The sequence below is a fragment of the Artemia franciscana genome, chromosome 9 (genome assembly GCF_032884065.1).
Source record: "Artemia franciscana chromosome 9, ASM3288406v1, whole genome shotgun sequence".
NCBI lineage: Eukaryota > Metazoa > Arthropoda > Branchiopoda > Anostraca > Artemiidae > Artemia > Artemia franciscana.
In genome coordinates this window covers 38,057,664-38,129,752 of record NC_088871.1, presented here as the reverse complement: position 1 = coordinate 38,129,752, position 72,089 = coordinate 38,057,664, and the positions used below count along the sequence as shown (strand labels likewise).

The 72,089-nt window shown below is 36.2% G+C and overlaps 1 protein-coding gene across 3 annotated transcripts; it reads left to right on the top strand.

Annotated features, from left to right (window-relative positions):
* The first annotated feature begins 18,141 nt into the window (after window positions 1-18,141).
* Window positions 18,142-47,755, top strand: LOC136031382 (uncharacterized). Of its 3 annotated transcripts, XM_065710901.1 has the most exons (6): window positions 18,142-19,636; window positions 20,531-20,714; window positions 33,137-33,283; window positions 39,023-39,231; window positions 42,347-42,450; window positions 47,561-47,755. In XM_065710901.1, the coding sequence occupies exons 1-3, from the start codon at window positions 19,079-19,081 to the stop codon at window positions 33,184-33,186; spliced, it is 792 nt and encodes a 263-aa protein (XP_065566973.1). In that variant the 5' UTR covers window positions 18,142-19,078; the 3' UTR covers window positions 33,187-33,283; window positions 39,023-39,231; window positions 42,347-42,450; window positions 47,561-47,755. The 3 variants fall into 3 exon arrangements, with proteins under 3 accessions (XP_065566973.1, XP_065566974.1, XP_065566972.1); XM_065710902.1 differs by lacking the exon at window positions 33,137-33,283; XM_065710900.1 differs by lacking the exons at window positions 33,137-33,283; window positions 39,023-39,231.
* The last annotated feature ends 24,334 nt before the right edge of the window (window positions 47,756-72,089 follow it).

The following is a 72,089-nucleotide window of genomic DNA, read 5'->3' as shown; positions in this document are numbered from 1 at the left end:
ATTTTCTGTGGCCCATTCTATCCAAAAATGAACTATGGCATCCAAGATTGAACAATGAAACTCGTTTGAAAATGGTCTTAGATAAAAAAAAAATAAAAGCAAGTTTTTTTTAACTCTTCTCATATCATGATCAATTCGAAAAAAAAGTTTGTCACGTTTTTACATCATCAATCTTTCAGTTCAAAATAGCATCTTGTTTACTTTTTTGGCATTTTTTTTTTTTTTTTTTTTTTTTTTTTTTTTTTTTTTTTTTTTTTACAAGGGTACTTTTTTAGGCAGTCAACACTTATCTAACAGATGCATTTTAAGCTGCCAGATCCTAAAAATAAGTTAATGAATGTATGCGTCATTTCATGAGAAAGTTGATATGTTTCTTTACTTTCTTGTTCGATTTAATAAATAGCCTACAAAAATATTCTACAATAATCGACACTGGAGTTATACATGAAATAAAAATAATTACTACTAAGGAAGAAATCGAAGAACAACCTAGTATTATTACATTTTCACCATTATATTATTTTATAATTACATCATTATTATGTCTTATTTTTCATTATATATTCGTGTACAACGATCGAACATTAGACATTTGGCAAAAAAAAAAAAAAACTGCAAGCATATGTAGATGTACGTTTAATCTTGATGAATTCGTGTGTATATTTCATGAGAAAGTTGATATACTTATTTACTTTCTAGATTGATTCAATACATAGAACCTAAAAATATTCAACGATTAACACTGGAAATACACATGAAATTGAAAAAATATAGCTTATTAAAATTCAGGCTGAAAATCGAAGAACAACTTGCTATTGCAACATTTTCACTGTTTTTATGTCATTATTTGTACCATTCTTGTCTTATTAAATGTTCAATTTCGCGTCATCTTATCTACAACCGTCAAATATTAGAAATTTGACCAAGAAAAAATTGCCATTATAAAACAACTTAAAACGTAATGATTTTTCCTACTATAAGTAATGCAATATTCTTGCCTTGGCTTAATATCCCACACATTGCAGGCGTCCAAACGTAAAATTACGTAGATGTGCGTTTCGTCATTCGTAGATGTAACTACTCAGGACCAAAACCAGTTAACGACTGTTTTTCGTCCATCGTTTTATACAGATCGTACAGCGTTGCACAGATGCACAAATCGCAGCGTTAGCTGCGACAGCTGTCACTTTGCTCTGCGTGCTAGGATTAATTACGATTGGTGATATCGCCCGTTACGCAAGTTTCATTCTTGACATTTGCATTACCTTTAAACCGATATTCATCTTCAGAAATTCCAGAAAGGTAGAATAAACCAACGATGAATATCAAACTGTTCATGGAAACAGATTCTGTAATGCTTTTAGGACAGCCTTAGTCAAACATCAGCATAAACAGCCATGATGTATCCCCTTATGTATGATATTCATAGTAATAATATAGAATTTTACAAGTAATATAATATCATAATGTATATAATAAATCTATGTTCATTTAAACTTCTACTGACGCTTTTTACTTTCATTTGAATAGCCTTATGTTTTATTTAGTTTAAAAAATTTTAGACCCAAAAACGAATCAAAAGTAGTTTCAACAGGTAATTGTTGTAGTTTCAACCGGAAAGTAGTACCGTAAATTTTTGCCTTTCTATATATGCTTACCTTTTCCTTCAAAAAATTATACAGATTTATTTGACGCATTGTTTGGCTGTATGACATGTTTATAACTTTAGTAGGGATAGTTTGGTATATTATTTCTTCAAAGTCTATCGGCAACCCCCCTCCCCCTAAAGTTCTATGTAAAAAGATCAACAAACGTCAAATAAGTCAACGACTCTCTAAATAAAGCCCAATTCAGATACCTACGCAGCTAGACATCAATGCCTAATCATCATTGTCCAGTCACGAAAAATTAAGGGAGAAAAACGGGTTTTAATTTCAACAAAACAGTGAACAAAAAGCAAAAAACAAAACAACAGTTTAGTTTAAAAGAAATCCGGATATTTCGGCCCCACATCCTACTGAAATTCCGTTGAGAAAGGCTCCCAGATGTGGGACCGAAATATTCGGATTTTTTTTTAATTAAGCTATTGTTTTGTTTTTATTTCTTTTTCATTGCTTTGTTGAAATCAAAACCCCTTTTTCTCGCTTAATTTTCGTAAATGGAAAAGTAGTTTGGTATAAGAAATTATTTGCATTGTCCAATCATAATTTGCTTCTTCTTTAAAAACAGCCCTGATTGGTCCAAAGTGTTTGCTGCACTCATATGACAACAGTTAACAGTTAATTATAATCCCTGACAATAAATCACTTGAACAAAAACAATTTCTTTCAAAGATAATCAAAAAGAATGTATGCTCGAGGGCTTCATGCAAGGCCGTATCCAGGACTTTTGCTCGGGTAGGGAGGAAACAAAAACTTAAAAAACACATCAAATTTTTATATAATTTTTTTTTTTTACTTTTTTACAAGTCCGACAAAAATTTAGGTGTGAGGAGGTCAAACCCCGTATCCATCCCAACCTTTTTGTGGATACTATTTTTTTTAATTTCACTTTGTCAATGACATCGATAATTCTGGAGGTTGGCAAGGCAAAATCAAAGCGCGTTTCATTTTGCACTAAGCAGGAAGTTTAGTAAAATTATTACGGCCAAAATATGTATATAAAAATGATGTTAGTTCATTTGTTAATAGATAAGTCTATCTATTATCCGTCCATGCGTCATACCTAGGGAAGAAGATTATATATATCTTCTAGAAGATTATGTTACGTTATATATATATATATATATATATATATATATATATATATATATATATATATATATATATATATATATATATATATATATATATATATATATATATATATTTGGCGGAAGTGATACACAGTACATGCGATAGAAGTATACAAGTACCTTTTTGAACTTCCGTTCATTTAATTGATGCCTAAAGGTATGTTCGTATTGACGCTATGGTATCCTGCCATTTAATCTCCAGCTAAATATTACCAAGATATGATTCTTCTGTGTTCCCATTTCCTCTACCTATGTTCCTTCCAAAAAGCTTCCCTTTCCTCTAATTAAATTAGAAACGGCTATATTTTCGCTCAGGTATTCCATCCTCTTGTTACAAATGAGTTTAATTTGACTGAAATCGTCCCAAATTGAATTTTTCAATTAAAAAATGTGTGACTTGTGAATGATACATATACCGGGATTGTTGCATTACAATAAAAAAAAAAGGTAAAGGATACGGCAGTAGACTTTACAGTCCGCACCGGCGGTGCTGATCTCTGGCGGTGCAGTACAATAACGGTGGGAAGACTTCTGATGCTTTTTCCTTTCATCTTTTACTTTCTCCTTTGATCTTTTTCTTTGTATCTGAGAATCGCTGATACATGGCACTACTTTCCATTAATTAACGCATTAAGCTGACATACTACCCTCGGGTAGTTGTGTAATTTGTTAGATTTAATTAATAGATTTTATTAAAGTTAAGTTTTATACATTTTATTTTAATCAAATCCTATTATAAATAATTATTTTTTTAAATTTTGATATAATTATATTTTATTTTAATTATGTTTAACATTATATTTTATTATATAATAAATATTTTATAAATATTGTGCTGATAAATCTTCCATTTTTCATACTTTGCGAATCTCCGAATAATCTATTTCAATCCAAAATACTATAGAAAACAAGAAATTATGACCCACTATACCGTTTTTATCCTAAATTTCTAAAGATTTCTGCATCTCAGTAGAAAAAATTAAATAAAAAAGATAATTTTACATATGTTAACCCGAAGGAATGTTGAAAAAGCATTCAATTATTATATTTTATTGGCTCGTCCTCTAGGCTTATTTTATGCTAATGAAAAATACCGTCTGTACAAAGCACCTTTAATACAATGCGTGTCGCTATTGCAATACTATCGTGTATCTTTTTTGTTCTTTAAATACAAGTGAATGTGATATCATTCGCACGAAAAGATTTTTTTTCCAAAATTAAGGCTGTAAAGTATAGTCTTCCAAAGGGTGCACGTCCTACCCATGGCCCTCCTATGTATTGCCATGCCCCACCGATGGGGCCTGCACCCTACATTGGGAATATAGGGATTTGACAAACGTAGCACTTTCTTCCAGCGTTTAACGAACGAATAATGTTAGCAATATTCGCTTTGCCAGTATTTCGCCAGTTTTTTGCCAGTTTTTGCCAATATTTCGCTTTGTTAATGTATAACAAAATTCGCTCTGCTAAGCTATCAAATAGCATGTTATGTGAGCTAGTGTCTCCACAGATATTAACTTTAAAAAGTATTAACACAGGGCAAAACTCCCTTAAATTTCAAATCAGCCAAATAAATCCTCTGAATGAGCCTTAACCTAAAAAGAAATCCTTGTTTGAAAGCTGGTGTAAAAAATTGCCTTTACTGAATAAATAAGACGTTTTTAGCAGGAAATGCGTTATGTCTGCCTAGCCTCTTACTTTCTTAGTTTAAGGCTCGTGTATGTTCAGATGCTAGGTGAGGCGTAAAGTCCAAATGCCCAAATGCCCAGCGAGACGGGAAAACGCTGGGTCCTGCTGCTAGAACAAGAACAAAAAAGGGTGTGTTGGGTACCCTTTAAATAGGTACCTATGTGTATCTATGTCTACAAATACACATAGAAACAAAATATTGTTTTAAACACGGCGCATGGTTATCAGATTAGCTTTCCTCTCTAAGCAAAACGAAACCCAAACGTTTCCTTCTGTATAATCATCATGTTTTTCATCATTTGCATTCGTTTTTAAATTTCTTGATGCACCCATAAATGTAAGGGTCCATTTTCACGAGGATGGCATTTATCTCTGTAAAAAAAAAAAAAAAAACACTGCTGTGTCTATTTGTGAATGGGGCAAGAATGGAACAAGAAGCTCTACCTCCTATTCATTGACTTTAAAAGGCATTTGACTCAGTTGACAGAGATTGCTTGTGGAGAGTTTTGAAATACTACGGAATTCCCGAGAAAATATTAGATATGATTATAGCGCTTTATGAAGTATCGGAATGTTGCGTAAAGACCGAAAACGGTTACAACCAGATTTTTCAAGATCATGTCAGCTGTTCGTCAAGGATGTGTACTTTCCCCCATGCTCTTCATAATTATAATGGATTATGCCCTGAGATTCGCATCAGGCTACGGGGTAAGAGTAAGCAACAAGCAACTGTTCGATCTGGACTTCGCAGACGACGTTGTCCTTCTCGGAGAGTCTAAAGAACGGTTGCAGCAGCTACTTGACACTATTACTGTGAATGCAGAGAATGTCGGGCTAAAGATAAACATTGACAAATCGAAGAGCATGGCCATCACAACCTCACCACTTGTTCTCTATTGCAAAAACAAGAATCTAGAACAAGTCCAGGAGTTCAAGTACCTGGGTAACTGGATTGATTGTGATGGAGAGATCTCGACCGAGATTAAACGTAGAATTGGACAAGCTACAGGTGCCTTCAATAGATTGAAGCCTATTTGGAGAAGTAATAAATATTCAATGCGAGTGAAACCTCGACTCTTCAACAGCAATGTACTCTCAATTCTCCTTTACGCAAGTGAATGTTGGAAAATAAACACCCATCTTGAAAAAAGGATCCTTGCATTTGAAAATATGAGCCTCAGAAGAATGTTGAATACAAGCTGGCAACAAAAAATTACAAATGCAGAAATACGCCTAAAAATAGGTCAACCTCCAGTCATTGAGTTGCTGAAAAAAAGGCGATGGACATACTTGGGACACGTTCTTCGTATGGAAGAGAGCTGCCTTCCTCGAACAACCTATGAATGGAAGCCAGACGGTAGAAGAAAGAGAGGCCGCCCAAAAAATACATTGAGACGAACATATGACCGAGATCTGAGGACGGCCGGCACCTCACTAATACCTGAATGGGAAGACGTCATCGCTGCAGCACCAATGCGAGACAAATGGAGAGGCTTTGTCGATGCACTATGCGCCACCGATGGCTCTGGAGGAACTAAGGTCTAAGGTGTATCTGTGGTATGGCAGTTTATACGAACATATAGGTAATGGAGTGAAGAATGTTAAAACCGGAAACGATACTAAGTACCTAGGACCCATTTTCATGATTAAGAGAGCTGAACAACAATTCTACATCCACGTGAACTTATGTTTTCGCAGTTCACTTGTTCAAGGGATTTTTTATCCATCTTACTCAATTCCATCAAAGGTGAATCTAGAGCAAAATCTTTGGTGGGAGGGGGGCAATGTGACAGGGTTGCCAGTAATTGATATAATTGACACGCTTTTTTTAAAGGAAAAAACAAACATAAATGAGGGCACCAGAAACATGGTGGGGAGGCCCCAGAAGGTCACACCTGATTCCATCTCTTGATGAATTTGGCAAAGGTCTCTAGTTCATAATCTGCCTTGAGACCAGAATAGAGTTGGGTGATTTGTTGAGCAAGTATTGTTTTACAAGTATGGTAGGTGAAGATGAATTCAACTAACCTCATGAAAATGGACACCAAGTCCACAAATCGACTATGTGCCAAAATTATCAATGAACCATTTAAGAACCTTCACTAATGAATCTATTTATGTAGTGAGCTTTATCCAATTTCGAAAAAAGTTTTTATTGTCTACCAAAGAGGGAGCAAGAGAAAAAAAAAACTAATCCTATCAACGTATTCATTTCAATGAATAGAAAACAAAACTGACAAAAAAGGAAGTACCTAGTCCCCTTAAGTTTTTCCTAAGAACATTCTCCCAATTCACTCGGGGACGACCTGATTTTCGTTTGGCCCTCTATGGTTGACCAACAAGGACAATCTTTGGAAATCAGCCATCCTTGATCCACAGAGGTGTCCTAGCCATCTCAACCTTTCTTTCATTATGTCCTAGAAAACGGGATTAAGCCACACTTTTCAAACAGCCTTCTGTTTGAAATACGGTCAGTCAGCTGGGTACCCAGAACAAACCATAGGCAATTTCTCTGGAAAACATCTAGCAAATCCTTCTCTGTCTATCGGAGTACCCACGCAATAGAAACATGTTCAACTTATATAACCAGTATAACTCCCAATATTCCAACTGTAGTTAGCGATAGTAGACTGTTCATCTTTCCGGTTATTTCGCCTTTTTTTATTACTCCAAAAAGTAATGAATATGCACCAAAAGATAGATTTCGGAACTTGGTCTTCTATCAAGCCCTATAATGGTTATTACTCAACAAGGCTTTTATGAATAAACATCAGTTTGTTCACTTAGGTAAAGAGCGATCCATTGTTACCTATTTATGTAGTATCAAACAGTTCGTGGTAACGAACTGTAGTAAGGAGCGACCCGGCTCAATAGTAACCAAAACTCTAAAAAATTGAATTTTGATATCAATAGCTACATCAAAAGAATCAAATTTTAATGCTGATTTGAAATATATAAGTTTCATCAAGTTTAGTCTTACCCATCAAAAGTTACGAGCCTGAGAAAATTTGCCTTGTTTAGGAAAGTAGGAGGAAACACCCCCTAAAAGTCGTAGGATCTTAACGAAAATGACACCATCAGTTTCAGCGTAGAAGTTTCAAGCTCCTATCTACAAAAACGTGGAATTTTGTATTTTTTGCCAGAAGACAAATCACGGGTGCGTGTTTATTTGTTTGTTTGTTTGTTTGTTTTTTTTCTTTTCCCCAGGGGTCATCGTATCGACCAAGTGGTCTTAGAATGTCGCAAGAGGGCTCATTCTAACGGAAATGGAAAGTTCTAGTGCCCTTTTTAAGTGACCAAAAAAATTGGAGGGCATCTAGGCCCCCTCCCACGCTCATTTTTTCCCAAAGTCAACGGATCAAAATTTTGAGATAGCCATTTTGTTCAACATAGTCAAAAACCATAATAACTATGTCTTTGGGGATGACTTACTCCCCCACAATCACTGGGGGAGGGGCTGCAAGTTACAAACTTAGACCAGTATTTACATTTGATAATGGTTATTGGGAAGTGTACAGACGTTTTCAGGGGGATTTTATTTTGTTTGGGGTTGGGGCTGAGGAGAGGGGGCTATATGGGAGGATCTTTCCTTGGAGGAATCTGTCACGGGGGAAGAAAAATTCAATGAAAAGGGCGCAGGATTCTCTTGCATTACTATAAGAAAACAATGAAAAATAAACATGAAAACGATTTTTCAAATGAAAGGAAGAAGTAGCATTGAAACTTAAAACGAACAGAGATTATTACGCATATGAGAGGTTCTAAAAATACTTTAGCATAAAGAGCAAGGTATTTAGGAGGAGATAAATACCTTGCTCTTTATGCTAAAGTATTTTTAGTAATTTCAACTATTTATTTTACGGCCTTTTTGATTCAGGGGTCATTCTTAAAGAATTGGGACAAAACTTACGATTTAGTGTAAAGAGCGAGGTATTAACGAGGGTACAAACCCCCTCGTATACATAATAAAAATATAAGGTTATGAAAGTTTGTTACGTAAGTTAATTCTTAAGTTACGTATATTTTTTACTAATAAAAACGTTCGTTAAAAATTAAAAGTTCTAGTTGCCTTTTTAAGTAACCGAATAATTGGAGGGCAACTAGACCTCCTTCTCCACCCTTTATTTCTCAAAATCGTCTGATCAAAACTAAGAGAAAGCCATTTAGCCAAAAAAAAGAATTAATATACAAATTTCATTTTAATAATTTATGTGCGGAGAGCCAAAACCAAACATGCATTAATTCAGAAATTAAATAAAAAAACTAATTTTTTTAGCTGAAAGTATGGAGCGACATTAAAACTCAAAACAAACAGAAATTACTCCGTATATGAAATGGGTTGTCCCCTCCGCAATTCCTCGCTCTTTACGCTAAAGTTTGACTCTTTGCCACAATTTTACTTTTTAAAACAATTAAAAGCTTTAGCGTAAAGAGCGAGGAATTGCGGAGGGGACAACCCATTTCATATATGGAGTAATTTCTGTTCGTTTTAAGTTTTAATGTCGCTCCTTACTTTCAGCTAAAAAAATTAGTTTTTTTTTATTTAATACTAAGACGAATGCACCAGATAAATTGAAGCTTTCATTGAAACAATAGTAAAAAAAAGAATCAATAGTTACTTGGACTGCCTAACAGAGCTGTAAAATCCAAAAAAAAAACTATTAATATATAAATGTGTACGAGTGAATTGTTATTTCTAATAGAAAAAAGACAGATAAAAGAAAAATCAAAGGAAAATGAAAAATGTGATAATAAAACACTCCTTTTTGAATTAATACTCCGGGCTTTGAATTCTTAGGTATGTCTCTTAATTGGCAAGAGAACTGGGTAAATTTCATCAAAATCATCATTGTATAGAAGAAAAGAATTGTTACTGCACGGGACATACACCAATACAAAAAAAAAATGATGTGACTTCTTTTTTCTCCCAAAGAAACGTGTGACCATACACATGCAACACATTCTCCTTGCCTAGTAAAGCAGAGTAGTCTACTTCAAAATATTTTTCTGTATAGAACACAAGTGGAAACCAAGTGTGTATGCAATTGGCCTTTTTGACCTAAGAAGCCCCGACTAGATTGTGTTAGTCCCCCATAATAACAACAGTAAATCATACACACTACTGGAATGTTGTACAAGTTGTTTCGAAAAACTGAAAATTAGAGCACACTCATTACACGATCTTTCTCACTCATCACAATATTCAGTTGTACTTATGTCGCACTGGGGCCGTCCTGACAGACACGGAATTTTAATACCCCTTGAAACGTGTGGCTGAAGAACTCAGGAGACTTCTTGACAAAGGTCTCAAATTTTTGGAAAAATGCGTTTGAACTGAAATTGAAAAGGAATTTGCTGATTGCCCTTCAGGGTTCTGTTATATTGCAGAATAATTCTGGCTAACTCTTGCCTGAGAACCTGCAGTGATTCATCAACAATAGAGAATCTTCAATATTTCGCAAATCCTACAAGAACCTTATAAGGCTGACTTCAAAAGGGAGCATGTTACTTCACTTTAATTTGACACAAATGTGAAAAAAATGAGCAAATACGCGAGGCGTTTTTTCGACTTTCATTCACAAACTATACGCAACTATTCGCAAACTATTTACAAACTAGGCAATTTTTAATACCAGAAACACCAAACTCTTACTAAATTCACAGACACACTGTGGAAGAAACAGAAACATTCTCAATTCGAACAAGGTAGGACAAAGTAGGGAGAAACACCCCTCATTCTTTCATTAAAAAAAAAAACATATAAACAGTATAGTGGCATTCAAAAAAGTTTCTGGTACCGATCTAGCTTTGGATGTCTGAAATAAATTTTACCCAAAAGCCTAAGAAGCACAAATTCTTTGCAATATGAATCAAAAAAGCAATTCTGACAATAACCACCATAAATAAAAGAAAAAAGCACTTCCAGGTAAGCTAGGACGATGAAATTTGGCAGGCGTATCATGGACGGGACCAGCTTAAATTAGAAATAGTCGTTTTCCCAATTTGACCATCTGGGGGGGAAGTGGGGGGCCGGTTAATTCGGAAGAAATAGAAAAAAGGAAGTATTTTTAACTTATGAATGGGAGATGGGATCTTAATGAAATTTGATATTCGGAATGATATTGTGTCTCAGAGCTCTTATTTTAAATCCCGACCGGATCTGATGACATTGTGGGGAGTTAGAGGGGGGGAACCTAAAATCTTGGAAAACACTTAGAGTGGAGGGATCGGGATGAAACTTGATGGGAAAAATAAGCACAAGTCCCAGATACATGATTGACATAATCAGAATGGATACGCTCTCTTTGGGGTAGTTGGGGGGGGGTAATTCTGAAAAAAATAGAAAAAATGAGGTATTTTTAACTTACGAACGGGTGATCGGATCTCAGTGAAATTTGATGTTTAGAAGGATATCGTGCCTTAGAGCTCTTATTTTAAATCCCGACCGGATCTGGTGACATTGGGGGGGGGGAGGGGGAAACCTAAAACTTGGAAAACACTTAGAGTGGAGGGATCGGGATGAAAATTGGTGGTAAAAATAAACACAAGTGCTAGATACATGATTGATATAAACGGAACGGATCCGCTCTCTTTGGGATAGTTGGGGGGGGGGGGGGGGGGGTAATTCTGAAAAATTAGAAAAAATGAGGTATTTTTAACTTACGAACAGGTGATCGGATCTCAATGAAATTTGATATTTAGAAGGATATCGTGGCTCAGAGCTCTTATTTTAAACCCAACCAGATCTGGTGACATTGGGGGAGGGGAGTTGGGAGGGGGAAACCTAAAACTTGAAAAATACTTAGAGTGGAGGGATCGGGATGAAACTTGGTGGAAAAAGTAATCACGAGTCCTAGATACATGATTGAAATAACCGGAACGGATCCGCTCTCTTTGGGGTAGTTGGGGGAGGGGTTAATTCTGAAAAATTCGAAAAAATGAGGTATTTTTAACTTACGAACGGGTGACCAGATCTTAATGAAATTTGATATTTAGAAGGATCTTGTGCTTTAAAATTCTAATTTCAAATTCCGAACAGATCCTGTGACATTCGGGGGATTTGGAGGGGGAAACCGGAATTCTTGGAAAACGTGAAAATTGGGGTATTTTTATCTTACGAATAAATGATCGGATCGTAATGAAATTTGATTTTTAGAAGGAATTCATGTCTTAGAGTTCTTATTTCAAATCCCGACTAGATCTTTTGACATTGGGGGGAGTTGGAGGGGGAAATCTTGGAAAAACACTTGGAGTGGAGGAATCGGGATAAAGCTCGGTGGATAGAATAAACAAATGTCCTTCATACGTGATTGACAGAATCGTACTGGATTCGCTCTCTTTGGGGGAGTTGGGGGGAGGGTTCAGTGATTTGGCGAGTTCGGTGCTTCTGGACGTGCTAGGGCGATGGAAATTGGTAGGCGTGTCAGGGAGCTGCACAATTTGACTTGATAAAGTCGTTTTCCCAGATTCGACCATCTGGGGGGCAAAAGGGAGAGGAAAAACTAGAAAAAATTAGGGATTTGTAACTTACGAGTGGGTGATCGAATCTTAATGAGTTTTGATATTTAGAAGGACTTTGTGACTCAGAGCTCTTATTTTAAATCTTGACCGGCATTAAGGCTCTTATTTTCCTTTTTAAATAAATCTATTGATTCATAGAATTTTGTTAGAGCTCATATCATATGATCTCTTGGCTCTTAGCTCTTCTCGCCTCATCACAAGTGCCATATGAGCTCTTAGCTCTTGTTTTTTTTTAGGGTAGACCAGTTCAGCTTAAGCTCTTCTATTAGAGAAAAAAAAGTATACCTTCGATTATAGGTATAAAATCAGATGAATCTGATCATAATAGTACTCTTGTGTTTCAGACACCTTTTCCATAACTTCACGTGATTGGCAAGGAGTTACAAACGCTTACCAATTATGTAAAGTAAGAGCTATTTATGCTAAAGTTTTGATGGTAGAATATTTCTTGGTGTCGAAAAAGAAAGCAAATTTTCTTTTTTTGTAAATTCTGGAAAGATTTTCGCGAGTTTAGAGAAAACCAGATATGTAAAAAAAAAATCAAATGAGAAGCTTCAAAAACAACGTTTTTACTTATTTCCCTAGCATTGTACTTTTAAATAGTTTTGATCGACGATAACGATGTGGAATGATATGAAAAACTTACTAAAAATTTACAAAAATTACAGAGCGACGTTAAAATGCAAAACAAACAAATGCAAACCTATGTATATGGAGGGGGGTGGGGTCTGCCGCCTTACTCTTTATGCTAAATTTTGATTTTTTTTTCCGCTAATACTTTGAGAACATATGATCTGATACAAGACCAATGTGAGACAAAGTTAGTTTATTCGTTCAAAATGTCTTAAGAATCGAAGGTATTATATTCATTTACATTTCCTTTAAACAATAACATTTTCAGTCCAAATATTTTGAAAGATAATAAGTGAATAAAACACTTGCAATAACCTATTACCTGGCTATACTTCCCCACCCTAAAAAACTTTCAATTAAGTACTTTTTAAACTATGGTGTAAAGAGCGGGAGTATAGAGGGGTTGAAGCTCCATCATTTACATTATAACTTCTGTTTGTTTTGAACCTTTGTGTCACTCTTCACTTTCATTTAAAAATACTTATTTTCTTGTTTAATTAAGTTTACTTTGGTTCAATTCAATCTAATTTGGTATGTTTTTAGTTTAATTTTGCTTAATTTAGTCACAGTAGTAGTAGTAGTAGTAGTAGTAACAGCAGCAGCAGTAGTAGTAGTAGTGGTAGTAGCAGCAGTTGTTATATTAATAGTAGTAGTGGTAATAGTAGTAGTATGAATAGTAGCAGTATAAACACATCCACTGATATCCTTTTCTATGATTAGTTGCACCTTGCTGGACACTAATAATCCCAGATTGTAGTCACATTAACAGCTTAAAAGTAATAGGTTTTCTCATTAAGATGACCACGGATCCAGAGGCTTAATGAGAGGGGCAGCAGTGCCAGGAGGAGAAAGTGGAACATCACCCTCATACAATTTCCTTTTAAATAATTGAATTAAGGCCGGGTTTACTACCGACGTGATATAACGCAACACTAGAGCAACTTATTCACTTTGCCGCATGCATAAGGTATTGGGAAACCTTTTCAAGGTCGAGATTACCCATAAACATCGATATCCGTTGGCCAATCAGAGGCAACCCCAGTCAAAGGAAAGGTTACGCACTCATTGCCTGTTGCATTTGGTACCATCACGTCGATTGCATTTGATACCATCACGGTGAGGTAAGTTTGCAATATAAGATGAATGGATAATCTAAGCCTCTTGACACCAACGTGGAAGACTCCTATAGAAATGGGATAGAAAAATATAGGAAAATCCTCTTTCAAAATACAATGTCCGAGAGCGCACCCATTGTTTAAATGACAATGTTTGAGGATGGGGGGATTGTTTCTAATGTTGTTACCGGTACTGTTGGCAAAGGTGCTCAAAAGCAAAGCAAAAGGGCAAGGAATAAGGAAAAGCCTAGTCAGTTGACTGGAAAAGTTTTGCAAAGGCTGCAAAGCTTATCTCAATCAAGGTGAAAAGCAGACACGGCAAAGCATTGGCAGATGATAAACAGTGCATTTTGATGCAATTGACAACAAACTGTTGAACCAGTTTCATCCTTTGTCCAAGATTTTTCTCGATGAGACTAGAAGAGAATTGATTCAGGGTGGGAATACGATGTCAAGAAAAACATGACAAATGGGTGAAGGCGATGATAGGTGGTGCTAGTATACCTGGACCAAACAGTAGGAAATGTATCTCCCAAAGAATAATACCGCGCGAAGGACCTCGTTGAGTTACACCAGGAACAATAGTTGGCCTTATGTTGCACTGTAAAGGGTTCTACGGGTGAGAAAAAGTAAGTATAACCAGGTCTCGTGTCATGAGAGATGTGAAATATACTCACTTAACAATTGACATAGAGTCGGCTGAAGAAATTGAGAAGCAAAATTTCTGACTCCAAATTGATATGAGGTGACACATGCTTCTGAAATCTCTTTACAGTTGGATTCAAAACCGTTCAGCATAAAGCAAGATAAAACCTTGAGCCTTATAATAGATGACGAGCCGGTATCTTCATCACAGCTGTAGCTATTTCAGTGCTACCAAATGAGGCAGACATTAGATTGTTGGTTGATGAATTGGTATCATGATCAGGGTACTTCATATAGCTGCTAGAAAGGAGGAAAACATTTAAAGTTTTGGTGAAGGAACCTTGAATTTTTTCAAGTCAAATTATGGAAATAAAATTATTCCATTTGGAGGTATTACTCCGTATATGAAATAGATTGTTCCCTCCGCAATCCCTCGCTCTTTACGCTAAAGCTTTTAATTGTTTCAAAAAACAGAATTGTGGCAAAGAGTCAAACTTTAGCGTAAAGAGCGAGGGATTGCGGAGGGAACAATCTATTTCATATACGGAGTAATTTCTGTTCGTTTTAAGTTTTAATGTCACTCCTTACTTTCAGTTAAAAAAAACTAGTTTTTTTTATGTAATTTCTGAACGTTTTTGAATTAATGCATGTTTGATTTTGACTCTCCACACGTAAACTATTCAAATGAAATTTGCATATTAATTCCTTTTTTGGCTAAATGGCTTTCTCTTAGTTTTGATCATACGATTTTGAGAAATATGGGATGGGGAAGGAGGCCTAGTTGCCATGCAATTTTTCCGTTACATAAAAAGGCAACTATTAATTTTAATTTTAACGAATTTTTTATTAGCAAAAAATATACGTAACTTTAGAATTAACTTACGTAACAAACTTTTATATTCTTTAATTATTATTATGTATATGAGGGAGTTTGTACCCTCGTTAATACCTCGTTCTTTACACTAAATCGTAAGTTTTGTCCCAATTCTTTAAGAATGACCCATGAATCAGAAAGGCCGTAGAATAAATAGTTGAAATTACTAAAAATACTTTAGCATAAAGAGCGAGGTATTTATCTCCTCCTAAATACCTCGCTCTTTATGCTAAAGTATTTTTAGAACCCCTCATATGCGTAATAATCTCTGTTCGTTTTAAGTTTCAATGCTGCTTCTTCCTTTCATTTGAAAAAACGTTTTCATGTTTATTTTTCATTGTTTTCTTATAGTAATGCTAGAGAATCCTGCGCCCTTTTCATTGAATTTTTCTTCCCCCATGACAGATTCCTCCAAGGAAAGATCCTCCAGCATAACCCCCCCTCCTCAGCCCCACCCCCAAACAAAATAAAATCCCCCTGAAAACGTCTGTACACTTCCCAATAACCATTACTATATGTAAACACTGGTCAAAGTTTGTAACTTGCAGCCCCTCCCCAAGGGATTGTTGGGGAGTAAGTCATCCCCAAAGACATAGTTATTATGGTTTTCAACTATGCTGAACAAAATGGCTATCTTAAAATTTTGATCCGTTGACTTTGGGAAAAAAATGAGCGTGGGAGGGGGCCTAGATGCCCTCCAATTTTTTTGGTCACTTAAAAAGGGCACTAGAACTTTTCATTTCCGTTAGAATGAGCCCTCTTGCGACATTCTAGGACCACTTGGTCGATACGATGACCCCTGGGAAAAAAAAAAAAAAAAAAAAAAACAAACAAACAAATAAACACGCACCCGTGATTTGTCTTCTGGCAAAAAATACAAAATTCCACATTTTTGTAGATAGGAGCTTGAAACTTCTACAGTAGGGTTCTCTGATACGCTGAATCTGATGGTGTCATTTTCGCTAAGATCCTACGATTTTTAGGGGGTGTTTCCCCCTATTTTCCTAAATAGGGCAAATTTTCTCAGGCTCGTAACTTTTGATGGGTAAGACTAAACTTGATGAAACTTATATATTTAAAATCAGCATTAGAATGCGATTCTTTTGATGTAGCTATTGATATCAAAATTCAATTTTTTAGAGTTTTGGTTACTATTGAGCCGGGTAACGAACTAGTAACGAACTGTAGTAAGGAGCGACCCGGCTCAATAGTAACCAAAACTCTAAAAAATTGAATTTTGATATGAATAGCTACATCAAAAGAATTGCATTTTAATGCTGATTTTAAATATATAAGTTTCATCAAGTTTAGTCTTACCCATCAAAAGTTACGAGCCTGAGAAAATTTGCCTTATTTAGGAAAATAGGGGAAAACACCCCCTAAAAGTTGTAGGATCTTAACGAAAATGACACCATCAGATTCAGCGTGTCAGAGAACCCTACTATAGAAATTTCAAGCTCTTATCTACAAAAATGTGGAATTTTGTATTTTTTGCCAGAAGACAAATCACGGGTGCGTGTTTATTTGTTTGTTTGTTTTGTTTTTTGTTTTTTGTTTTTCTTTTCCCCAGGGGTCATCGTATCGACCAAGTGGTCCTAGAATGTCGCAAGATGGCTCATTCTAACGGAAATGAAAAGTTCTAGTGCCCTTTTTAAGTGACCAAAAAAATTGGAGGGCATCTAGGCCCCCTCCCACGCTCATTTTTTTCCCAAAGTCAACGGATCAAAATTTTGAGATAGCCATTATGTTCAGCATAGTCGAAAACCATAATAACTATGTCTTTTGGGATGATTTGCTCCCCCGCAATCCCTGGGGGAGGGGCTGCAAGTTACAAACTTTGACCAGTGTTTACATATAGTAATGGTTATTGGGAAGTGTACAGACGTTTTCAGGGGGATTTTATTTTGTTTGGGGGTGGGGCTGAGGAGAGGGGGCTATGTTGGAGGATCTTTCCTTGGAGGAATCTGTCATGGGGGAAGAAAAATTCAATGACAAGGGTGCAGGATTCTCTAGCATTACTATAAGAAAACAATGAAAAATAAAAATGAAAACGTTTTTTTCAAATGAAAGGAAGAAGTAGCATTGAAACTTAAAACGAAAAGAGATTATTACGCATATGAGGGGTTCTAAAAATACTTTAGCATAACGAGCGAGGTATTTAGGAGGAGATAAATACCTTGCTCTTTATGCTAAAGTATTTTTAGTAATTTCAACTATTTATTCTACGGCCTTTCTGATTCAGGGGTCATTCTTAAAGAATTGGGACAAAACTTACGATTTAGTGTAAAGAGCGAGGTATTAACGAGGGTACAAATCCCCTCGTATACATAATAAAAATATAAGGTTTTGAAAGTTTGTTACGTATGTTAATTCTTAAGTTACGTATATTTTTTACTAATAAAAACGTTCGTTAAAAATTAAAAGTTCTAGTTGCCTTTTTAAGTAACCGAAAAATTGGAGGGCAACTAGGCCTCCTTCTCCACCCCTTATTTCTCAAAATCGTCTGATCAAAACTAATAGAAAGCCATGTAGCCAAAAAAAAAATTAATATACAAATTTCATTTTAATAATTTATGTGCGGAGAGCCAAAACCAAACATGCATTAATTCAAAAACGTTCAGAAATTAAATAAAAAAAACTAATTTTTTAGCTGAAAGTAAGGAGCGACATTAAAACTTAAAACGAACAGAAATTACTCCGTATATGAAATGAGTTGTCCCCTCCGCAATCCCTCGCTCTTTACGCTAAAGTTTGACTCTTTGCCACAATTCTACTTTTTAAAACAATTTAAAGCTTTAGCGTAAAGAGCGAGGGATTGCGGAGGGGACAACTCATTTCATATACGGAGTAACCAAGGAATTTAATCAAGCTCAGTTACAGAAAAATTCTGATTGCGTACTTTCAGGGTTCCCTTGTAAAATTTTTGTTTATCTCCAACTTCTACCATGGTTCGTAAAGTGGTACACCCTTTTTTAATTGCATCGAAAGTAACACGTCTTAAACATTTTTTTAAAACCGCTCTTCATGATTCAGTGCTAGCTGCAGAACAGATCTTAAGCTGAATATAATGTCAATTAAAGTTTTCAGTGTTGCAGGAAAATTTTCCTACAAGCTAAAATTATAAAGTCTTTACTGAATATTCTCATGTGTAGCGGTGCCTAAGAATGCTTTTTGACTTAGTCAGACTTTTTTTTCCCAATAAACTGATAGACTCATGTTGAATAATTTTGTAAAGAAGAGGGGGGGGGGGCAATGAAATACCAAAAAAATTAATTTTTCCTACAAAGATATTTTATTCCAGGTCACGAAGAAGTCGAAAAATAAGAAGAGAAATAACGAAACTGTTTCGCCCCAGAAACAACCCGAAACTCTTTGTAGAAAAAACAACGCTGTTTGTTCCTTTGGCGCTACAAGCTCTGATGAAGTAAACTTAAAAATTTCAAATATTTCACAAAATTATTTTCATGAGGAGATTGTAACTATGAAGACATCAAATACAGTCAGGGAAAAAATGATGGAACATGAAACACAAGAGGCCACCATAACGCAAACAATCAAAGCAAGCAATAAAGAGAATAGCGTTCAAGTAGAAGACATTGAAAATAATGACATGGAAAAGAGTGAAGGTGAAAAATGTTTCAGACCAACAGAAGAACAACAAATGAGTGATAAGCCATCAGATATAATTAGATCTGAAAAAACTGAGCCCCTTAAAACCGAATAAATATAAAACAAGATGACTTTACGAAAAATGAAATACAAGAAAACAATGTTGACAAGTTATCTAATAAATTTGAAAAAAACATAATGCAGGAGGCATTTGAGATTATTGAAGATGATAAACTTGAAGCTACTAAAGCAGCAGAGCCTACCCATCTGGATAATTCTACAAACAGTAATATAAAGAAAAGTGGTGTCGAAGCTGTTAAGAAAGAGTATAAAAAGAGGTTCCACGAAGATATTGATCATAAAGAAAAAGATGACAGCAACATAAGCTCTGAAAGATGTTTATTTCAAGAATTTGTTAAGCATGGAATGAATGATGAATTTGGGCCACAAGAACAGAAAGATGCAGTCAAGGGAACAGAAAAACCACAAATAGCTTATGACCCTTTCAGTATGACTAGTGCAGAAGGGCGAGAAACAAAGCCCCGTTTTGTATCTCAGCAACGATTTGATTGCCAAGATATCCTATTTGATGATATTGACAAAAGTGACGAACCCTGTAGCTTTTATCATCTGGGGGATTCTAAAGAAGTAGCTGAAATCCTTCTTAAAGATTTGGATATTAATGATGCTGTGAAAAAATATTGTGGATTGGATCAAAATACAGAAGTTTCTTCAGTTTTGGCTGAAACCTCGAAAGTGAGTAGCTTTTTTCAAAATAGGCAAATTGCAATTCAGAAAGGTTTGTTTTATTTTAAATTAAAAACAGGAGCTCAAAAAAGGGAGCTTAAATTAAAGAGGGAGCTGAGAGATAGCAATTGTATCGGTTATTGTCAACGCACTTTTGCATAGTACATAATAATGACCCTATGAGTCCAATACTTGTTACAAAAACCATAAATTGTGTAACAGATCATCTACCAAAGCTACCTCTAGATAATGGTTTTAGACAATATCCTTTAGAATTTTTTTTTTTATTTGTGTCAAAACCTTCAAAATACGGAGCTGGCATTTTAGATAATAATCCTTTAGCAGATCATTTTGACCTGATTATTATTTTGTTTAGCAACTATTAGCAAAATATTTTTTCTTTTTCTGGGAAAGTAACTCTTATAACGATATAACGATAAAACACTGGTGTAAACCAAGAATGGCTTGAACTTAAAATTTTTTAATTTTAAACATTGATATTTAAGAAAATCTGGCTTTAAGTTGACAAAATTAGTTTCAAACTTAATTTAAACATATTTGAAACTATTATTAATAAACACTTTTAAAAGTTTAGTTACAATAGCCTTTAAAATGAAATATGAGTTAGTTCTTAATTATATTCATGGGTCTGAAGTTTGTATTTTCTGAAGAGCGGGCTGGTACTTAATATTTAAAGCTAAAGTAGTCCAAAAAAAAACAAAAAGAGAGTGCTTATAGATTTTCTTAAAAGCCCTCGGGAGATATTTCCCTGAATTCTATCCCATCCCTCTCCCTCCCATGTCCTACTCATTTCGAGTTTAGGTGTATTTCAACATATTTATTTCCACACAGAACCTTAAAATTGGAAACTATGCCTTCATTTTGATTGTTTCTGTATTTTAGGAAACTTCAACCCCTAGCCTCCACCAGCCTCCTATGGTCCAAGTCGGAAGCTTAGCAAGTGAAAAAAACTGTAATCCTCTCCCTCCACAAGTCACTGTGGTGACGGTAGAGGCAGAAGTCCATGTCATAAATCCGACTTATTTGGAATTGAACATTGAAAGTTCTATTGAAGAGATGCAAAAAGGTAATTCAAGACAAATTATATGTACGTTTTTTGTGTTAAGTAATTTAATTTCAACGTTCAAGGGGCTCTAAGAATGATAAAGGTAGGATTCATATAAGTTAATAACGCAAAAATGCTGTAAAATCGTGAAATCTAGCTAAATCAAACAGTTCTTGGTAACAGACTGTAAGTAAGGAGCGACCCGGCTCAAAAGTAAGCAAATCTCTAAAAAACGGAATTTCAATATCAGTATATACATCAGAATAATTAGACTATTATGCTGATTGCAAATATTTAAGATTCATCAAGTTTAGTGATACCCATCAAAAGCTACGAACAAGAGAAAATTTACCTGATTTTTTAAATAGGAAGAGACAACCCCTTAAAATTCACGGAATTTTAATTCTAAGAGAACCATACTGTAGAAGTTTCAAGCTCCTGCATGCAAAAATGCAGATTTTTGCTGTTTTTACCGGGAGACAGAACACGAATGCATGCTCATTTTATTATTTTTTTAAAGTGTGTTTCTTTCCCAGGGGTAATCGTATTTGAATAGCTGTCCTAGAAGATCAGGATAGGGTGCATTCGAACGGAAAATTAAAACTTTTAGTGCCCTTTTTAAGTGACCGAAAACACTGGAGGGCAACTGGCTCCCCTTCCACGAACATTTTCCCCCTAAAGTTATCTAAACAAAATTTTGAGAAAGGCATTTTGTTCAGTATTGTGGAAAGAGCAAATAATTATGTCTTTAGGTGTAAAATCTGACCCCCCACAGTCTATGGGGACAGACCTGTATGTTATAAAATTTGGCCATTGTTTACACATAGTATTTGTTATTGTGAAATATACAGACATTTTTTGGGGGAAGGGAGGGGGGCTTGGGATGATTTCTACAGGGAGAATCTTAGCTGGGGAGGTAGATTTCCGGGGAGGGTGAATTTTCAAGGGGAAATCTCGCACAAGGGGGGGATTCGACATAATTACTATACGAAGCTCTTGTTAGTTGTCTTACATTCTCTTTGCCAAATTTCACATGTGGAGATATTCCAGTGGAATTACCCAGGGGCTATTTTCTAGAATTGTTGAGAAACCGATCAGCGGTTAAAATCTTATTTAAATGAAAGAATGTTAAGGAAATTTTTTCAGCCTTAATCATCCATAATCGATTTTATGGGGAAGATGTATTTTTTAGCGAGGATACAGCTTTCTGGAGGGAATTTTACTTGGCGGGGGGATGCCCTTTACGTTGGATTAAATTTCCAAGGAAGAGTTTTCCGTGAGGTGGTGGGATATATTTCATGGAGAGTGAACCAGATTTACCGGCATTATTTGAATAACGATCAGAAATTAGATTTAAAATAGATTTGAATTAAGAAATTAGACTTAGAAGTAACGAGCAATATTAAAACTCAAAACAAACAAAAATTATTCTATCTATGAAGGCATGCCCTCTCATCAATACCTTGCTTTTTACGCTAAGGTTTGACTGTTTGTCCCAAGTCTCTAACATCGGCTACTGAAACACGGGGGCCGTTGAATTAGAACAGGAAGCTTTTTCAAAAGTGCTAACAGTTTTAGGGTACAGAGCAAGGTATTGCGGAGGAGACAAACCTTCATATAGGACATCAATCTTCCAAAATTAATATAAAAGTTTCTTTTTAATTTTTCATGTACGGTGAGCCAAAGTCGAACCTGTGTTAGTTGAAAAACTCTCAGAAATCATAGGCAGCGCAATAGTGCTGCCTATGTAAAGAACGATGTTGGAAAAATGTATTATTTACTTCGAAGTTTTTTCTCTTAGACTATGGCACTTCTTATCGTAGGAATATTCTTAGGAAATTTATTAATTTTAAAAAACAATATTTTTTGGAGGGAAGTAAAGAGCGAAGTTGAAACTTAAAACGGACAAAAATTAGTACTTCACAGCCTATCTAATATTTATCAGTAAAACTAGTAGATATTTCACTATGTTTCTAGGATTACAGAAAACTAGCGATGTACTGAAAACAGAAAATAATATAGGAGTTTTGGTACAGCAAAAACAAATCAATTAAGGACACTTTTTACATATTAAAAATATTATCAATCCCTGTAAAGATAAAGCAACATTTCATTTTAGGATTGTTGCTTTATTTTATTTCATTTTTTAATGGCGCTCCTTACTTTAAGTTAAAAAAAAACTTGTTTTTTTATTTAATTTCTGAACGTTTTTGAGTTAATCCATATTTTGATTTCGACTCTCCGCAGATGAATAATTAAAACGAAATTTGCATTTTTTTTTTTTTTTTGGCTAAAGGGCTTTCTCATAGTTTTGATCTAACGATTTTGAAAATAAAGGAGCGGGGGAGGGGGCCCAGTTGTCCTCCAATTTTTTGGTTACTTAAAAAGGCAACTAGAACTTTTAGTTTTTTACGGACGTTTTAATTAGTAAAATACATACGTAACTTACGAATTAGCTTACGTAATGAACTTCTATATTCGTATGTTTTTATTACGTATGTGAGGGGTTTGCACACTCGTCAATAGCTCGCTCTTTACACTAAAGCTTAAATTTTGTCCTGATTCCTCAAGAATGACCCCTGAATCACAAAGGCTGTAGAATAAATAGTTGAAATTACTAAAAATACTTTAGCGTAAAGAGTGAGGTATTAGAAGGAGATGAACTCCTTATATGCGTAATATTTTCTGTTCGTTTAGTTTTATTGCTGCTCCTTACTAACAGTTAAAAAAAAATTTTCAGATTTATTTTTTTATTGTTTTTTAAATAATGCTAGAAAATCCTGTGCCCCCTTCATGAAAATTTTTTCCCCAATGACAAATTCCTCCAGGTAAAGTTTCCTCCACATAACCCCCTCTTCTCAACTCCTCTTCCCAACCGAAAAATCCCCCTGAAAACATCCATACACTTCCCAATAACCATTACTATATGCAAACACTGGTCAAAGTTTGTAATTTGCAGCCCCTCTCACGGGCGGGGACTGTTGGGAAGTAAGACGTCCCAAATGACATAGTTACAAGGTTTTTCGACTGTGCTGAATAAAATGGCTATCCCAGAATTTTGATCCGACGACTTTGCGAAAAAATGAGCGTGGGATGGGGCTTAGGTGCCCTCCAATTTTTTGGTCACTTAAAAAGGGCACTAGAACTTTTCATTTCCTTTTGAATAAGCCCTCTTGCAAAATTCTTGGACCACTGGGTCGATACGATCACCCCTGAAAAAACAAAAAAAAAAAAAAAAAAAAAACGCATCCGTGATCCGTCTTCTGGCAAAAAAAAAAAACCACATTTTTGTAGATAGGAGCTTCAAACATGTACAGTAGGGTTCTCTGATACGCTAAATCTGATGGTATGATTTTCGTTACGATTCTATGACTTTTAAGGCTTTTCCCCCTATTTTCTAAAATAAGAAAAATTATTTTCAGGCTCTTAACTTTTGATGGGTAGGACTAAACTCGATGAAACTTATATATTTAAAGTCAGGATTAAAATGCGATTCTTTTGATGTAACTATTGGTATCAAAATACCGTTTTTTAGAGTTTTGGTTACTATTGAGCCGGGTCGCTCCTTGCTACAGTTCGTTACGACGAACTGTTTGAAAAGGACTCATTTGGTTGGAAATTTAAACGGCTAGTTCCCTTTTTAATAGTTGAAAGTGATAAAGCATCTTTCCCCCTCCCCCACCCATACTTTTCCCAAATATATCCAATTAAAATCCCTGCCCAGTCCTCAGGGCAAGGGTTGTAGTTTATGCCCTGGGGGCACTTAAGATTTTTATTGAAAGCACTATCGTTGAAAGTTCAAAAAGGGCTTATTCGATTGGAAATTGAAAAGGCTAGCATCCTTTTCAATAATCAAAAGTCATTGGAGAGTAATTAACCCTCCTCCCACGCTTGCCCTTTCCCCAAGCATATTCAATCAAAATTTTTAGATCACCATTTTGTTCAACATAGTTGAAAGGTCTGGGTATTCTGTTATTGAAGGTGACAACCTTCCCCCACACAGCCCTCCTGGTGAAGGTTATAAGTTTTACCTTGGGGCAGAAAAGGTTTTTATAGAAAGTCTTGTCGTAGAAACAAAAGGGCATATTATTCAATTGAGAATTAAGAGGGCTAGTGCCCCTTTTCATATTCAAAAGTAATCGGAGGGTGAATGCCCCCACCCCTACACTCATCATTTCTCTAAACACTTCTGATCAAAATTTTGATATAGACATTTTGTTCAACATTTTTGAAAGATCTGGAAATTATATCTTTTAAGATGACAACCCTCGCAGCCTTCAGGACAAGAGTTGCAAATTATGCCATTGGGGCATATAAGGTTCTTATAGAAAGTGTTGTCGTATAAAATAAGAAAGGGCTAATTCGATTGGAAATTGAGAGGACTAGTGCCTTTGTTATCAGTTGAAAGTGATCAGGGGGCAGATGCCTGCCCCAACCACACCTATCATTTCTAAGAGTACTCTAATCGAAATTTTGAGCATAACAAGGCTTTTGGGGTTGAAACCAACTCCTGGAGCCTGGGGGCAAGGGTTATAAGTTATGCCCCTAGGGCATTCAAGGTTTTTATGGTAGAGGTGGTTTTACAAACTTTAGAGGAGGCTCATTTGATTGAAAATAGGAAGTTCTAGTTCTTGTTTAAGAGTCAATGGTGGTGGAGGGCTGTAAGCCCCCCTAACTATGTTCACTAAACGAATCTGATTAAAATTGTGAGATAGCAATTTTTCTCAAAATAGTCCAAAGAACATATAATATTGCCTCTATGGTTAATACAGCCCCCATTGCCATGGGGATAAACTCAAGCCCTGGGGGCATATAAGGTTTTTATGAAACGGATGGTCGTATAAACTTCAGATGAGGCTCATTTTGATTTAAAATTTAAAGTTATAGTGCCCTTTTCAAGAGTAGAAAGTAATTTCAGGGAAACCAGCCTCCCCACACACACACACTCATCATTTCCCCAAAGACGCCCAGTCAAAATTTTGAAATATCAAATTTGTTCATTGTAGTCGAAGGGTCCGGATATTATGTCTTGGGAGAAGACAATTCCACCCCCAAAGCTCTCAGGGCAAGGGTTGCAAGTTAAGCCCTGGGGTATATAAAGTTCTTATAGAAAGAGTGGTCGTATGCACTTCTGAGGGGACTTGTAGGATTGGTAATCTGAATTTCTAGTACCCTTTTTAAGAGTAAAAGTGATTTGAGGGCAACTATCTCCCCTCAACACATCTTTTGGCCGTATATATTTGGAGGGGGCTCATTGGATCGGTAATCAGAAGTTCTAGTGCCCTTTTTACGATTCAAAGTGATCAGAGCGCAGAAAACCAGAGCCTAAGGGTGAGGTTTGTAAGTTGTGCCCCTGGGACATTAAAGGTTCTTATGAAAAGGATGGTTGTACTAAACTTTAGAGGTGGCTCATTTGGTTGACATTGGAAGTTCTAATCTTTTAAGTCAATAGTGATGGAGGTCAGCTAGCCCCCCCCCCCCAACTGCCTGTCTTTGGAATATATTGAACAAAATGGCTATGTCAAAATGGCAACGCTAGAGCGTTGCATCTGGAATAATTCTGTTCCATGTATTTAATACTTTTTTGTCTGCCTGTTTTGAGAAGTTAAACTTAGAATGGGAGCCAAAAACAAGTTTAGTTTTACATCGTTAGTAAACTTTAATTACCTCAGCTTGATCTTAACTTATATGGTCCATCAATGGAGAGTTTTATTGCAGTCATTTGGGTAAACCTAAAATATAGTGATTATAGGGCAACCATGCCTCACCCACGACCCTTTACACTACCCTCACCTCAAAGACATATAGTTCAACATAGATAAAAATTCCACTAACTATGCCTCTGGGGATGACAAGACCCCGCACCATCCTTGGGTAAGGACTGTTGCTTATATATTTTGTTCGTTGTTTAAAATTGATATTAGCGATTTAGGAAGGGCGAGGGGGCATATTTGATTCTTGGTTTCAAAAAGGGTAAGGGTATTAAGGCGGAGCTCACATGGAATCTTAAGGGGAATGTCGAGCTAAATAAAACACACTGTGTTCATGTAGACTGTAAAAAGGGCATGCCAGGAATATCCCAGAAATGGTCTGGGGTATCGAGTTTAAACTTACAGGAAACGATGAGTAGAATGTTCATCAAACCAAAAGGGAAAATTTGCATGCTACGGCCACTACTACTACTACTACTACTATGAATGATACTTCTACTGCTACTACTTCTATGGCTACTACTAAAGTTAAGGGTATTTACTTGAAAATTTGAGGGATTGCTGATCGAGAAGCTGAACTAAATCAAAACACTATGGGCATGAAGTTGCAAAAGGGCTTATCAGGATTACCTTATGAACGGCTTTGAGCATTCTGTCGGTGCTTTCAGATGTATTGATGGGGACATAGAACTAACCAAACGGCACCATATACAACTAATTCTACTACTTCGACGACCGGCTTTTTTGGGCCCTTTCTTATCTCCAATAGGGACAAGCCATGAGTATTCCCTCTCAATTATAAGCATACCAGTACAAGATATTAATAATTTCCCATCTGGCTTCACCTGTCACATCTATAGTAATTTCATCCATAGGATTCATTTCACATCTCCTTAATTCACATTTTCATGCTTTCTACACTTTCTTTACATTAGTCTCATTTTCGTATGCTCAAAAATCCTTATACAGTTTCTCCTCCTCTATAATAAACATAACGTATTTTCACAAATATCCTAGCAGCTTTTAATTCTTTCTTCCCTAAGACATCATTTTCAACTATACAAACTATTGTCCTAAAACTATCCCGTTCATCTTCTACATTGCCAAACTTCAAACTCTCCAGTCTAGTGTTTAACTGTTCCTGGAAAGTTTCTATCAAATTCTTATCTTGGAGTCTATCAGCGTCGACAACAAAACAAAGCTTTCTTATAAATTATCTTGACAGGCATTTATATCATGACTGTGAAAAACAAAATTTCAACAAGGTTGAAAATATAAAGATTCTAACATGAGGTTTTAGTTACACGGGGGTTCAGTTGCACTTGTTTCAGTTTTAGGATGGTTGAATTACAAGGGGGTTAAGTTACACAGGGGTTTAGTAAAAGGAGGTTCAGTTTCACGAGGGTTAAGTTAAACGAGGGTCCAGTGGTACGGGGTTCAGTTGCACGGAGGTTCAGTTGTAAGGGGGTTTAGTTATATGGGATTCAGTTGCTTGGGGGTCAACTACATAGGGGTCCAGTCGCAATGTTATACAGTGACTCTGCTGCCTGATCCGGTTGAGCTCTTTCTCTACTATATTACCCTTACCCATAAAAGTGAAAAATAATCACAAAGTTTGGTAAACAAGGTTGTGTGAATTAAAGTGATAGAAGCATGCGGAGTGGGTCACGAACTGTGCCAAGGACGGCGAAATGTGCTGTGTGCGACAAATTAATTGCCACTGTGGAACTGTGTGGCACTTACAGCGTTCTAAGAGGTACACCAGAAGGCAAAAAGTCGGTACCCTTGGAAAATCATTTGTATTTATAAAATAACCTGATTATTTTATTTTGATTACATGTGAAAAGAGTCGGAAAAGATATGCAAATTAAATTTAGTTTAATATGGAAAATTCTTCCCCAATAAACATTCACCTTAGAGAGCCCCCGTCCCTATGATAATTTTCCCTGTAAAATTTTCTCACAAGTTAAGACGACAGTATTTTTAATTGAAAAGTTCAGAATACTGAATTCACGGGAAAATTACTTTATGGAATATCCAGAAAATGTGAATAATTTGACCAAATGATCCGTCAAGCACTTGTGTTAAGGGTTTTCTAATCCCAGTTGGCTCAAAATGTATTACGGGGCTCTTTTGGTATGGCGTAAACGCTTACAGAAGTGTATCCAATTTAAGCTTTTTGGCGAATGGATAAACAGTTTGGTAGTCCATACAGGACATACAACTATGTTCTCACCATAAAATACGACTACAACTTGCAATACAACTTGCAATCATATCATAAGAATACAACTATGTTCTCAGCATAATCCCCATGGTGACCCAACCCAGCACAAAATCCCCCCCCCCACGAAAAATGTCTGTATAGTTCCCAGTAACAAATGCTATACGTAAACAATGGGCTGATCAATACGTAAACAATGGCCAGACCTCTCCCTGCGGACTGTGGGGCGTCATATCACCCCTAAGAACATAGTTATAGGATCTTTTAACTATGCTCAACAAAATAGCTTTCTCAAACTTTTTATCGGATAACTTTGGGGAAAAAGGGGCGTTGGAGGGGACTAGTTGCCCTCTAATTTTTTTGGTCAATTGAAAAGGGGACTAGAACTTTTGATTTTTGTTCGAATACACCCTCTGTCGATCTTTTAGAACTATTATTTCGACACGATCATCCCTGAAAAAAACACGTATCCGTGTATTTTCTTCTGGCAAAAAAAAAGCAAAATTCCATATTCTTGTATCTAGGAGCTTGAAACTTCTGTAGTAGGTTTTTTGATACGCTGAATCTGACAATATAATTTTTGTTGAGGTTCCTTGGCTTTTAGGGGGTGTTTCCCCTTTTTTGAAAATTAGGCGAATTTTCTCAGGCAAATTTTGATGGGTAGGACTAAACTTTATGAATCTTATATATTTGGAATCAGCAAAATAAGGTAATTCTTTTGATGCATCTATTAATGCGCATCCTTTTTTTTTAGTTTTGGTTACTATTGAGCCGAGTCACTCCTTACTTACAGTTCGTTCCCACGAACTGTTTGATTTCTGACTGTTTTAAAAATAATGTCGGTAAATCCACCTACCCCTACAGAAAAAATTTCTTCTCCCCACGGATAATATCTCCATGGAAAGTTCCTCCCGCTTAAAATATCCCCCTCCACGAGGAAAGTTCACCCCTGAAAAATACATTTCTCGCTGAAAATTCCCACCAGAAAATTTCTTGCGGACGATTTCGCCTGAAAAGTTTTTCTCAGCACACTTTCATTTGAAAGAGACCTTAATCTCCGACTGTTTTTCATGTGGAAAGTTGCTCCCATAAAACATTCCCCCGCAGAGAATTTCTCCTGGGGAAAATTCCACATAAGGAATTTCTCCTGTGGAAAATCCCCTCCCCCTAGATAGATCCTCTGGACAATTCTAAACCAGTAAAAATTTCCCCAGGAAAATTACTCTAACGTCTCCACATGTAAAGTTGAGTCGCCGAAGAAAAAGTAAGACAAATAAAAAAAATCGTATAGAAATTCTGGCAAATTCCCCTAGTCTAAAATTTTCCCTGAACCGTTAAAATGCCTCTATACTTCCCAGTAACAAGTACTATACGTAAACAATTGACGAAATTCCTCAACTTACGGAACTTTTCCTAGGGACTGTGGGGGGGCCATATCATCCCCAAAGGTGTAGTAAAACCTCAAATGTTCATCATATGACTTTAAAATAAAACGGGTGTTGGGGGGAGGGGGCTAGCTGCCTTCCAATCTTTTTGGTCAGTTACAAAGGGCACTAAAACTTAGTTTTCTCTTGAATGAGCCCTTTCTCGATATTCTAGGACTTCCCCCCGAAAAGGCTACTATTGCAATATACGAAAAAATTATATTGATTTCAAAAGTGTATGCCGACATTACATTAATTTATTTCAAAAACGTCTGGCGGCATTATATTAATTTTTCTGTCTACCAACCTCGGAAGACTCTAAACTCCTCTTCTGTAAATGCACTGCGTGCCGTACCGTAATTATGTCGAACACGAATAGAATGATTTATTGAAGGAAGTACAAAGTATACCGATGTGTCCTAAAAAAAATAATAACTACCTTATAACACTTGGAAGAAAAACTTTGTCTCAATTTGTAGATAATGCTTAAATTACGTGATTATATTTACCTAACAGCCTTAAGATGGGAATTAAACGGCAAAGTTTCATCAGTAGTAATGCCAAGGTACTGAACAGGCTTTGTGCAGTTAGTAGTTGGTATTTCTATACTCCAAGTAAAGGAGCTTGGAGGATTCGAAAATACAACAAAATTTGACCTGCCTATATTTCAGACTATACAGTTTATTTATAACTGCATACAGGTCTTGTTGAAGGCTGTATTAATTGTAAAATATTTAGTTGTTCAATTGGGATAATATACATCAAGACATTATTGTCAGCAAATTAAAATGGAGTCCTTTAGGTCACAAGAATTGCAGAATCAACAGGGTTCTAAAGTCTAATCCAACACAGAAACGTAGGGGGACAGCGCATTTAGCTGTATTCCGAAGAAAGCATATGTAGTTGAAAATACTCATTAGCATAATTTCGTCAAAATTTTGAGGGAGGGGGCAAGTTAGAGGCAATTTTCCCAAATCAATTGAAAATGACAGTGAAAAATAAAAATGAGCCTTGTAGTCAAATAGTTCGTTGTAACGAACTGTAGTAAGGAGCGACCCGGCTCAACAGTAAACGAAACTCTAAAACACGGAATTTTGATGCTAAAAGATACATCTTAAAAATCGGATTTTCATGCTGATTCTAAATATATAAGTTTGAGCAAATTTAGTCTTTGTCATCAAAAGTTACGAGCCTGAGAAAATTTGCCTTATTTTGGAAAATAGGCAGAAACACCCCCTAATAGTCATAAAATCTTAACGAAAATCACACCATCGCATTCGGCGTATCAGAGAAACCTATAGCAAAATTTTCAAGCTCCTATCTACAAAAATGTGGAATTTCGTATTTTTTTTGCCAGAAGACAAATCACGGGTGCGTGTTTATTTTTTTGTTTTTTTTCCCAGGGGTCATCGTATCGACCAAGTGGTCCTAGAATGTTTCAAGAGGGCTCATTCTAACCGAAATGAAAAGTTCTAGTGCCCTTTTTACGTGACCAAAAAAATTGGAGGGCACCTAGGCCCCCTCCCACGCTCATTTTTTCCCAAAGTCAACGGATCAAAATTTTGAGATAGCCATTTTGTTCCGCATAGTCGAAAACCATAATAAATATGTCTTTAGGAATGACTTACTCCCTCATAATCCCTGGGGGAGGGGCTGCAAGTTACTAACTTCGACCAGTGTTTACATACAGTAATGGTTATTGGGACGTTTTCAGGGGGATTTTTTTTTGGCTTGGGGGTGGGGTTGTAAGTAAATTGAAAGTAAGGAGTAGCATTGAAACCTAAAACGAACAGAGATTACTACGCATATGAGGGGTTCTAAAAATACTTGAGCATAAAGAGCGAGGTATTTAGGAGGAGATTTAATATTTCGCTCTTTATGCTAAAGTATTTTTAGTAGTTTCAACTATTTATTCTACGGCCTTTCTAATTCAGGGGTCATTCTTAAAAAATTGGGACAAAACTTACGATTTAGTGTAAAGAGCGAGGTATTAACGAGGGTACAAACCCCCTCGTATACATAATAAAAATATAAGAATATAAAAGCTTGTTACGCAAGCTAATTCTTAAGTTACATATATTTACTAATACAAACGTTCGTTAAAAATTAAAAGTTCTAATACCTTTTTAAGTAACCGAAAAATTGGAGGGCAACTAGGCCTCCTTTCCCACCCCTTATTTCTCAAAATCGTCTGATCAAAACTAAGAGAAAGTCATTTAGCCAAAAAAGAATTAATACACAAATTTCATTTTAATAATTTATGTGCGGAGAGCCAAAATCAAACATGCATTAATTCAAAAACGTTCAGAAATTAAATAAAAGAAACTAGTTTTTTTAACTGAAAGTAAGGAGCGACATTAAAACTTAAAACGAACAGAAATTACTCCGTATATGAAATAGGTTGTCCCCTTCGCAATCCCTCGCTCTTTACGCTAAAGTTTGACTCTTTGCTACAATTCTACTTTTTAAAACAACACCGGAGGTGCCTCATTTGAAAGACAAGACTTGGCGCTACACTGCTTTTGATCGTTCTCTTTTGGCGAATGCATACCTCTCTTTTGGAACCATTAGTTTTTTTACATTTTTTTTTTTTTTTTGAATCGAAAACTATTGCAAGAATTGTCATTAATATTTAGCTCAAAATTGGCTATTAAGGGCTTAAATAAAATTTTCTGTTATTCTTAGGAAGGGGATATAGAAAGCAAAAAACCACTATCTTGAGCTGCAACAGAAGAAACAATCGTTCTAAACGTAACTATCGTTCTAATGTCGCCAAAAAAATAGTTTTCAAAAACAAATTTAAAGAAAAGAAGGAAAGATGTTATATTTGATTTGAAAAGCACAAAAATAGCAATTCATTGATGTTCAATTACTTATATTTAAATACTTTTAAGCAAACTATGGGTATGTAAACATCCATAAGCAATTTCAGCATTTCAGAAACTCATAATTCGTTTTATCTCCACAAAATATTGTACAGTGTATTCAATCTAATTAAAATTTGGAAAGATTAAAGTGAAAGTGTCTGAATGCACAGCTCTAACGCAACCAAAACTTTATGCTGAATCTGGGTTTGTTATTTAGAGTCAATGTTTTCAACTCTTGTAATGATTTGTGTGGATGTCAAGATGTGAAATTTCAACCTATTTGTTCAAGCAATAGTCTTCTAAACTTCTGCTCGGCATGTCATGCCGGTTGCAGAAACTTACTCTTGGAGAAGATGGAAGAAGGGTAGGATTACAATTTGTATATATATTTAAAAAATACATTTGGGTTGATTATGCAACGTGAAGTGTTGCAGCAATAGTCTTACGGTAGAAGGGCTCTAGTTTTGTTTATTGCCATCGATTAAAGACAAATCGATTGAACAATTCTAAAACGATATACCCTAAGAAGAGTTTTTTCTCTAACAGAATAAGGAAACATTCCTTAAAAATGGCATCAAAATACACCTTTTATGCTTAAAACCAACCTTGTTCTCTACCTCTTCATTGAAATCCGTACTGTTACTTTTAAAATGTAGGTTTTTACTGTAGTGCTTAGCCACAGAACATAAAAACCCAAAAATTTGTATATTTATGTAGCCCCTCATCCCCCGAAAATGAACATACTGCATGATTCTTGCCAACAAGTCACTCTCCGTAGTAGAGGAAAAAATTCCAAGAACTGAAACTTTCTGCTGGTATTTCAAAGGCCGACAGGCTAGAGTTTCAAGTGTTTAGTCACCTCGGTTCTAGACATGTGCATGCAAAATTTCAATTGAAACGAATAGTGAAAATTGATTCCCTCTGTCCCCTAGCTCCCAATAACTTGCACCAATAAGTTTCAAGTGGATCTGCGCACTTTGGTACAGAAGTCAGAGATAAAGAGTGAACCATGCCCATGAAATTTGTATTCTTTTGTCCCATTTGCAAAATATATTTTCAGCGTGAAATTCAAGAAAATTGATAAAAAGTATTCTATATTTCTGATGGTAAGCTAGTGGTAGAAACTGAAAAGGCCACGAAGGGAGGGGTATTGAACCCACTTTGATCCTCTAATCAGGCATTTAAAAAACCCTGGCATGGTTCCAGTTCTAACAAGGCATAACATGCGTATCTTTGGGTTAAAAAGCATGCGTTAAAACGGTATTATTATTATTATTATTGAGAATGGTCTAAGAAATCTGAGTAAATGCTCAGGCCATAATTTGTCATTGCCACCCCCCCCCAAAAAAAAATTGTTTATATAGGGCCATCGCGCGTTGTATTTTGACATATTTCTTTTCTTCCCTTCATAGAAGAGCCTTCATTGGTAGTGTCAGGGTGTTAGCCTTTATTTTCTATCATCCTAAAAATTCCAACCGCTTGCCAGGCCGACTTGGATAGGTAGAACTCCTCTCTCAAATCAAAAGGGAGAATCACCCAGGACTTGCTATCTATCATGGCTAGCTGCGCTTGATCTAAAAAAAATGGTACTAGTAAGAGAACTTCTTTTTTTGAACTCGTATTAATTATCAAGAGATATTTTCTTGCTCCATAGTGAGTGCTTCATATGTACAACAAGGCTGACCCCTGAAGATTTGAATTTGGCAGCTGTAACTGGCCTCAATCTGTCAAATATTGGCGGTGTGTTCCAAAATATATAACTTACCTCATGGTTAGACACTGAGCGGTTCGGCCGGTGGCAGAGTGGGGACTGAAATTAGCAGTAATAGGCCCCATTTGTAGCTACTACCTTCAATGTCACCAGGAAAAGATTGCTATCACTACCCCGTGGAGGGGGGATTGAAAGGGCTTCTGGACTACATTGGCCAACTAATTTTATAGATTGAATATCTCTTTGACATTCTTGTTCATACCACAAACGACATGCCTACATTTCCTTTGAAACTTGGTAAAATATGGGTGTGGGGATGTTAGATGAGCTGTCAATCTGCTTTAGCCCTAAAATGATATAGATTTAAAATCCTAGCGCAATTCCGCTTCAAACAAAGTGTAATGTGGCTGTCTTTCTGCGAGAAAACAAACCAAAACAAAAACAACAAAATGACAGAGAGGGGGAAGTCTATTCCAATCACAAAGATTGAAAATACTTGCATGATTTCAGTTCAAACAAGGTGCAATATGCCTACCTTTCTACCCAAAAGTTGCCAATCGGAGAAGTTAGAGAATCCCCTGTTGATATCAATCGAAAATGGTTCCATTTGAAATTCCTATGATTTTCAAGTAGAACTTCCAAGAGACCACTGAACACGTCCCCAGGTGCATCACAAGGGAATGCCTTGTAGATTTGTACTGTAGCTCCATGAATAATGAGATTGGGAGTAAAGAGGAAATAATCCCTGGGGTCCATAATTGAAATTGGGTCACTCTCATCTGACGGTCAAAAATTCAGATGGAGGAGGACGAAGGCCCCTTGAATGCATATTGCTAAGAGTCCACCTGTATGTGGACACGTAACATCAGTTACGTGTTACCAACCTTCTCTCACAAATGTTTTGGATTGCATTGTACAGCAGAACAGAATCGTGGGAGAATTCCGCAGAAGACCCGCAACTATAGACAACGGTTCCTATAAGGTGGTTGAGAGGAGTGGCTTGGCGCCACCAACCATTCAGCCGAGAAACTAACTCTCGTGTAAATCGTGAAAAAGGGCTCAGTTTAGTATAAACTTCTACTACCGCGTCTGGGTCACCTTCAAACAGCTTAGTTTAAATAATGATGATAATAAAACTTTGATTTTACATACTATCACGTCCAGAGCAAAAATCCACAATACTGACCCTACGCTTTTGGCATGCTAAATACCCGTACACTTGCCAAACCGGGAAAGCTGAATCTCATTCTTAAAGAGCTGCAGAGATATGGACGGGATGTTTTCAGTTTCTTGGAGACTCACCAGCCCCGAAACGAGCGAAAAAACCTCTCAGGAGCCTTCCGGTCGCAACGCCGCCAGAGCTCATCAATAAGTGTATGAATTTGTATTATCAACCACCAAAAAATCGATGTCCTTTATCCCCGTCTCAGAAAGGCTACCTGTCTTGCCAAAAATATCTCAGGTGTCCAAGTTTATACTCCTGACTTTGCTAGAAGCGAGGAAGAATGTGACGACTTACATTACTCAAAATAGAGTGTTATTGAACAAACCGCAAAGAAAGATGTGCTGATGGTTATTTGGAAGCGTGGTAATAATAACAGTCAGTCGGATCTAACGGTGGTCATATGGTCAAGAGAAGCACAACTCCAGAGAGGAACGATTGCTCAACCTCTGTCAAGAAAAAAAGAACTATTTGTAATGAGGACAACGTTCAAACGCCGCCATCGGCGTAAGGTAATCTGGAGGTCCCAGACGGTAAAATTGAGAAGATGATTGACTATCTAACTGCTAGAAGTTCTCCATATTAGAAACAGTAACACTACCTGGAGTAGACTTTGATTCTGGTCACGCTATTTGGATGTCAAAGTTCAAACTAAGAATAAAAAAATACCACAAGTGAAATAATCCTAATGTTCCAGGATGGCCTACCGTGGTATCTTGAAAAAAGACAGACCTTCATTTTCTCCCTATCTGACAAATTCACTCCTACATGACAACTGCTTACGAAACAAACTTACTACTTATGAACAGGCCCAACATCAGCAATAATTGACACAGCGAATGACGTCCTCGGTCGGAAACAGCAATGAAAAGCTGGGGAATATGAATGAGATTATCAGGCTATGCTGGGATCGTCCAATCACAAAAGATGAGGTACCTACAGCCTCTTCCAGAGAAAAGTATAGCAACAGATAAGAAAAGCCCTACTTAACCTCCTGAAGAAGAAATGCGAAGACTGCAAATTATGGTTCAAGAAAACGGAGGAATTTTTAAGCCAGCATGGGAGTTGAGTCGCAAAAAAAAACAACTGGGAATACCAGTGATCCTGGATATAGACGGTGAAGAGACTGGTGATTTAAAGAGAAAACTTGAAAGATCGACAGTGTATTTTAAAGACAAATGTAAGCCCCAGCTGCTAATAACTTTGAAATACTGAAACCATTTCTCTTACCAAACCAAGAATTCAAATCACCACCCCCACTCTAATCAGAAAATCAATCGACGATCAAGCCCGTCGAGCAAGAACAAACCTCAGTACCCGACAGAGTTACCGCTGAGCTCATTACGTCATACCAGAAGATGTGACCGATCTTTTCTATACCATTGCATCTGTCGTGCGGGAAACTGGCCATATACCATGTCAGTGGTGCAATGCTGACATTGTCTTTATTCACGAAGAGGGATCAAAACAGGAAAGCAGAAAGTATTTCCAAATAGCTTCGCTAGTAAACTGCAAGGCCGACTTTTGCTCAGGCAGATGAACGCATGACCAGATCTTCTTCATTTGACAACTCAAGGAAGGGTATAGCGAATTCAACTAAAAATTCACACGCTATTTGGGAAAAAGACAAGGTTTTATTGAAAAAGCACATAATAAACGAAAAAACAATGCAAAACCTTTATTCATCGATTTCTGACAGGTATTAGACTTTATACGGCGCGAAGGACTAAGGTGTATCCTACTTCACTTCGAAATCTTTGATGAAACAGTCTATGTTTATCAAGAGTCGGTGTGACCCGTTCTGAGACCAAGCATCGACCGCTGATGGCTTTTCGGAAGAGTTCACGACTTTATCAGGTGTTTTCCAGGGCTTTATCTTATCATAACACTCCTTCGACCTCTTTCCGAATGCCGTTCTGTTACTAATGATGGCATCATATGGCACTAAAACAAAAGGGCCGATGATGTACAATCCAACCTATGCGAATGATATGCAAGATGCACTTGAATACTATAAGATATACTAGCCATCTCTCTACAGGCACAAGGTGATAAACTTTACTAAACCACCAAGCCCTTCAGAATGGAGATCCATATTCGCAAGACCATGGGTATGGTGATTACAGGAAATGGATTATATACCCCGCCCCCTGTGATCATCATAGGTACACGACAGTTCGAAACATTGGACCACTTTCTGTACATATGTAGCTTAAACTTTTCTAATAACTATCATAGCTTTGATTTGGAGCCACTTACAATTGCTAGCTCTATCTTCCAGAAAATAGCCAATCTCGGGAAAAACGGCTATCTATCCAATAAAATTAAATATTCCCTTGCCTGGTCATCCCCATAACCATGTAAGGATGCGTAACATGGACACTAAAAATCAAAGAAAAACAGAACTACTAGCACTCGTCCACTAGGCTGGCCACGAAAATGTTAGACTGAGAATCTCGAAAACACTGTCTAGTTATTACACACTGAACCGGATAGAGCATTGTAAAAACCCTTGCACAGGAGTTGTCAGGAGTTCCACGGGGGGTGGTAAATTTTCCACTGGGATGGCTAAGACCTAAGTAATTAAGCTTTCTCTAGAGGCATGTGCTATTTCAACATTTAAAGTGTTTATTTAATTGTGGGAAGAGATACCAAGGCCAAAAAGGTGTTTAGCGTTTGTTTAACTTTATAATGAAACGCTAATAAAGCCTAGTAGCTCTGTGTTGCACAGTTATTGTCTCCATTTGACGCTAGAAAAAATCCTAATTGTGACTAATGACACTTCACTTACTGATTTCAAAATTGTTTAAAGTCATTTTAATCATATGCACGTTGGTTTGTTGCTATTTTTGTTGTGTTTACGTCGAGAGGACGTGCTTGCCAAGGGATGGATTTTTAAAATCCTTGTCAGTAAAAAAACTCTTGGAATTTGGGCATTGCCTGTTAAATCATGTTGAAACACAAAGAACATAAACATATTAAAAACATAAAACCAAAGCATGAGACAGTAATAACATAATATAATTTCCAAGACAAACACTGATTGTAAGATTGTTCTAAGTCATATTTTCTTAAACCATATTTTCGTTGGCAAATCACATTATCATCCAATAGGTAATTATATATTTAGTAATTAAATATTGGTATTGAATTCGTTTTCCATTTTCTAGAGATTCTCTGACTGTACTTGCTGTGTCAAAATTGGTAATTTAGTTACTTCAGATGTCATGAGTTTGGATTCAAATGGCTATGGGTTCATGACTGAAGGATGTTGTATCAATGACTGCTATTCGCTGTTTCTCATTTATATTGTGGCATCTGCAATACTTAAGTTTCTTAATAGTACAACTTATATTGGAAATATTTTAGTTGTTTTTAGGTAAGTTTCATTGCAGACTAACATCTTTTGTTTTCTCTTTTCTCTTTTTTAATGGCAAATTCTTATGATTTAACCATTTTGTATTGTGAACTTGATTAGTTTGGAAGGCAAAGAGCAAAGACTCCAAATACTAGTGAAATGACATTAGAAAACCGAAGCAAGTTAGATTTATCTTGGAAGGCAAGTGATGCAGAAATAGGTATAAAAAAAATCGTCTTAAGAAAAATGACACAGTGATCGCTTGAAACAGCATAGTTTGGTGTCTAAGGTATCTGATTTCAATGCCACTTTATACTGTCAATACCTAAAGATCTTTACAATAAAATCATTTGTTGTTAGTGAATACGACAAACCATGGATCTCTCCAGCTATTAAATTACTAATAAAAGAGAGGTCTCGCCTCTATTCCTGTGGTGATATTATCAAGGGCAAGAAATTGCGAAATCAAACAATTGCTACGTGAATATGCAACCTTCATAGCATTACCACTGTCCAGCATAATAAACGAGTGTTTTGCTTCTGGCTATTTCCCGTCACGGTGGAAACGGGCCTATATTAGCATGCGACGATCTCCTCCCAATCTCACTTACACCTTGTTTGGTGAATGTAACTGAGGCCTTCATATTCAAGTTTCTTCTGAAACAAATTCATGGGGCTTATTAATAAATTCCAGTACGGTTGGCTCCCCAAGTGTAGTACTACAATCTACCTAGGACGGATGTTTGACTGTGTACTCCAATGGCTCGAAAAAGGTAGCTGTTTCGTCGACATTTGCGCAGTGGATTCCAGAAAGGCCTTTGACCTAATCTGCCACTTGACTGCAGGCATGAATCTCCAGGAAATTGGTGCCAAACGACGCACCTTCGGTCTTGTACTTGACTTCTTAACTGGCCGAAAACAAAAAGTCTTGTGCACTCCAAGAAAACGATTCGGATTCATCATGGTCAGATACTTCTTGCGGGGCCCCAAAAGGCACGAAATTAGCTGGAATAATTTTCCTGGCTGTAATTACTTCACTGCTTAATCATCACGACGACCGTTACAAGTTTGTAGATGATCTGTCCATAGTGCTTGCTTACCTGGTCGAAAACACTATCACAACAAAGCAGTTATCTGACCAGTTATTTGATCAGCTAAAGGCCGAATGATCTTACCAAGTCATGATCTTACCATCAACGTAGCCAAGTTGAAGATAATTCGTTCCAACCCTCTGAAGCGGAATATAGATAAGCCTATAGTCCCTTTCCCGATTGTGAACGAAATAAAAATCTTAGGAGTAACTTTCACTACTGACTGTAGTTTCAGTGCCCATATTAATTTAACCGTCCACAAGGCTGATGCAAGCCTTCAGACACATGACCAAAATTAGGCTTTTTGGGTTTGATACTGAAAGTCTTCTCCATACCTACATGTGTTATGTTCGCCCATTGGTCGAGTACGCGTGCGCGATGTGGGGTCCATCTGCTATCCGCACAGCGTACCTATTACGCGACAGAGAGTTAGTCCAGAAAAGAGCAACAAGGATTATACTCCGAAACCACGACATACCCTATGATCAAGCCTTCGCTAAATTAAATTTATCTCCACTTAAAGTCCGGCTTGAACACCTTATTCAGCAATTTGGAAAATCTGTCCTAGCCAATAAGAGCCACTGATCACTACTACCTGAACCAGCCCCTCCCAATAGCCAAACTCGGTTACAAAATTAACTTCTACCACCTAAAATACGAACTAATCTTTACACCAACTCATTTGTGCCTTTCTTCGCATCAATTTTCAATGCTCAGTTGTAGTGTGTGATTTTTGTTTAAATGTATGATTTTGTAAAAAAAAAACTGAATTTAGCTATACTACGATAGTTTTTGAATATACCGATACCGATCTTAGTTTTTAAATACACTGATCTCTCTCTCTCTCTCTCTCTCTCTCTCTCTCTCTCTCTCTCTCTCTCTCTCTCTCTCTCTCTCTCTCTCTCTCTCTCTCTCTCTCTCTCTCTCTCTCTCTCTCTCTCTCTCTCTCTCTCCTCTCTCACACATAAAGTCTTTGGCAATATATTATTTGTATAGTATATGATTGTAATATAGGATTATTGTAGAAATTCTGGTTGATTTTGGCAGAAATTCGGTGTTTAGAACAAGAAATTGACATTTTGAGAATTAATATTAAATATAGCCTTCTGCTTCGCTTGAACAGGAATAAATGAGGATGAAATGGGGATTTATCTGTTACACACGGGGCGTGTGTGCAGGTTTCTAGCGGTTGCCTGCAGGTAGTTCACGGAGGGCAATTACGTAGGTACAGCTGAAACTAGAGGAATTTATATTTATAAAGAAATTTATAATTTTCAAAATCTCCGTTGTCTTTACTTCACAGCAATATGTCTTTCTTGAGTTTTGGTAGATTGTAAGTACCTGCCCCACCTCTTAAAATTTGTGGTGATAATCTTGAGGAGGTTGAAGACTTTAAATAACAGTGAGAGTATTATTAGATCTGATGGGAGATGGTCAAAGATTTACTGAATTAAAATTCCTCAATTGAAACGTTGACCATTGGTCGGCGAGTTGGGTTGGACAGCCTGTACCTTATCTCAAGCGATTAAGTAAGTAAGGATATATATTTACAAATAACCAGTTGTTATTAATGTTGTTGATAATCCTGGATAATTGGGAAAGGCAAATATGACTAAATTCCCTTGATATATTTCAAGAGAAAATTTTTTAGGTTCTCTAGTGTACTTTACCCATAATTATCCCAGCATCAAGTTGCTTCGGTTATCTACAATTTCGCTATATTCAACCTTTATTTTTCCTCGGTTTAAATTGCAGGCTTGACCTAGTCCTATAAAAAGATTAGTTACGGTTAACTTTCTTTTGTATATATCTATTTCTCTCACTCTCCCCCCCTTCTCTCTCTCCATCCCTCTTTCCCCCTATCCCTCTTTCTTTCTTCCTCCGTTCCTCTCTCTCTCTCTTTCTTGCTCTTGAATTAAAAGGTATGAATGCTCAAACTTTGAACAAGTTCTGTCTCAACGAGAGCTTTTTACATTCAACACAATTTATTTATAATTTTCTCAGTCAATTACTACAGTTAAACTTGAATTCATTCCTTTTTTTAGATGTGTTAAGAAAGAAGATAAATCAGTCGCTCTTGGAATGGGAAATTTCCTGACTAGCCTTTTTGGTTTTATTCCTGGACCAATTATCTATGGAGCTTTGATTGGTAAGCACATTTCTGAAGCTTCACTTGTTTCCATTAATCAAATCATTTAAGTGGTTTGAATTAAAACAGCTCATTTATTTATTTTTTTTCTTATAAAAACAATCTAGAAATATGTGTGAAAATTGGGTTGTGAAATTGTAAAATTGTGAAAACTGGACGAATAGAGAAAAAAGCCTTATTACTAAGATTGCAATGCTAGAAGTTCCGATAATGACAGCTGTTATGTGGATGCTCTAAAAATCTGAGGAAGTTATGCTATAAGAGAGCCTTAAAAATCATTTAAGGACAGTTTTAGGTAACCGTTTGAGCGACTTTATATCAAATAATAAGCTGAATAAAAATACAGGTCAACACCAGTGCCTGGGGCTATAACATAGAATATATTAGGACGATGGACCATTTTTGGCTTATGACAGATGATAGCCTGCAAAAAATTGTGCTCTACAGCAATCCCTCTGGGGCTGCTGATTATGTTAACTTTAATTGCTTAAATATGCATTTATCTTGCAATAATTCAATATCATGATTCGTATAATTCTATTATAAATTAAAAATTGTTAGTTTGTAATGTCACTCGGCACTTTCATTTAAAAAATTGCAGCTTTTATTTAATTTCTGTCTGTTTCCTAAACATGAAGGGGTCTACTGGCCTGCGCTCTTTAAACTAAAGATTTGTGTTTTCATAACAACACTGAAAAAATAAAACCATTCCTGAAAATAGTGCACCTCTTTGTATTTTTTGGGAGGAAAGGTCCATATTGCCAAAAATGTCAATTTTGGGTCTTGATATCCAAGTTTTTAGAGGGGGGGGGGGGGTCAGAAGGCACATATTTTTCTTGGAGAAAGCCCTTCTCTGCTTGTTAGCAGACAAAGGCGAATCTTTATTTTACGCTGAAATATTTCTGTGTTAAAAGCGAAAATCATTCCTCCATATTAACCGGAAGTACCTCTCACCGTAAAGTTGGACCTAAGGACGCTCTTTTCGAAGCTTAAAGCCCCCTTCCCCATAAAAAGTCCAGAGACACTCCCTCCCAGCCTCCCTGAATTTAGTGTGAAACTATTTAATATTGTATACCATTTGCAATACTGCGTATATGTTTAATATAACAACAGTTACTTTTCGATGGATTGAATGTATTTTTAGGGACGAATGAATCACAAAAGAAAGTAGAATTACCTTTCAAAGTTTGGAGCTATTTGAATTAGTTGCTGATAATCCTAAATTAATTGGTCTCCTCAGAAATTTTTCTGAATAAGGTTTTGGTCCGGGTCGGGACAAAGTTGTTGTTTTGTGGCAGACAGAGGTAAAGCATGGCATTTTGCTTTGGAAAGATTTTACTAAGCACAAAGAAAGACCGTATCCAAGAGCTTGAAATGATCGTTGATATCATAATTAAGTTCTTTTTGTTTATGATTCCGATAAAACCTGCATCTTATGGAGAGAGGATTGTTCTAAAAAGGGCAACTGTTGGATGTACGACCCAGATAGATTCCAAAAGACGCCACATTTACTAACAGGATGTAAGTAATGCCTTTTAGTCTTAAACTAAGTTTTGATGGAAAATTTTTAGTGAAAACACATGCTGCGTGTAGCCTGTTATAAGCTAGTAAGTCTAGGATCAATATGCAGAAGGTGTCTTAATAGCTTAAGCTAAATCAAGAAAATAACTTCATGTCGTCGCTTTACACTCTATAAATAAAATTAAGCCAATAGAGGCTGTTTATTAAATTTCCGAAACAAACTTCAGACTTGGATTCACATTTCTTCGTTTGTCCAATCATATAAAGATACATTCTTTTTGCTGCTACTTATTTGTGATTGACTTGGTGATTTTCTTAACTTGGATAAATAACTGGTAGTTTCTCACTGCAAGACACATATAATCAGCCAATGTAGTATTCATGTGGCCCAGGATATTGAACCCATGCATAATTTTACCAAAAGGGGATAAAAGTCCATTTTAAAATCAAAAAGCTTCACGGAATAATGAATCGGTGGTTTAATTATAGCTTTTAATACCAATTTATCAAAAACAGAACGTAAAGTTTTAGGGAGATTAGAAATCAGATATATAGATGTAATGATTTGTTATTATTATGGTTATTTGGGTTTAAATCGGTCACAAAGTTTAAGTTTTTTGCACTATTCCAAACATATATATTCCTCTCTTGCGACAAAAAATTTTTTGGCGCATTTGAAATCAGTGGAAATAATACAAAGTAAGCCCTATGAATTTATAGCATTTTTCTTTAACTCTCTATGCAGCTTTTAAATCATTCAGGAACACAAACATGGTACCGAACTATACACAAAGAACAACTTTTGTAAAAAAACAAAAAAAAAAAAAAACTAGAATTCTAGAATCATCTTGGTAACAATATATGTGTATCAAAATCACCAACTTTTTAAAGCGGTTTCAAATACATGAAATTCGATAAGTTTATAAATATCAGTCAGAAATTAATAGTATAATAAAATTTTCCTCAGTTTTAGAAAAGAGGGGAAAATCTTCGTAAATGGGAGTGATCTCGATAAAAAGTAAAACTAGTAAATATAGCATGTCCAATGACCCTGTACGAGTTCCAAGCTCCTACATACAAAAACACGAAAAACGTCATGACTCACTCTTTACGAAGAGTTGCGAGTATTTCTCAGTAATTCCAAGACTCAGTAATTCCAAGAATAAGAGCAAAGTGATATAATATTACTACTAATAACACCTAACTACAGCCCCAATCCACCTGAGGTCAACACAGCTACGTCTGCTCCTCCTCCATCCCAATCTGTTCATATTCTCCCTCTTTACACCTTCCCAATAATATATATTTTCCTTAAATCTTTCCTTGCAACCTCCTCCAACCCAATTCGCGGAAACCCTGTTTTTCGTTTGACCTTAGATGGTTGACCGAAAAGAACAATCATTGGCTATCAGTCACCCTTCATCTGCAGAACATGTCCTAGCCATCCATGCATTTCTCTCATCATAGCCGTAGAAACTGAGAAGAGCCACTAGTAAATAAAAAAGAATTGTAACATTACATCGAGAGTGCAAGGGCTTATTTATTCAGATTTAGTTTCAAGAATTCCTAAAAGTAATGAACTAACAAAACAGTTGCTTTTACCAATTTACTACATTTTTTGCCGTATAAAATGCTGTCAGGAAAGCGCTAGTCAAACTTTGCTCCAGAGATTGGGTCTTAACCCTCTCCAGAGAGAGGGTATTTTTCATAATTATATTTCTAATTGTACCATAATCAACGCAGTAGTATTTTTTAAGTAAAGAGCGATAAGCCTTCCAAGTATTTCCCCCCAAGCTACCTCGTATAGGAAAAACAGCCGTATTCTTTTTAAGGCCCAAAAGCGATTATAAAACAGCCAGCCCCAGTCCCCAACCACTTGTGTTCCCATCTTATCAAACCCAATCTCTGGGTTGAAACGATCACCCCTGGAAAAAAAAAACGCATCCGTGATCTGTCTTCTGGCAAAAAATAAAAATTCCATATTTTTGTGGATAGGAGCTTGAAACTTCTACAGTAGGGTTCTCTGATACACTGAATCTGATGGTGTGATTTTTGGTGTGATTCTATGACTTTTAGGGTGTATTTCCCCATATTTTCTAAATTATGGCATATTTTCTCAGGCTCGTAACTTTTGATGGGTATAATTAAACTTGATGAAACTTATATATTTTAAATCAGCATAAAAATATGATTCTTTTGATGTAACTATTGGTATCAAGATTCCGTTTTTTAGAGTTTTGGTTACTATTTAGCCGGGTCGCTCCTTACTACAGTTTGTTACCACGAACTGTTTGATCATGATTCGTTTATATTTATTCCCACTATTTGTGTTTCTGACAGCTTTGCCACTGGGTAAAAAAAATCAGTAGATCTTAGTGATTTTCTGTATGATTTAGTGATTCTTCAATAATATAGTGATTTATGTGCAGATTCAGTGATTTTCTGTTTAGGCAATCTAAAAAATCACTAGAAATAGTGATAAATCACAAGGAGTGGCAACCTGTTTTCTATACGAATAAAAGATCAAATATTGTTGTTTGTTACATATCATGTGCGCTTCTCAAAAATATATCAGATGGCCTTTATGCCCAACAGTAGATAAAAATGAAGACTGGTCTGACCGGTCTACAAGAAAAAGGAATTCAATAACGTTGAATTTACGCCATAGTGTTGGGGCAATTTAAAAAAAAAAATTATACCGTCATGGCCTACCTATGCTGGCACATTAATCTTACACGAACCCACGTATATTTGGTAAATTTGATATATTGTCCCTCTTTTTTTCTTGCCCTGGCACATGCCCACAGGCCATATGCGCTCTAATGGCAAAAATGTTTAATGTTTAAGTCTTTGTATAGTTTGTTGGTTATAAATAAGCATTAAAGACAAAGTAAGTTAAAAATACGAAACTGCTATATCTGCAAAATCCATGATTTGGTTTAACTTTTCAGGTAATAATTCAATTTTTGGCCAAAATATAACAACTGCCGCAGAAGGATGACGTTTTTTCCAGTAGCTTCTTCGGTAGCACCACGTCCTTATTTAGTAATTTTCTGACTTGGTAAAACCAGTTTCACACCAAATTTACCCACCTGAAAATCTCCCAAAAGAAGACTTATCCCATTTTTTTTGGTGCAGGGGAAATTTGTACATTGAATTAAGCTCTTACCTTACAAACAAAAGCTTTTAATAGCTAAATTTCTTTCCACTAAACATTTAAACCTTACTGAAAATTTCATCTAGAATAGTATTTTACCTATTGGAAAATGAAGATAACTTTCATTCACCTTGAGTCTCAAAATTTATCATATTTCTTTTTTTGGCAGTTGAATTAACAAGTTTGGAGGGTCATATCTTCCCCTCCAAATGAGGAAGACCTCTTTTTCTTATACCCAAAGCTTTGAAAAGCTTTGACTAGAGTAGGATTTTGCGCAGCTGAGCTGACATCAGGTAGCCTTGTACTGGAATAAACTAGTACTAGTAGTATTAGCGATTACGCTCAGTCCTATATTGTTTTTTGTTCTTTGCCATCTTATATTGAAACAAAAAGATGGCAAAACTTGATTTTAATCAATCTGTATCATTTCAGGTATATTTTTACTGGGAACTTCATGTGATTTGGTTCTTTGTTGGTTTGTAAAAGACTTGGATTTTTACTCTGAAAAGGAAAACAAGGACAAAAAGAATGGAAACCCCTCAGACGATGACTGAAAATCCCAAGGCCTTAAAACCAGCTGTTGTATAAATAAATTACGTTTTTATAACATCCGTCAATATATTTAACCCCGATCTTTTTAAATTTAAGGTATTATGGCCGTTTAAGGTTCATATAGTTGTCAAACAATGGTATTTTATAGTTATTTTTATAAAACTGCAAAGTTGCTTGGCTATACAATGACCCATATTACATGTTATCGATAATATGCCAGTAGCTTTAATTAATCCTCTGCATGTCTAGGACCCCTGAATCTTCTCACCCTTGCTTATGCTACTCAAGAAATTATTGTCCATCTTATTTTTTCCCAACAAATTCGAGCGAATCCCAATCGCGCATAAATGATTTGGGGTTTGTCCCGTTGTTATGTGAATCCATGGAACTTTCGAGAAAAATGCCACCCAGCCTGAGCTAACTTTGTAAAAAAAAAAACTAGTCGCATTTCCCCTAAGCTTGGCACAAAGATTCCTTCATAATTGAAACTTATACTAATCCAGATCTACAGAACTAAAATCCCCACAGAATCACCCACAGAAATCAACCTCTGATACAATTCATTCCCCCCTCCCCTGGAAATGAAGCCAAGGTCCACCACACCCTGAAAGCTATGGTTTTTTCACCTCTATACTTTCTTGAAAAATATGTCTTTTGCTGTTTCGATGACTCCCCCCCACATCCTACTTTTGACTTCTACCCTTTTGACTTCTACCCTTTGAGTAAAAAAATACAAGATAGCTCGAAAAGAACCTTTTCATATCAGCACTAAATTTATTATGATATTAAATAAAAAAAAAACTAGTTTTTTTTTATTTAATTTCTGAACGTTTTTGAATTAATGCATGTTTGGTTTTGGCTCTCCGCACATAAATTATTAAAATGAAATTTGTATATTAATTCTTTTTTTGGCTAAATGGCTTTCTCTTAGATTTGATCAGACTATTTTGAGAAATAAGGGGTGGAGAAGGAGGCCTAGTTGCCCTCCAATTTTTCGGTTACTTAAAAAGGTAACTATAACTTTTAATTTTTAACGAACGTTTTTATTAGTAAAAAATATATGTAACTTGAGAATCAACTTACGTAACAAACTTTCATAACCTTATATTTTTATTATGTATACGAGGGGGTTTGTACCCTCGTTAATACCTCGCTCTTTACACTAAATCGTAAGTTTTGTCCCAATTCTTTAAGAATGACCCCTGAATCAGAAAGGCCGTAGAATAAATAGTTGAATTACTAAAAATACTTTAGCATAAAGAGCAAGGTATTTATCTCCTCCTAAATACCTCGCTCTTTATGCTAAAGTATTTTTAGAATCCCTCATATGCGTGATAATCTCTGTTAGTTTTAAGTTTCAATGCTACTTTTTCCTTTCATTTGAAAAAAAAAGTTTTCATATTTATTTTTCATTGTTTTCTTATAGTAATGCTAGAGAATCCTGCGCCTTCGTCATTGAATTTTTCTTCCCCATGACAGATTCCTCCAAGGAAAGATCCTCCAACATAGCCCCCTCTCATCAGCCCCACCCCTAAACAAAATAAAATCCCCCTGAAAACGTCTGTACACTTCCCAATAACCATTACTATATGTAAACACTGGTCAAAGTTTGTAACTTGCAGCCCCTCCCCCAGGGATTGTGGGGGAGTAAGTCATCCCCAAAGACATAGTTATTATAGTTTTCGACTATGCTGAACAAAATGGCTATCTCAAAATTTTGATCCGTTGATTTTGGGAAAAAAATGAGCGTGGGAGGGGGCCTAGATGCCCTCCAATTTTTTTGGTCACTTAAAAAGGGCACTAGAACTTTTAATTTCCGTTAAAATGAGCCCTCTTGCGACGTTCTAGGACCATTTGGTCGATACGATGACCCCTGGGGAAAAGAAAAAAAACAAAAAAAAAACAAACAAACAAATAAACACGCAACCGTGATTTGTCTTCTGGCAAAAAATACAAAATTCCACATTTTTGTAGATAGGAGCTTGAAACTTCTATAGTAGGGTTCTCTGATACGCTGAATCTGATGGTGTCATTTTCGTTAAGATCCTACGACTTTTGGGGGGTGTTTCCCCCTATTTTCCTAAATAAGGCAAATTTTCTCAGGCTCGTAACTTTTGATGGGTAAGACTAAACTTGATGAAACTTATATATTTAAAATCAGCATTAAAATGCGATTCTTTTGATGTAGCTTTTGATATCAAAATTCAATTTTTTAGAGTTTGGTTACTATTGAGCCGGGTCGCTCCTTACTACAGTTCGTTTCCACGAACTGTTTGACAAAGCATAGCATGTACCAAATCTCATACTTAGAAATATTGTCTCTAAAATTAATCATTTTAAGTTTAATCATTGTCTTAGATTGAATTTCTTTTTAGTAGAATTAATAAAGTATACAAATAAATATAAGAGAACATAATTGATTTATATAGGGTTAAGCTGCCTGGGATTAATTAGTGTCGACACCTTTCTTTGTACGACCAGTATAAAGCAAGTTAAACTATCATATGGCTATTATTACAAAACCTGATTTTTGGGATAATAGCATTTTTAAGCTTTTTTCCGCTTACATGGGATAAGTTTATTTTGTTAATAATCTCAGATGGTTTCTGTTTGAGATATGGCTTTTCTATTAACAAATAAATTCTTTTTGATTCCTGAACTAGTGAAGCCCTTATTTTGAAAATCGGCTATTTAAGCCACTTTCAATTGTAAGCTATTCGAACTCCTTGGGCAAACTACTAAATTATTTCGCAATGCAACGTTTTTCAGACCAAAAATTAGAATGAGTTCAGTTTCAACGTTTAATGAGAGCAATGGTAATGGGATAGCTCTTGTCGTTGAAAACCCTTTTCACAACATAATCCGAGCTACTGGACAACACATCAAAAACCACTACACCGAAAGCACTTTAAATGGGTTATGTATTTCTGTTGAATCTAAGGTAGGTGGAATCAATGAATTTACACCTAGAAAATAAACTGTTCATAAAATTAAGTTTCTTTTCCAAAGTCAGGTAAAATGTAAATTGACAATTACCTAAATTAGGAATTAATCTCTGCAAAGGAAAATTAGTGTATAACTTCAAAGGAAAAAGACGAAAAATGTCATATCCCATATATCATGGGAAGTAGGGGATAGAGTATTTTTATAAATATTTTGCGATATATAACATTTCAAAGATGATATTTCACCGAAAATTCAATTAATTTCTCACCATGCAATGTAGTTCAAGGGTAACCTCCTCCTCCAATAATCATGTTACGCTGATTTTTAAGAATTTGGAGATTATTTTGCATTTCTGAAATAAAAGCCTAGTATCCATTGTCATCACGGTAAAAACGAAAAAAAAATGTGACAATGCCAAATATATGAGTGCTGCTAGGAAATTTACCCCGGGGGAGGGGGTAGTGCTTCCAGAACCCTTGTTGTTACCAACACTTAGATGTAAATACTTATCATTTTCTTGTTTTATATATATTTTGAAACTTTTCTTTGCCCTAGGGGAGGGGCCATCGCCCTTGCCGGTGTCTATCTCATCGTGTGAACTTCTTCTCTAGAAGAACTTAAATTGAAAACTATTGGATTAGTTAACAAGAAGAGGTATACAAGGTTTTGATTAATCACATGGTATATCAGAGATCTTTAACTTCCCTTATTTTCCTGAAAAAAGGGGTTCTAACTTAGCCCCACCTTTTGCCAGCCTTCGTAAAACCATAGCGTTAAAAAGATTCGTTTGCTAGGGGAAAGATAACGCAGAAAATAGGCCCAGTCATATGGCGAACAAACAATGACATCCGGAAAGTTTTTTTTTTTTTTTTTCATTTCCCCAAAAACATCCCCGTTTATCATCATCTTTGTTTATATTTTCATTTAATTCGCATGTCTTTCCCACTTCAGTAATTTACCCATCCCCCCTAAAAATAATGTTCGTACATAGGCTATGTGCCTGATTAGGGTTACTTCGACTAGTGTAAAAAGGGCAAACTAATGATGGAGTACCAAGTCGAAGTTTTTAGATCGAAAATACAGCGAACATTACACGTTTGAACGAACCAACTACCATACACATATTCACGTGAATATATTAAATGCCGTGATTAATTAATTTAAGCAAATTCAACTGATCTATGTAACCGACTGCAGCAACTGAGTTAAATGAAAAAACCAACAAAACCTCAAATCCAAAATATCGTCTCAAAGGGTCAAAAACCAAAAAAAAAAAATGGAAGCGGTGACTCACAAATACCCATATAAAAGAATGCCGGCAAACATATTCACAGGGAGGGGGTTGAAAAAAATTTTCAATGGATTGAGTAAACTGAGATTCGAAAAAAGCTTCTCTGCCAGAAATCCTCTTATATATTTATTTATTACCCAGTTATATATAAAGATAAATAGTGGAGTAAGCACAAAGGAAAATCAACAATAACATTACACAAAAAAAAAACAAATAGATCACAAAAATCAATTAAACAACAATAACATTAAATAAATAAAATTAGTGAAACAACCGAATTAAACCATGATGAGGTGACAAACGCTGATATGAGCTGTTTCTGAAATCTTTTTGTGCAAACCAGTCAGCTTTTCAGTAATATTCGGGAGGTGAAACTTATTTATTATTTTTCTATTCCTATACCAAAGAGAAAGATAAGGAAGATATTTATAAAAAAGGAAATAGGCCACCCAAATATCACTAAAATCCTTATTCCAAAGTATAGGATAAAGCCCAGAAAGGTAAAGAACAGAATGATCCGAAAAAGTAGAATACAGCTTTCCAAGGGCAATACGATTATATTTGCCTCGATTAGCTACAATTTTAGAGTAACCAATCTGGATCTTCGTTTTAGCATCCTGGACGAAACAATCACGAAAAGTTTTTTAATTTTTGGTAAGCGCCAACCACTGCATCGAATCTACATGAGGGATGGAAAAAAATTTTTGAGCTTAGAGATTTAGGAGGGGATGGAGAATTTAAAGAAGGATACTCACATTTACTAATGTTAAGCCAAAGACTGATTTTAGTAAAAGAATAAGAAACTTTATTAACCATCCGCGATAATCTCAGTTTAGACCGGCTAATTAGAAGAATATCATCAGCATAAGCAAGATATGAATATCAGTTAGCCAAACAAAACACATAGAAGATATATTCTCAAGAATGCTAGTAATACAAAATTTAAAAATACTTGGAGATAATACTAAGCCATGCGCCTTTTTTAAATTGAAATTTTTCAAAAGGAGAGGGGCTGGATCCTCCGCCCCCCCCCCCTTTGGACACTCTTACCAATTTATTTTTTCAATTATATGTCACTTTTAAATTAGACTCCTTGAATCCCGATGGTAAAGAAATAAGAAAAAGAATTGCTTCTTGCCTTTTACGACTATCTTAGCAGTAATGGGCAAAATGATCATTTTGACACTATCAAAATTTTACGCGTAGATGTGTTAAGAGCTGGTTAGCCATCAAATCTATAAGATAGGCCAACAGATAAAACAATACTGATAAATTACGAAACCAGTCAATCTAAGTGATCTACTCTACCCTACATTTTTCTTTTCACAATTTTGTTTATTTACATTAAATCATTCATTATTTACATATGAAAGAAGAAAAAAATGTCCAAAGTTATTTCTAAAAAATGAAACAGATTTTGTTTTTAGTTTCAATAGGTTACCACTCTCTCCTACATATTCTGTTCTCCAAAAACATATTCTGTAAATATATCTGTTATTTGGCAATCAAGAGAAAAACAATGTTTCAGCAAGATTCCTGGCACCGGCAGAAGCTAAAGTACTGCTGATCAAAACTAAAATCTGGTTTTCGATACCCGGTTCAGTCCTATGTATGATTAAATAAAAAAAACAAGTTTTTTTTTAACTGAAAGTAAGGAGCGACATTAAAACTTAAAACGAACAGAAATTACTTCGTATATGAAAGAGACTGCTTCCTCATCAACGCCCCGCTCTTTACGCTAAAGTTTGACTCTGTCTCTCAATTCTTCTTTTTAAAATAGTAAAAAACTTTAACGTAAAGAGCGGGGCGTTGATGAGGAAGCAGCCTCTTTCATATACGAAGTAATTTCTGTTCGTTTTAAGTTTTAATGTCGCTCCTTACTTTCAGTTAAAAAAAACCTGTTTTTTTTATTTAATTTCTGAACGTTTTTGAATCAATGCATGTTTTGATTTTGGCTCTCCGCAGAGGAATAATTAAAACGCAATTTGCATTTTATTTTTTTTTGGGCTAAATGGCTTTCTCATAATTTTGATCGAATGATTTTGAGAAAAAAAGAGCAGGGGAGGAAGCCTAGTTGCCCTCCGATTTTTTGGTCAATTAAAAAGGCAACTAGAACTTTTAATTTTTTACGAATATTTTTATTAGTAAAAGATTTACGTAACTTATAAATTAGCTTACGTAAAGAACTTTTGTATTCTCATATTTTTATGACATATATGAGGGGGTTCGCCCCCTTGTCAGATCCTCGCTCTTTACACTAAAGCTTAAATTTTGTCCCAATTCATTAAGAATGACCCCAGAATCACAAAAGCCGTAGAATAAATAGTTGAAATCACTAAAAATACTTTAACGTAAAGAGCGAGGTATTAGGAGGAGGTGAGCCCCTCATATGGGTAATAATTTCTGTTTGTTTTAAGTTTTAATGCTGTTCCTTACTTCCAGCTGAAAGAACTTTTTCATATTTATTTTTTCATTGTGTTTTTAAATAATGCTACTAAATCCTGCGCTCCCTTCATGGAGATTGTCTTCCCCCATGACAAATTATCGATGGAAAGTTCACCCAGCATATCCCCCTCTTCTCAACCCCTCCCCCAACCAAAAAAAATCCTCCTGAAAACGCCTGTACACTTCCCAATAACCATTACTATATGTAAGCATTGGTCAAAGTTTGTAACTTGTTGCCCCTCCCATGGGGACTGTGGGGGAGTAAGTCGTCCCCAAAGACATAGTTATAAGCTTTTTCGACTACGTTGAATAAAATGGCTATCTCAGAATTTTGATCCGTTGACTTTGGTAAAATAATTAGCGTGGGAGGGGGCCTAGGTGCCCTCCAATTTTTTTGGTCACTTAAAAAGGGCACTAGAACTTTTCATTTCCGTTAGAATGAGCCCTCTTGCAACATTCTAGGACAACTGGGTTGATACGATCACCCCTGGGAAAAAAAAACAAAACAAAAAAACAAATAAACACGCATCCGTGATCTGCCTTCTGGCAAAAAATACAAAATTCCACATTTTTGTAGATAGGAGCTTGAAACTTCTACAATAGGGTTCTCTGATAAGCTGAATCTGATGGTGTGATTTTCGTTAAGATTCTATGACTTCTAGGGGGCGTTCCCCCTATTTTCTAAAATAACGCAAATTTTCTCAGGCTCGTAACTTTTGATGGGTAAGACTAAACTTGATGAAACTTATATATTTAAAATCAGCATTAAAATGCGATTCTTTTGATGTAGGTATTGGTATCAAAATTCCATTTTTTAGAGTTTTAGTTACTATTGAGCCGGGTCGCTCCTTACTACAGTTCGTTACCACGAACTGTTTGATCTAAAGTCGGGGCAGTAGTTACTGATTTTGGGACCAAAGGCAGCTAAAGTCACGATAGCAGCTCGCTAATTCCGATGCACTGAGAAATTCAGTAAATTGGATTTCAGATCTAATATTCTTTTAAAGTTTGTATCCGAGTAGTGGCACCAATTCACAAAAATGTAGTCAGAGCAAGGAGATTTTTCTATATTTTTTTTCCTTTAGAATGAAGATACAAAAAGGTATTTTTCAAAGTGTAGGATGGTGGCTTTTTAGATATTCTTTTTTCTAAGATACCGGTTAAAGCTGTTAGTTTTTTTTCGAAATCTAAGGGGTGTAGTTGCAATCCCTTGTCCAAATTAACGCAATTATTACAAGAGGATGGGGCCTCTGGGAGTTTTTTATTGCAATTTTTCCTGGGGGTAGTAAATCAATGATACATTTGTTACCTGTCTTCTTTCGTCTACATTACTGACTAAAATTTTCTTTGCAAAGTGACTCATGTCAGTAATAATCCCGTCGGTACCATCGTATGCACTATTATGCTGTCTAAATTATTTTATTGATTTTCCTGAGCACCGAAAACAACCAGCATCCCCGATTATAGATAGCTTAAGATTTCTTGGGTACAGAAATTAGCAAGATTCTGCCCTGGCTTTAAATCCCCGAATGCAGAAAGAGCCCCAACATGGATACCGAAGCACCGAAATCGGTTTTACCAAGCGCTGATAGTTTTGGTAATTATCATATTTAATTCAACCTACCACATAAAGCGATTAATGCTTCTTGTGAAAAGTTTAAAGAAGGCTTTCTGAGGGTTACTTCTACTGGAAGAATGTTCCAAATGGCAGCTACCCATCTGTCCGTCTGATGGATATTCCTCTGTACAAATTTCCTGGTTAAGGTAAATCAGCGTGAGTGAGGTTATAAAGAATTATTATCGTCACCTCTGCCTTGGATCATATTAGATACAATTACTCCTTTTGGACCAACCTCCGGCACAGATCATATTAGTTAGCTCTTCAGAAGCAGGGCAAGACCTACTAGCAGAAGTGTCGTCAAGCTCTACCGCTGTATTTTGCTGACACCTTGGATGGCCTTGTAAAAGTCTCCGCTGCCCCAAGCAAAAAGAGGTCAAGCATGCACAGTTGTGGTGCTGATGTAGGAAGCTTTTGTTATCTGACAGAGGGTTTTCTAGGATTTTTTATTTCGCTTTATCCGAGTGGTCAGACCAAGAGAGATCTGATCAGACATGCAACCCTAGAAGATGTAACAACTCAGTCCTAACAATAAGTTTACCTTTAAAAATATAGTGTGAGTAATCCCTCACTTGTCTTGGTCAAGTTATGTGGAGTTCTGCTGTCTTTCCGCATTGAAATTAACGTCCCATGTATTCGAATAAGCCTCCGTCCTCAAAAGATCAGCTTGAAGCTTAGAATGGATTTAGCTGGGGTTAACGTTTCTGTAACTCTGATGTGCACCACCAGCAAAAGGTGGAATATCAGTTACATGGCTGTCGCATGAATCGCTTATAAATTAAAGAAGAAGAATTTGCCAAATCCAGCTGCCACTGCTTCTTTATGACACTGTTAAGGACAAAAATCTCTTAGCGAATAATGACGCCTAATCTTCAAATAATGAACAGAATTCTTCAGGAGCCCATTTTTCGAGGACTGAATTGGGGATTTGATCAGGCTTTTGAGACATCCAGGAGAGCCTTGAGTGCTTATCAAACAGTTCGTGGTAACGAACTGTAGTAAGGAGCGACCCGGCTCAATAGTAAACGAAACTCTAAAAAACGAAATTTCGATGCTAAAAGACATATCAAAAGAATCGGATTTTTATGCTGATTTTAAATATATAAGTTTCATCAAATTTAGTCTTTGTCATCAAAAGTTACGAGCCTGAGAAAATTTGCCTTATTTTGGAAAATAGGGGGTAACACCCCCTAAAAGTCATAGGATCTTAACAAAAATTACACCATCGCATTCAGCGTATCAGAGAACCCTATAGAAAAAATTTCAAGGTCCAATCTACAAAAATGTGGAATTTCGTATTTTTTGCCAGAAGACAAATCACGGGTGCGTGTTTATTTGTTTTTTGCTTTTTTTTTTCCCAGGTGTCATCGTAACGACCAAGTGGTCCTAGAGTGTTGCAAAAGGGCTCATTCTAACGGAAATGAAAAGTTCTAGTGCCCTTTTTAAGTGACCAAAAAAATTGGAGGGCAACTAGGCCCCCTCCCACGCTCATTTTTTCCCCAAAGTCAACGGATCAAAATTTTGAGATAGCCATTTTGCTCCGCATAGTCAAAAACCATAATAACTATGTCTTTGGGGATGACTTACCCCCAGCAATTCCTGAGGGAGGGGCTGCAAGTTACAAACTTTGACCAATGTTTACTTACAGTAATGGTTACTGGGAAGTGTACCGACGTTATCAGGGGGATTTTTTTGGTTTGGGTGTGGGGTTCAGGGGAGGGGGCTATATGGGAGGATCTTTCCTTGGAGGAATATTTCATGGGGGAAGAGAAATTCAATGAAAAGGGCGCAGGACTTTCTAGCATTACTATAAAAAAAACAATGAAAATGTAAACATGAAGAAGTTTTTTCAATTGAAAGTAAGGAGAAGCATTAACACTTAAAACAAACAGAGATTATTACGCATATGAGGGGTTCTAAGAATACTCTAGCATAAAGAGCGAGGTATTTAGGAGGAGATAAATACTTCGCTCTTTATGCTAAAATTTTTTTAAATAATTTCAACTATTTATTCTACGGCCTTTCTGATTCAGGGGTCATTCTTAAAGAATTGGGATAAAACAAGATTTAGTGTGAAGGGCGAGGTATTAACGAGGGGACAAACCCCCTCATATATATAATCAAAAATATAAGAATATAAAAGTTTGTTACGTAAGTTAATTCTTAAGTTACGTATTTTTTTTACTAATAAAAACGCTCGTTAAAAATAAAAGATTTAGTTGCCTTTTTAAGTAACCGAAAAATTGGAGGGCAACTAGACCTCCTTCTTCACCCCTTATTTCTCAAAGTCGTCAGATCAAAACTAAGAGAAAGCCATTTAGCCAAAAAAAGAATTAATATGCAAATTTCATTTTTAGAATTTATGTACGGAGAGCCAAAATCAGACATGCATTAATTCAAAAACTTTCAGAAATTAAATAAAAAAACAAGTTTTTTTAAATGAAAGTAAGGAGCGACATTAAAACTTAAAACGAACAGAAATTACTCCGTATATGAAAGGGGCTTTTCCTCCTCGACACCCAGCTCCTTGCGCTAAAGTTTGATTCTTTCTCGCAACTCTACTTTTTAAAACAATAAAAAACTTTAGCGTAAGGAGCGGGGTGTCGATAATAAATTTTTATTAGTATTTAACTAGAATTTCTAGCTCTTTCGAGACTAATTGACAACGAGAGAAACGTCGAGTTTCCACTCACTTGACGTTCTTTAGGATGAAGATTTTGAATAGAACTCCTCAGTTTTTTCAATATTTTCATCAGATTCTGCATAGCATTGAATTGCAAATTTGTATTATAAACATTTATTAAACCTTCCGATCAAGCTTTTTGAACCGTTTCCTGCTGTCTCATTTTATAATGTTTTTTGTTTTTTCCATTCCACCATCTGGCTAATTGACATTGACATTGGTTTTGTCATATTGATTAAATAAAAAAACAAGTTTTTTTAACGGAAAGTAAGGAGCGACATTAAAACTTAAAACGAACAGAAATTACTCCGTATATGAAGGGGGCTTTTCCTCCTCAACGCCCCGCTCTTTACGCTAAAGTTTCTTACTGTTTTGAGAATAGAGTTAAGAGAAAGAGTCAAACCTTACTAATAAGTTTTAATGTCGCTCCTTACTTTCACTTAAAAAAACTTGTTTTTTTTTATTTAATACCATACAAGGATAAGATCTTCGCTAATGCTCTTCTATCAGCTGAATCGAACGCTTGCTTCTATAATATTGAGGACTAAAGGTGTTCGATGACTCAGGCACTTCTCAATTATTAACATAAGAGTGAAAATTTCACCGATATATCCTCTAATATTTTTAAGACCTCACTGTTCTCCTCTGAAAATTTTGTGTAGAGCATTTTTAAGTCCAAAATTATCCCAATACTAATTAATTGGCTATCTACAGAAGCATATAAAGATGCTTCTATATATGAAGCATATATATGAAGAACCAAGGCAACCTCAATCAGAAAAAAAAATCTATTTGTATCGATTATTGATATCCTATTTTATGGTTATTTTTGAACAACAAAACAGGACTGGTTTTAATAAATGAGGTCAATATGTATTGTTATATTATACGTGAAGTTAAAACAAAATATAATTCAATAAGGTCCTTATAATAAAATAGTCGATTCTTATTCGTTTATATTCAAAGTTGTAACAGGAGGGGGGCCAGGATAGCTTCAGCCATACAAAAAGAAAAATTTTATGGGCATTTTCAATCACTTAGAATAATATGGTTCCCCTAATCCGTTAATCTATATATATAAAAACTAGCTGTTGGGGTGGTGCTTCGCAGCCCCCCCCCAACACCTAGTTGGTGGCGGCATTTCGTGAGCCACCCCCAAGCCCCCCCGCGCGCGTAAGTCGTTACGCGTTATATTAGTTAAGCGCCATTGTAGTTGTGTCCCTATGTCCCACCTGTGATATATATATACATATATATATATATATATATATATATATATATATATATATATATATATATATATATATATATATATATATATATATATATATATATATATATATATATATGTGTTTTTAACTACGTAAAACTTGCCGACTCTTGAACATGCAACATATAATGGTCCATGTGAAAACAATCCGTATTCAGATCTATACCTCATGATTCTAATGATTGCCCTTGAGCTTTGTTGATGGTGATTGCTAATCGACCATTCTCTTTGTTGCCGTCATCATTTATATATCCCCCTGTGCCCCCCGGCGTCCCTGTTGTAGTTGTGTCCCTGTGTCCGGGTCGTCATTTATATTCCCTGTGTCCCGGTCGTCATTTGTGTCCCGGTGTCCCAGTCTGTGATTTCTCTTTGAGTTTCCCGGGCGCCATTTATATTCCTTGTGTCCCGGTCGTCATTTGTGTCCCGGTGTCCCGGTCTGTATATACATTTATTGCCATTGAGCTTTGTTGATGGTGATTGCTAATCGAATGTTTGATTAGCAATTACCATCAACAAATATATATATATATATATATATATATATATATATATATATATATATATATATATATATATATATATATATATATATATATATATATATATATATATATATATATATATATATATATATATATATATATATATATATATATATATAATATATATATATATATATATATATATATATATATATATATATATATATATATATATATATATATATATATATATATATATATATATATATATATATATATATATATTATATATATATAGTATTAAGATCTATACCACATTTTTCTAATGATTGACCTTGAGCTTTGTTAATGGTGATTGCAAATGCTAATCGTATTGGGAATTGCAATCTTTTAAATTGAAACGGCAGATCCGTTGGAATCATGGGAATGCGAAGAATAAGAACAGCCTCACCCTCAAAAGGCCCTGTCAAGATTGTGGCCTCTATTAGGTTTTCCATTGTTTTTTTTTACGGCAAGTCGCGTGCCATTACAAAGCTTTGGTGGGTTGATATTTCTTGAAAGTATTATTGGTACGCCTATTTTTAGTTGTAGCACGTTTGGTGGAAACCCTGAAAGATCTATGGAATTTAAAAATTCAGATGGATAATTAACCGCTTCATTTGGTTCCAAAACTGTGTCGACTGACTTGTAAAGGACTGTCTGGTCTCGAATCTTGGTCAAAACAATATTATTGATTTCGTGGACGTCTATGTTTTTGGGTGCGAGAATCGCTCTTTCACTTAGCCATTTATTATTTTTATAATTTTTTAGAATATTCGGAAATACTTTTTCAATCAATTCATTTTTGGACGTCACTAAATTATAGAAATCAGCAGGTAGCTGTATACGTCCTGAAATTGAGTCTACTGGGAGCTTTCCGTTTCCAATTGCCAGCAATTGATCTGAAAATGTTTGACCAGAGTCATCGTTTTGCAATCGGACAAGCATATTTGTAGTTAATTTTAATATTTTCACGTGTGCCCATAAATTAAAATTTTTCAGGCAAGCATTAATTTCGTCTGCAGGAGTTGATCTAGGTATTATAGGTAATGTTTGCCTGAAATCTCCCGCAAGCAATATTAATGTGCTGCTAAAGGGTTTCGACTTCCCTCTCAAATCTTTCAAGCATTGATCCAGAGTCTTGAGTGATTTTTTGTGTGCCATTGTGCACTCATCCCAAATAATAAGTTAGCTTTGCTGCAATACTTTACCCATCCAGATGATGTGGAAATACGCACAAATCTTCTTTAATAACTAAAGCGTAGTTATAAATTTCTGATGTAAAATCAAAAGTCATATCTGACGTCTCTAACTGTTTTCGATGGAGTATATCTTCGGAAATTTTTGACTTATATTTTTCCCATAGCTCTGTAGGAGCTGATGGAGAGCAAGTTGTTAAAATGATGCCAAACAATGCACGAATTTGACTTGGGGTTGACGTTTCGCACGCGTCGTTGATGCAGTTATCCCAGTGTTGGTCATTCTCCAATAAATTCAGAGCTTGGCATGCACTACGGTAAGTGTCATGTATAGTACCGTTTATAGTTCTCAAATACTCAAAGGATGTCGGACCGGGTATATTCACCAAAAGCAGGCGTAGAAAGAAGCATTCATGTTGATTGGGGTGAACGGTGTAGAGTCTTCCTATCGTGGTATCTTTGAAGATGGTAGGTTGGCCGTCGACTGACTTACCCTGTTTTCGACGTTCAAATACTTTATTTTTAGTATTCCACGTGTAATACGAAGGCACTTCAGTATACAGCAGTTTTTTTGCAAAAGAATCATTTTTGCAAAGCGAAAAAAAGCTGTTAATTTTGTATCCGGTGGATTCAGGGCTCTTTGTTGCACGTTGGTTTCCGAGAAATAAACACGTTGACCATTCTGTAAATGTACCGCTAAGTGAACAACAGCTGGACTACGTTCATGTATCGGAAATGAAAGAATTCGCCAAACAGCTTCAATCTTTGATTTCGGGCTGCTAGCCAAAAACTGCCAGGTCACTGCCTTTGTTGACGTATTTACATATGTATTTGATTGCCTTTACGGAGTTACAGTATTCAACGTTTATGTGTGCATTAAATGTTTTTGATAATAATGGGGAATATGGAACAACCCACTGGTTATCTACTTCGATGGTGGTACCGTTACGCTTCTTTATTATTGCTGTTTTACCGCCATCTTCAGTAGATCTTCTTCTATATTGTGGGTAACCATCATTGCCAGTAATTGTGTTGGATACTAAAAGTCGAGGATATTGCTTTGTGCACCTTCCTTTGGCCATGCATGGTGAATTTTCGTTCAGTGCACCGCAAGGTCCATGTATCATATTTTTTACGATAATATCATGTAACCCCTTATCGACATTTTTATCAGGTATTTCAGGGGAAATCACATCATCAATTTCGTTCGAAGTAATTTTTTTATGTAGCCAGATTAGTATATATGCGTGTGGCAAACCTCGTTTTTGCCATTCCACTGAGTACATCCAGTATCGCACTGACCCAAACACTTCAAGTTTTACTATGTAGTTTATCAGTGATTTCAACTTTTGTCGGAAGACACGGGCCGTAATGTCATGCCTATGAACCGCCGATTGTCCTTGAAGTAAAAGCTGCAGTATCTCGTCCCAAGATTGATTACATGTAAATGTAATAAATAAATCTTGACGACCATAGAGACGAACATACGCAATAGCATCTTGAACATATTCATGCATATGACGGGGACTGCCAGCATATGACGAAGGTAAAATTTTTAATCTTCCAACGTTTGTGGTATTACTGTCATTTATAACTGCATCTCGCAAATGAATGTATTGTTCAGAGCGGAGCTTGGTCTGATTCAGGCGGATGTATAGCAAACGTTCTGATTCAATTTTAGCATACATATCAACGACAAATTGGTGAAACAATTCACGGCATTTTAAAATATAATTTTCTTCATCCTGCCGAATCATTAGTCTATACGAATAATAATGCATTGCACTGCATTTCTTATTCATTTCTTTGTTAGTGGCTGGATTCATCAATTTAATATTAAAGTGATAGCCGTCGGCTCCATCCCAAAAAATGATAGGATATTGTAGGGCATCGTAGCATCGATGAGTTTCAGCAATTCTTAACAACTGAGCGTTTCGCTTATGAAGAATAATATCTCGAGGTAAAAACTGATCACCGACCATAACGATTGCCACTTCGTCGATAGTTGGAGCATTGTATCTACGCACATGTTGGCCAGGAGGCGTTTTGTCAGCGGAAATAACAATTTTATGCGTATCAGTAGGCATCAAATCGATGGCTGTTTTGAACAGACGCACTAAATTATTATTTTCGTGGAAAAGATGTTGCAATTGGGAAACGATTGTCCTTTCAACGTTGGGAGAAATTTCGCAAGTGCATTCAATTCAGAATTTCTATCACTGATGAAGTACAATTTTAAAAATTTATGATTCTCGCCTGAGAATGGTAGAAGGGACCCTGCTCTATAATAAATTTGCCCTTTTACTTTGCAAGTAGACATAAATTGATCTGGATTATCGATTTGGGCTCCAAACGACGTCATTTTGAAACATGAGTTGTATTTTCTGATTTGTGACAAAAAACGCTTAGATTCTGACGTAGTTCCAGTAAGGAAAGTCTTCAATGGCTCTGGTGGTGCAGCGAATAGAGGAAATTTAACTTTTCCTGTGGCGCAACACATTCCCATTGTTTCACCATTGAATTTCAAGGTATTGCAATAGGGACAAATTTTAGACATTGTCCCGATTTGAACACATCTACTCAAGCTATAATCATCGACTGGGCTGTACCTGAATGCCAGGCAATAACTTTCAGGTTGCTCTGATTCCTCGGCACGCTTTCTTTTCTTACTTTCTCTATCAGCAGCAAGCCTGATTTCTTGCTGTTTATTGTGATTCCTCGGCACGCCTTCTTTTTTCACTTTCAAACAGTTCGTGGTAACAAACTGTAGTAAGGAGCGACCCGGCTCAATAGTAAACGAAACTCTAAAAAACGGAATTTCGATGCTAAAGGATATATCAAAAGAATCGGTTTGTTATGTTGATTTCAAATATATAAGTTTCATCAAGTTTAGTTATTGTCATCAAAAGTTACGAGCCTGAGAAAAATTGCCTTATTTTGGAAAATAGGGGGTAACACCCCCTAAAAGTCATACGATCTTAACGAAAATTACACTATCGCATTCAGCGTATCAGAGAACCCTATAGAAAAAATTTCAAGGTCTAATCTACAAAAATGTGGAATTTCGTATTTTTTGCCAGAAGACAAATCACGGGTGCGTGTTTATTTGTTTTTTGTTTTTTGTTTTTTCCCAGGGGTCATCGTATCGACCAAGTTATCCTAGAGTGTTGCAAGAGGGCTCATTCTAACGGAAATGAAAAGTTCTAGTGCCCTTTTTAAGTGACCAAAAAAATTGGAAGGCACCTAGGCCCCCTCCCACGCTCATTTTTTTCCCAAAGTCAACGGATCAAAATTTTGAGATAGCCATTTTGTTTTGCATAGTCGAAAACCATAATAACTATGTCTTTGGGGATGACTTACCCCCAACAGTCACTGGGGGAGGGGCTGCAAGTTACAAACTTTGACAAATGTTTACATACAGTAATGGTTACTGGGAAGTGTACCGACGTTATCAGGGGGATTTTTTTGGTTTGGGTGTGGGGTTCAGGGGAGGGGGCTATATGGGAGGATCTTTCCTTGGAGGAATATTTCATGGGGGAAGAGAAATTCAATGAAAAGGGCGCAGGACTTTCTAGCATTACTAAAAAAAAAAAACAATGAAAATATAAACATGAAAAAGTTTTTTCAATTGAAAGTAAGGAGAAGCACTAAAACTTAAAAAGGAACAGAGATTATTACGCATATGAGGGGTTCTAAAAATACTTTAGCATAAAGAGCGAGGTATTTAGGAGGAGATAAACACTTCACTCTTTATGCTAATTTTTTTTTAAATAATTTCAACTATTTATTCTACGGCCTTTCTGATTCAGGGGTCATTCTTAAAGAATTGGGATAAAACAAGATTTAGTGTGAAGAGCGAGGTATTAACGAGGGGACCAACCCCCTTATATATATAATCAAAAATATAAGAATATAAAAGTTTGTTACGTAAGTTAATTCTTAAGTTACGTATTTTTTTTTACTAATAAAAACGTTCGTTAAAAATAAAAGATCTAGTTGCCTTTTTAAGTAACCGAAAAATTGGAGGGCAACAAGACCTCCTTCCCCACCCCTTATTTCTCAAAATCGTCTGATCAAAACTAAGAGAAAGCCTTTTAGCCAAAAAAAGGATTAATATGCCAATTTCATTTCAATAATTTATGTACGGAGAGCCAAAATCAGTCATGCATTAATTAAAAAACTTTCAGAAATTAAATAAAAAAAACAAGTTTTTTTAAATGAAAGTAAGGAGCGACATTAAAACTTAAAACGAACAGAAATTACTCCGTATATGAAAGGGGCTTTTCCTCCTCGACACCCCGCTCCTTGCGCTAAAGTTTGATTCTTTCTCACAACTCTACTTTTTAAAACAATAAAAAACTTTAGCGTAAGGAGCGGGGTGTCGAGGAGGAAAAGCCCCTTTCATATACGGAGTAATTTCTGTTCGTTTTAAGTTTTAAGAGTCATTAAAGACATTTAATTATGCAGTTAGTTGTCGTCATTTTTGCTATGACGGTGACGTCATTGAAGATATTTCAGACATATATGTTCACGTAGAAATCTATTAATGTTTAAGTTTAAAATGACTGATGAACTTACAATGGCAAAAGCCGATGAAGATGCTCAAAGAGTCTATGCCAAAAAACTTGCTGCTGATAGAGAAAGTCAGAAAAGAAAGCGTGCCGAAGAATCAAAAGAACAGCAAGGAAACAGGCTTGAGGCTGATAGAGAAAGAAAGAACAGAAAGCGTGCCGAGGAATCAAAAGAACAGCAAGGAAACAGGCTTGAGGCTGATAGAGAAAGAAAGAACAGAAAGCGTGCCGAGGAACTACCAGAGCCACGCGAAAGCAGACTTGCTGCTAAAAGAGAAAGTTAAAAAAGAAGGCGTGCCGAGGAATCACAAGAACAGCAAGAGATAAGGCTTGCTGCTGATAGAGAAAGTAAGAAAAGAAAGCGTGCCGAGGAATCACAAGAACAGCAAGAAATCAGGCTTGCTGCTGATAGAGAAAGTAAGAAAAGAAAGCGTGCCGAGGAATCAGAGCAACCTGAAAGTTATCGCCTGGCATTCAGGTACAGCCCAGTCGATGATTATAGCTTGAGTAGATATGTTCAAATCGGGACAATGTCTAAAATTTGTCCCTATTGCAAGGCCTTGAAATTCAATGGTGAAACAATGGGAATGTGTTGCGCCACAGGAAAAGTTAAACTTCCTCTATTGGCTGCACCACCAGAGCCATCGAAGACTTTCCTTACTGGAACTACGTCAGAATCTAAGCGTTTTTTGTCAAAAATCAGAAAATACAACTCATGATTCCAAATGACGTCGTTTGGAGCCCAAATGGAAAATCCAGATCAATTTATGTCTACTTTCAAAGTAAAAGGGCAAATTTATCATGGAGCAGGGTCCCTTCTACCATTCTCAGGCGAGAATCATAAATTTTTACAATTGTACTTCATCAGTGATAGAAATTCTGAATTGAATGCACGTTGCGAAATTTCTCCCAACGTTGAAAGGACAATCGCTTCCCAATTGCAACATCTTTTCCACGAAAATAATAATTTAGTGCGTCTGTTCAAAACAGCCATCGATTTGATGCCTACTGATACGCATAAAATTGTTATTTCCGCTGACAAAACGCCTCCTGGCCAACATGTGCGTAGATACAATGCTCCAACTATCGAAGAAGTGGCAATCGTTATGGTCGATGATCAGTTTTTACCTCGAGATATTATTCTTCATAAGCGAAACGCTCAGTTGTTAAGAATTGCTGAAACTCATCGATGCTACGATGCCCTACAATATCCTATCATTTTTTGAGATGGAGCCGACGGCTATCACTTTAATATTAAATTGATGAATCCAGCCACTAACAAAGAAATGAATAAGAAATGCAGTGCAATGCATTATTATTCCTATAGACTAATGATTCGGCAGGATGAAGAAAATTATATTTTAAAATGCCGTGAATTGTTTCACCAATTTGTCGTTGATATGTATGCTAAAATTGAATCAGAACGTTTGCTATATATCCGCCTGAATCAGACCAAGCTCCGCTCTGAACAATACATTCATTTGCGAGATGCAGTTATAAATGACGGTAATACCACAAACGTTGGAAGATTAACAATTTTACCTTCGTCATATGCTGGCAGTCCCCGTCATATGCATGAATATGCTCAAGATGCTATTGCGTATGTTCGTCTCTATGGTCGTCCAGATTTATTTATTATATTTACATGTAATCAATCTTGGGACAAGATACTGCAGCTTTTACTTCAAGGACAATCGGCGGTTCATGGACATGACATTACGGCCCGTGTCTTCCGGCAAAAGTTGAAATCACTGATAAACTACATATTAAAACTTGAAGAGTTTGGGTCAGTGCGATGCTGGATGTACTCAGTGGAATGGCAAAAACGAGGTTTGCCACACGCACATATACTAATCTGGCTACAAAAAAAAATTACTTCGAACGAAATTGATGATGTGATTTCCGCTGAAATACCTGATAAAAATGTCGATAAGGGGTTACATGATATTATTGTAAAAAATATTATACATGGACCTTGCGGTGCACTGAACGAAAATTCACCATGCATGGCCAAAGGAAGGTGCACAAAGCAATATCCTCGACTTTTAGTATCAAACACAATTACTGGCAATGATGGTTACCCACAATATAGAAGATCTACTGAAGATGGCGGTAAAACAGCAATAATAAAGAAGCGTAACGGTACCACCATCGAAGTAGATAACCAGTGGGTTGTTCCATATTCCCCATTATTATCAAATATATTTAATGCACACATAAACGTTGAATACTGTAACTCCGTAAAGGCAATCAAATACATATGTAAATACGTCAACAAAGGCAGTGACATGGCAGTTTTCGGCTTGCAGCCCAAAATCAAAGATTTCGACGAAATCGTACAATATCAGGCTGGAAGATACATAAGCAGTAATGAAGCTGTTTGGTGAATTCTTTCATTTCCGATACATGAACGTAGTCCAGCTGTTGTTCACTTAGCGGTACATTTACAGAATGGTCAACGTGTTTATTTCACGGAAACCAACGTGCAACAAAGAGCCCTGAATCCACCGTATACAGCATTAACAGCTTTTTTTCGCTTTGCAAAAATGATTCTTTTGCAAAAAACTGCTGTATACAGAAGTGCCTTTGTATTACACGTGGAATACTAAAAATAAAGTATTTGAACGTCGAAAACAGGGTAAGTCAGTCGACGGCCAACCTACCATCTTCAAAGATACAACGATAGGAAGACTCTACACCGTTCACCCCAATCAACATGAATGCTTCTTTCTACGCCTGCTTTTGGTGAATGTACCCGGTCCGACATCCTTTGAGTATTTGAGAACTGTAAACGGTACTATACATGACACTTACCGTAGTGCATGCCAAGCTCTGAATTTATTGGAGAATGACCAATACTGGGATAACTGCATCAATGACGCGTGCGAAACGTCAACCCCGAGTCAAATTCGTGCATTGTTTGGCATCATTTTAACAACTTGCTCACCATCAGCTCCTACAGAGTTATGGGAAAAATATAAGTCAAAAATGTCCGAAGATATATTCCATCGAAAACAGTTAGAGACTTCAGATATGACTTTTGATTTTACATCAGAAATTTATAACCACACTTTAGTTATTACAGAAGATTTGTGCGTACGTATGGCAAACAAACCTCTTCATGATTTGGGAATGCCTTCACCTAACCGTATCGCTGCTGTTTCGACATGTGTAGAATTGGATCGTGAACGAAGTTACAGTACGAGTGATCTATTGTCGTATGTATAAAATAACATTTCCAAGTTAACGTCGGAACAAAAGGACATTTATGATACGATAATGCATTGTGTCGATAACAACGTTGGAGAAATTTTCTTTTTGGATGCGCCAGGAGGTACTGGTAAAACGTTTGTGATAAAACTGATTCTGGCATCAATTCGATAAAAAATGATATAGCGTTGGCAATTGCGTCGTCCGGAATAGCCGCAACATTGCCTCTGAATTTGCATTCTACAGAAACTCCCACGTGCAATATTTCCAAATCATCTGGGATGGGTAAAGTATTGCAGCAATGCAAACTTATTATTTGGGATGAGTGCCCATTGGCACACAAAAAATCGCTCGAGGCTCTGGATCAATGCTTGAAAGATTTGAGAGGGAAGTCAAAACCCTTTGGCAGCACATTAATATTGCTTGCGGGAGATTTCAGGCAAACATTACCTATAATACCTAGATCAACTCCTGCAGACGAAATGAATGCTTGCCTGAAAAATTCTAATTTATGGGCACTCGTAAAAATATTAAAATTAACTACAAATATGCGTGTCCGATTGCAAAACGATGACTCTGGTCAAACATTTTCAGATCAATTGCTGGCAATTGGAAACAGAAAGCTCCCAGTAGACTCAATTTAAGGACGTATACAACTACTTGCTGATTTATGTAATTTAGTGACGTCCAAAAATGAATTGATTGAAAAAGAATTTCCGAATATTCTAAAAAATTATAAAAATAATAAATGGCTAGGTGAAAGAGCGATTCTGGCACCCAAAAATATAGACGTCCACGAAATCAACAATATTGTTTTGACCAGGATTCGAGACCAGGCAGTCCTTTACAAGTCAGTCGACACAGTTTTGGAACCAAATGAAGCGGTTAATTATCCATCTGAATTTTTAAATTCCATAGATCTTTCAGGGTTTCCGCCACACGCGCTACAACTAAAAATAGGCGTACCAATAATACTTTTAAGAAATATCAACCCACCAAAGCTTTGCAATGGCACGCGACTTGCCGTAAAAAAAAACCAATGGAAAACCTAATAGAGGCCACAATCTTGACAGGGCCTTTTGAGGTTGAGGCTGTTCTTATTCCTCGCATTCCCATGATTCCAATGGATCTGCCTTTTCAATTTAAAAGATTGCAATTCCCAATTCGATTAGCATTTGCAATCACCAGTAACAAAGCTCAAGGTCAATCATTAGAAAAATGTGGTATAGATCTTAATACTGATTGTTTTTCCCATGGACAATTGTAAGTTGCATGTTCGAGGGTCGGTAAACCTGACAATCTATTTATATGCAGCGACAATTGGACAGCGAAGAATGTTGTATATTCGCAACTTTTACGCAGTTAATTTGTACTGTATCTATCTATCTATCTATCTATATAAAAATAAGTTGTGTGTATGCATGTTTGTTTGTTTGTAAAAAGAGCGTTTGCATATGACGTCATTATTAGTACATACGGCTTTGTATATGCACAGACAATGGGAAAGCCAAGAATGTTTTATATTCGCAATTTTTACGTAGTTTAACTCCTACAGACGAAATGAATGCTTGCCTGAAAAATTCTAATTTATGGGCAAACGTAAAAATATTAAAATTAACTACAAATATGCTTGTCCGATTGCAAAACGATGATTCTGGTCAAACATTTTCAGATCAATTGCTGGCAATTGGAAACGGAAAGCTCCCAGTAGTGGGAAAGCCAAGAATGTTGTATATTCGCAATTTTTACGTAGTTTGAAACACATATATAAATCTATCTATATTCACAGGTGGGACACAGAGACACAACTACAATGGCGCGTAACTAATATGGCGCGTAACGACTTACGCGCGTGGGGGGGCTTGGGGAGGCGAAGAGCCCCACCAACTAGGTGTTGGGGTGGCGCGAAGCCCCACCCCAACAGCTAGTATATATAAAATCTAGCTGTTGGGGGGGCGCGAGTACGGAGCGACCCGGCTCTGAGGGAGTAGGGTTGTTGAGTTTTTTTTCTTTTGAGGGGATATTGTGAAGGAGATTGATCTTTTTTTGTGGTATGTCTTCTTTTATTTTTGTTGGCCATTTATTACTTTATTTTTTGGCGTGTTTAGAAAATGGTTACTTTTTACTATTGCACGCCAACAAAAGCGCATGTTTTCCCATCAGTGCAGTAGATTTGTAATGTAAAGAGTTATAATTGTGTTTATTAATAAAGTATCGTATCGTATCGTCCAAGGAGGGATGGAAAGAAGTGGTCTCTGGATTTTTATAAGTGGTGGGGGACAGAGTACTGCCAAACAACGGTTTTGATAGTAGGAACATTTCAACTCTACACTTTTTTATTTTGATCTCACAGTATTTTCCGAGTTTTGGAGCTTTTTGGAAATTCCCATAAATTCGTTTTTATCATTGCTTTTTGCTTTTAAGTTTAACAAGGATAATAGCTACCATTTCCGAGTAAGTGTTATCACATTAGAAAATTTCTTTTCTTTAATTTCAGTTACCCTAATACCTAACCCTAATAGACTTGCCTACTTAGAGTCTCAGGTGGACTAACGTGATTTAAGATTAACACCTGACCGACAAGTCCTCTGAACTCGCAGGCGAATGGAGAGATCCATAGCTTTCCAAGTGTTTGGTTAACGGCACAGGTTAAAA

What these genes read in the sequence shown, in the direction of transcription:
- LOC136031382 (XM_065710900.1), top strand. Translation starts at nt 19,079, where the DNA reads ATGCAGGAGGCATTTGAGATTATTGAAGATGATAAACTTGAAGCTACT. An exon ending in TTTTGGCTGAAACCTCGAAA is followed by an intron (nt 19,637 to 20,530) that starts GTGAGTAGCTTT and finishes TCTGTATTTTAG; the next exon opens with GAAACTTCAACCCCTAGCCT. An exon ending in TATTGAAGAGATGCAAAAAG is followed by an intron (nt 20,715 to 42,346) that starts GTAATTCAAGAC and finishes TCCTTTTTTTAG; the next exon opens with ATGTGTTAAGAAAGAAGATA.